This window comes from Juglans microcarpa x Juglans regia, chromosome 1S (assembly GCF_004785595.1).
Source record: "Juglans microcarpa x Juglans regia isolate MS1-56 chromosome 1S, Jm3101_v1.0, whole genome shotgun sequence".
Taxonomy (NCBI): Eukaryota; Viridiplantae; Streptophyta; class Magnoliopsida; order Fagales; family Juglandaceae; genus Juglans; species Juglans microcarpa x Juglans regia.
The window spans coordinates 11,331,737-11,403,825 of NC_054595.1; the positions used below are offsets into that span (position 1 = coordinate 11,331,737).

At 36.2% G+C, this 72,089-nt stretch overlaps 3 protein-coding genes, 1 long non-coding RNA gene and 1 pseudogene across 10 annotated transcripts; 4 read left to right on the plus strand and 1 right to left on the minus strand.

Annotated features, from left to right (window-relative positions):
• The first annotated feature begins 13,622 nt into the window (after window positions 1–13,622).
• On the plus strand, window positions 13,623–20,645 carry LOC121247550 (mitochondrial import inner membrane translocase subunit PAM16 like 2-like). The gene is made up of 4 exons (XM_041145909.1): window positions 13,623–13,833; window positions 16,073–16,160; window positions 20,050–20,183; window positions 20,262–20,645. Exons 1-4 carry the CDS (start codon window positions 13,831–13,833, stop codon window positions 20,382–20,384), a joined length of 348 nt encoding a protein of 115 aa, XP_041001843.1. The 5' UTR covers window positions 13,623–13,830; the 3' UTR covers window positions 20,385–20,645.
• A 3,378-nt stretch (window positions 20,646–24,023) lies between these two features.
• LOC121245596 lies at window positions 24,024–25,125 on the minus strand. Its single transcript, XR_005936872.1, has 2 exons — window positions 24,461–25,125; window positions 24,024–24,150 (listed from the first exon to the last, which is right to left on the minus strand). It is a non-coding gene; the product is annotated as an uncharacterized LOC121245596 (long non-coding RNA).
• A 10,298-nt stretch (window positions 25,126–35,423) lies between these two features.
• Window positions 35,424–48,718, plus strand: LOC121245798 (clathrin interactor EPSIN 2-like). 5 transcript variants are annotated; one of them, XM_041143665.1, is made up of 14 exons: window positions 35,425–35,625; window positions 36,874–37,055; window positions 37,252–37,303; window positions 37,390–37,585; window positions 37,720–37,798; window positions 38,089–38,172; window positions 38,307–38,452; window positions 39,379–39,747; window positions 41,387–41,428; window positions 41,546–41,641; window positions 41,748–41,902; window positions 46,124–46,314; window positions 46,664–47,570; window positions 47,928–48,718. In XM_041143665.1, exons 5-14 carry the CDS (start codon window positions 37,733–37,735, stop codon window positions 48,356–48,358), a joined length of 2,487 nt encoding a protein of 828 aa, XP_040999599.1. In that variant the 5' UTR covers window positions 35,425–35,625; window positions 36,874–37,055; window positions 37,252–37,303; window positions 37,390–37,585; window positions 37,720–37,732; the 3' UTR covers window positions 48,359–48,718. The 5 variants fall into 5 exon arrangements, with proteins under 5 accessions (XP_040999598.1, XP_040999599.1, XP_040999596.1 ...); XM_041143662.1 differs by having other exon boundaries at window positions 37,506–37,585; XM_041143661.1 differs by having other exon boundaries at window positions 36,930–37,055; window positions 37,506–37,585.
• Window positions 48,719–68,101: 19,383 nt separating this feature from the next.
• LOC121245800 (probable receptor-like protein kinase At2g23200) lies at window positions 68,102–71,687 on the plus strand. Of its 3 annotated transcripts, XM_041143668.1 has the most exons (3): window positions 68,102–69,936; window positions 69,968–70,674; window positions 71,276–71,687. In XM_041143668.1, exons 1-3 carry the CDS (start codon window positions 68,193–68,195, stop codon window positions 71,285–71,287), a joined length of 2,463 nt encoding a protein of 820 aa, XP_040999602.1. In that variant the 5' UTR covers window positions 68,102–68,192; the 3' UTR covers window positions 71,288–71,687. The 3 variants fall into 3 exon arrangements, with proteins under 3 accessions (XP_040999602.1, XP_040999600.1, XP_040999601.1); XM_041143666.1 differs by lacking the exon at window positions 71,276–71,687 and having other exon boundaries at window positions 69,968–70,816; XM_041143667.1 differs by lacking the exon at window positions 71,276–71,687 and having other exon boundaries at window positions 68,102–69,915; window positions 69,947–70,816.
• LOC121247301 overlaps window positions 71,494–72,089 on the plus strand; it is a 6,069-nt pseudogene continuing 5,473 nt past the window's right edge.

The window sequence follows — 72,089 nt, forward strand, 5'->3', positions numbered from 1 at the left end:
AAGGCTAGCAGTTGTAATGGAACCTAGCAGTATTCGGTTATGACCTAATATGACTTATGAGGAATGGCCAGTACAGATTGTGGATAGGATAGGAAAGAGCAAGAACTGAGGAATCGGAAAATGTCCTTAGTTAAAGTGCTTTGGAACAATCCCAAATTTCAAGAAGCAACTTGGGAGCGAGAAGATGTCATGTGTCATACTAGGGAAGGCAAAACGACACGTTCTAGAAAACTTTTTTAGGAAGAAAAGGGCATGTGACCTACGGCTACAAGGGAGAGAGAGGCGAAACAAAAAGCAAAAAGCAAAAAACAAAAGTACCTAGGGAATGACACAAAGTCACCTCAAAGTGACATAGGGATTTCAGAAATCCAAGAGCGCACACACACTCATGCCACGTGTCAACCATGTACACTAGAAGAGTGCTTTGGAAGATTTAGGTTTTTAAGAAATTACCTTTTTACCTCTAGGTGCATTGAACTTGGACAAAGGTGGAAGGGCAAAATGGAGAATGAGGAAAGTGAAGGATTTCGGTTTGGGGAGAAAGGAGCCACACGACCAACACCTTTGGTCTTCCTATGCAAGTTCCATCTTGAGGGAAAAAGGGGGATGCCACTTGTCTTGCTTGCATTGGTTGGTAAAAACCTAGAGGGACACTATATAAGGGAGGAGCCGAAAATGGGGGAGACCTTTTTGCAAAAAATTTCTTGTTCCTCCTAGTGTATTTTGGCCATCATCTTTTCTCTCTCTAGTCTCCACTTTCCCACACTTTCTCTCTACCCAAACACCACCATTTTCATGAAGCACAAAGAAACCACTCACCATTTTTGAGCAAGAGCTCTACAAGTGGAGGTAAGAACCATTTCACTTCTCTTCTTGATGCACACACACAGCCAAGAGAGGATCTCATCTAGTATTTTCATATTTAGGATTTTTCTCACACAACCACTTATTCTCACTCTAGAAACTAGGATTTTTCTCTTCTTAGAAGATGGAACCCAAAATGTTCTTGGTGTTTTGAACACGTGATCTAGGGTTACACAAGTTCAATTTTTAACTCAAAAGAAAAACTAGGGTTTGTGATCTTCAATGGTTTTGGCCCTAGGGTTTTTAGCATGAGAAAAGGATTTTGAAAATGTCACTACACTCACATTCACTCTCAATTTTGGAACCTAGGATTTTTGTGAGATTGATGTCTAATACACTACACTATATTTTTAGATTTTGCTAAGTATTATCGTTGGACTTTTATAAGTAAACTTCCAACCTATCTTTGATATTATTTGTATATACATGTGAACTTTTGTTTGATTATTTGCTTGAACTTTTGTATGATTAATTGTTTGACTATGGCTATTATTTCGCTTATGAATCGGCTTATATGATGCTATGAATATTTGTATGAAACTGTGATTGGGAGCTTGATATTTCATGTGAACTATTCTACCTTATGATTAGTGTATGAAGTTGTTGCTTAAATCTAGTATTTCTATGATGTAAGTTTTGGTTATGGCATGAAAATGAAGAGATGCAATGTTTTGTGAAGTATGATTGAACTAGGCTTTCTAATATAATGCATGTAGTTTCAGTTTTGCCACGTTTATTGATTTACATGTTTGTTCGGACGTAAAGATTAAATGGAGACATGATGTTATGAGCTGGAATGAATAAAACACATGTTTTGGAGGGCCTAGATGAATCGGCCGAGACCATATTTTGGGTAATAATTTTTTTTATTTTTTATGTTTTGATGTAAGAATCAAATATGTTTGAATGAAATGATCTTTGTTTATATGTTCTAATGTTTTCAAGCTATGACGTGACATGCATGCTATGGAATTGAGCTATGTTATTCGGCTTTACATGTTGCATGAATAAGAGTTCTGTTTTGTCATGAGTCTGAGTTACATGTCTCATGCATTTGGGTCCATGTTTTTAAAAGAAAGAATCAAAGATGTTTTATAACGACCATAAATGCTAGGATAAGGAAATGCCCTAGTGGAACTCTCTGTCCACTCTGAAGGGTCTAAAGTCGATTGTACTCATGCTTCGACAAAGTACAGTCGACGGACCTCGAATGATTCCTATGGAAGGATACCGGAGTGGGGTTGCACCTAAAGCTAGTGAATGCATATTATGGTGAATGCGAAATATGCGAACTGTCGTAAAGAATATATTTATGTTTATGACGTAGTCACCTTGATCAAGTTGATCGTTGATTGATGCGGTAACTAGTGAGGAACACACAATGCTTAGGGGAGCCGTGAGGTATCCACATATGTGAATGATATGATATGAACAATGCATTTGAGTTATATGATATGATACGACATGATATGATATAAAATGACATAATATGTTATGCCATGATATGCTATGATATGAATGAAAGGATAAGAAATGATGAGACTTGTTCTCAATATGATATGTTATGACATGATATGAATTGGCATGAACAAGAACATGAGCTCAAATGATATGAACACCTGATAATAGCTTAAAAGATGAAAAAGGTTATTTTTATGAGAAAAGTCCATGATGCACAAGTCAAAGTTTTATGTCATGTATACATGTCCATGCATTTGTTTGTGTTTACTTTTATATACTTATGATATTTGTGGTATGTTGTTTGTTTATTTGCTGAGATTTCTTGAAATCTCACTATGGTAGTTTCCACTACCATTCACCACCCAGAATGGTAAAAGTTGTAACAAGTTCAGAAAACCCCTATGGTGAAGCGCAGAGACCGTCTCCCAAGACAGTCAAGGAGGCCGCCCCAGAGCACCCTAAAGGTCCCTCGGAGCCATCCACTCTAGAAGGCTAGAGGCAGTTGAGTAGTTTCTAGCCGAGATCATGAAGCTATTTGAGGAGTTGAGGAGGATTTTGAGTCAAGGAAGGGCCAAGTAGGACCGGCCCTATGGGACCTTAAGTTCTTTCCATCAGAAGGAAATGATTATCTTTTATGGGCAAGATTTATTTTGGATATGGTCCCATGTTTTTGGGAGAGTTTGATACTTAACTCTTATTTTGAAGTGCTTATGCTATATGAAAGCTTTGTGATATTTGTACTTATTGGTGCCATGTGTCTTTTATTTTGCCATCGTGCATAAATTAGATAGAAAAAGAATTTTTCCACTATGATTTTTATTGCATACTGCTAGATGTTAGTGTATTGCATCTTAACTATCATGTACGAGGAGTATGTAGTCATGTGTTACATGTCCCACAGCATTCAGTCATTGTCAAATCCGAAGCGGGGGTTGGGGCGTCACACCATCTTAACTCATCTTATCTCATTTCACTATCCAAATGGGCCCGAAGTCAGTAGTGAAATTTCTATTTTTTTTTTTTTTTTTTTGAGAAGTTGGTACTTCATTATATTAAACAGTATTATGGCCTTCAGCCATTACATGAGTCCCTATACTAGATCTATTACATTCAGCCATAACCTGAGGCTCAATACATGGGTTGATGTTATCAATGTTTATCATTTCAGTACTCAAAATAACAGCCTGTTATGCCAATCGATGTGCCATTCTATTTGCATCCCTCTTAACATGTTTAATAACCCAGTTTGTACCAGCCAAGATGATCTTGACATCTTGCACTAGGCAGCTCAGCAACCCATGGTTCTTTGTGTTTTGTCTCATTGCCTTCACAACCTGCATTGAGTCACCTTCAAACATAACATTCTGCATACCTAGCTTTGTACACAAAATTGCATCAAATATTAATCCTCTTGCTTCTGCTGTAGTAGGTTGTGAACAAAAACACAGTGGCTGCATCAAAGTAGCCAATATTTCACCTTCATTGTCTCGAAAAGCCACTCCCACACCAATTTTGTTACCTGCTTCTCCAACTGCTATGTCCCAGTTAATTTTGATCCCATTTGCAGGTGGAGCTTCCCATATTGTGCTGACCTGTTTGTTAGAAGTTGGTCTCGAGCTGGCCTGCCTTCTTTGAATTTGTTGATACTCTTCATGTGCCTCTATAGCTCGATTGAACAATATTGATGGAGGTAGAAAGTTGTCCTAAAATGACATTTTATTTCTTCTAGTCCATAGTGATCTTGCAATCTCTGCAAATAGACTAATATCTGACTTGCCAATTCTTTGAAGCGCCTGCATGAAAATGAAGCCAAAGTCTTCCTCAGTAACTAAAGCTTTTTTAAGCTACCTACTGCCTGACATAAAGGGTCTGTGAGAATTTTCCTTTCGTATAAATTCATCTGAGTAGGTAGAGCATCATTGTATTCGCGCCACATGAAAACTTTCACTGGATTTGTAGTCTGCATTTGCCATATTTGTTTTCACAACTCACAATGCTCTCCCTTTGATGAGGATTCCCCTTTATTGTGATCATGCATCTGTTTAGAAAGATGATAGGAACTTTTAACCGAAAAACTACCATTTACAGTATGTTTCCAGACCAACTTATCCTCTACATTACTTTGTGTAATAGGTAGTTTCATAATTTCTTTCACCTCATCTTCCTAAAAAATATCTTTAAGTAGCTGTAAATTCCACCACTCAGATTGATGATCAATCAAGTTAGCTACCTTAGCATTTGCTGGCAATATCTTCACAAAAGTCTGAATAAAGCCTAATCCCTTAGTTGGCATTCACTTGTCTTTCCAAACCATTAGATTTTCCCCATTGCCCACTCTCCAAATCATACCTTCCTTAACTATATTGATGGTTGAGCAGATACTTCTCCACGTGAAGAAAGGCCTTGATCCAATTCTAGCTTGTAGAATAGAAGTATTAGGAAAGTAAATGGCCTTGAGAATTCTTGCTGCAAGAGTGGTAGGATTAGTAAGCATCCTCCAAACTTGTTTTTCCAAGAGAGCAGAATTGAAATTGAGTAAATCTCTAAATCCAAGTCCACCATTTGATTTACTATTGCTCAAGTTGTCTCAACCTTTCCAATGAAGTTTAGCTGATTTATCTTGGAAACCCCACTAGAAATTAGCCACCATTGAGTTAAGCTTGTTGTATAGGAGCTTTGGTATTGGAACACACTCATACTATATGTTGGGATGGCCTGAATAACTGTTTTAATCAAAATGTCATTGCCAGCCTGTGATAGAAACTTAATTTTCTAATTCTTAATATTTTTGCTCACCTTTTTGACAATGTCTTGAAAAGCTCTGATTTTTTACCTTCCTACAATAGATGGTAGCCCCAAATACTTTTTCATATTGGATAATGCTCTCAGTCCAGCTACCTGCATGATGTAGTCCCTTGTAACTTGCTTAGTATTGTGGCTGAAAAACAAAGAAGTCTTCTCCCTATTAAGTCTTTGCCCTGAAGCCTGCTCATAACAGTTGAGGATTTGATTTAAGGACACCCACTCATTCAAATTTGCTCTACAAAATAATAGGCTATCATCAGCAAACAACAAATGACTGATTCTAATTTGTCCCCTTACTAATGGAACCCCTGAAATTAAACCTCTTTGTTCTGCCATCTGAAGGTTTGCTGTTAACACCTCAGAACAAATAATGAATAAAAAGGGTGATAATGGGCAGCCTTGTCTAAGTCCCCTTGTAGGCTTGAAAACTTCTTGAGGAACCCCATTGAGTAGAACAGAAAAGGAGGATGTTATGCATCTCAGAATTAGATCAGTCCATTTTGCATCAAACCCCATTTTTAGCATGGCTTCTTTGAGAAAATTCCATTTTATTCGATCATAAGTCTTGCTCATATCTAATTTCAATGCCATATAACCCTTTTTTCCATGTATCTTAGCTCTCATTGTATGAAGAGTTTCATAGGCAGCCAATATGTTATCAGATATAAGCCTTCATGTAACAAAGCCACACTAAATTTAGGAAATAACAGAGGGAAGAATCTATTTTAGTCGATTGGCCAACAATTTAGTGATAATCTTGTATAGAGCATTACATAGACTTATGGGTCTATATTCAGTAATGTTCACTGGAATATTGCATTTTGGAATCATCACTAGATATGTAAAGTTGATAGCTTCCCTGTACTGGTCAGAATTTGAAAAAGACAAAATTGCATCAGTTACCTCATCTCCCACCATAGTCCAATATTTTTTATAGAAACAGGCCCCATACCCATCTGGACCAAGTGCTTTGTGTGGGCCCATTTGGAAGACAACCTCCTTAATCGCTTCTCTTGTGAAAGGTGATACAAGAACCTCATTCATCTGCTGAGTAACCTTTTTAGCAATTGCATTGAGAGAAACTTCCATATTACAAGGTTCTGTGGTTGCAAATAACCTTCTATAGTATTTTGTAAAAGCTTCCCCAATCTGTCTGGGCTCTGAAAAGGTCTTCTCACTGTCATCAGTTACCTTAAAGATAGTATTCCTCTTCCTTTTTTGACTTGCACATAAATGGTAGTATTTTGTGTTTCTGTCACCTTGTTTAGCCATGTTACTTTAGCCCTTTGTTTCCACTTCATATGATCCCTTTCAAGTAGGTCATCAATTTCCATTTTTAGACCTTTGAGTTGTTGCATTGAATCTGCTGTAGCAGACTGTTGCAAATCTTGCAATCTACTTGTTTTTTGCACTAAACTGGCTCTAAACTGAAATTCTTTTCTGTAACTCCACTGTTTTAAAGTCTTCAAGCAAATCTCGAGTTTCCTCTTGACATTTGTTAATCCTGCATCATTGATCCCAGGCTGACGCCAATCCTTGCCAATAACTCCCTCACAATCTGTAAAAAGTGACCACCTGTCTTCATATCTGCACACAGAATATGTTCTTCCTAACCACTCATTCTTTTGACCTACTAACAATAAGATAGGGCAGTGATCTGATGTAGAGGAAGCCAGTACTTGGACCTCTCCCCACCAAATTCTTCACACCACTTAGAAGTGGTTGTGTCTTTATCTAGCTTTTCTTTATTTAAAGGATGATCATTTCTGAGATTAGATCACGTGTACTTGCCTATGATGAACCCCAGATCCTTCAGCTTGCAAAATTGTAACACATTTATGAAATTTTTCATTTGTTTTTCATCCCTTCTAGCCCTTCCATACTTCTCACTATAATGTAATATCTCATTAAAATCCCCTATGCAAAGCCATCTTTTTGAATTAAGAAGTTTAAGATGTCTCAATATACTCCAACCTTCCTACCTTTTTTTTTGTTTTAGAATTTCCATAAAAGCAAGTTAGCATCCATGATGACTCTTTCTGATCCACCCATGAATTTATATGCGTATGTGAGTAAGTATTAATTCTGAGCTTGACTTCCTCTTCCCAAAACAAAGCCAGTCCTCCACCTTTACCAACTCCTTCAACTAAAATCATACAATTAAAACCCAACCTTTGTTTTATAGCATCTAATTGTTTTTTATGCATTTTTCTTTCCATAAGAAACAAAATGCTAGGCTTGTGAACCATAACCAAATGGCTAAAGTCTCTAACTGTCTAAGGGTTGCAAATTCCTCAGCAGTTCTAACTTAAGAGCCTCATTTCTTCCGAGGGGGCTGGTTAACAGCCTCCGCCAATATATCCAAATTAGATGCCACTGCTTATTTTTCCCCTAGCCTCTTGATTATTTTCCATAGCAAACAAAACATTATCTTCTTCATTCTTCCTTTTCCTTAGAGCATAATGAGAAGAAGGTATGAATTTAGCATTGTTTTGTCCCATTGCCCTCCTCTTCCATTTATTGATACTGGACACAGGAGCAATCTGTGGTATGCTAGCAATATATAATCCTGCAATAACACAGGCCTTTCATCCTGAGAAGTGCTTTCCATGACAGTTGTTGTTTTCAGCTCTGATTGGTCCAGTGAATCATTTGGTTTGTGCCTTGATAATTCTTTTGGTTCTACTTCCAAAGTTAACAAAGGTAAAGCACTTATTTCTTGATTTCTCACCTTGCTTTCTTTTGTGTCTTCTTTTGTTATATTCTGCAACATCAACTTTCCTCCTTCTACCATAAGACTTTCGATAGATTGATTAAGGGTCCTATTACTATTAACTTTCCCTTCAGACCTCCCATACTTATTAATACTTGCCTTTAGATGCCCTGAAGTACTACCATAACTGGAACTTGTTGCTGTGCTAAGAGCCCTTAACCATGATCCATACAGTTGAGTACTAGTCTCTTTAGTCAATTCCAGTTGATTGTTCTGACCGCACATCCAGATAGATCGTGCTTAATAACCCCACAGTTAAACCAAAATCTAGGGAGCCTTTCATATTTAAATTGTACAAATCCTCTATGGCCTAACAGAACCACAACCTTTCCTCTTGCCAAAGGTTTCATCTAGTCTACTTCTATGAGAGCTCTAACCCATTCCCCAACAGTTTTCAGTATAACATGCTTCAACCTCTAAAACTGCACCAATAAAGGATCCAATCATTGTTCCAACTTCCTTATTCATGCATCCCAAAGGTAAGTTGTGAATTTGAACCCACAAAGTGGTATGAGTAAAGCTCAATTATGTTGGAGGAGTGTAACACCCCCTTACCGTAGATTAGGAGTGTCACTTGTTTTTCATAAAATAAATTCGGTAAGAAATTTCATATTTAATAAATAAAATTAGGATTTATTTTGTAGAAAAAAAAATTTCTAATAAAATATCTTCCAAAAATATTAAATGAATAAACTGAATAAAATTTATGTCATAAAAGAAATTTTATTCTAGAAGGTATGAAACTAAATTAACTGCTCTTTATAATCCTGGTCTGCCTGCTCATGTTCATCATCCTCACCTGGGTGGTTAAAAACATGAAAACAAACTAAAATGAGTCGAAGACTCAGCAAGAAATCTATCACAACGTAAAGATACTAAATATAGGGTTTTCATAAAAGTTTTCATGTTGAAAGTTTAAAATCATGACTATTCATACTAATGCTTATGCTATGCATAACTAATTAACTGACTGATCTGACTGGCCAACACACTTAACACTATATGCGAGTTTGTGCACCGGCCCCACGTCTCGCGGCCGCGAAGGGAGCTGCTGATAGTATTCAGGCATACTATGATGGACCACGCTTGAGTCTGTGGCTTGCACATCCACCCTAATCTGAACTGCATTAGTACTATCTATCTGAATGGTCATTTGATTAACTGATCTGATCTTATCTTGCACTTGAACTTAAGATAGCTTATGTGTCTTATGCACATAAGATGCATGACATAATACATACATAATTATAATTTCTAAATTTGAATATGATGCGGAATGAAATGATCGTATGCTATGATGGATGACATGTTTGCATATGACATGAGTGGTGTATAAATAATGGCTGTCAATGAACTGGCTTGAATAATACTTATATATAAGCTGAACTGTGATGATCCTAATTTGTGATCAAATTACTTAACTCGTTGTGATTCTTCTTGAATCTCACTACGTAGGTCGTCACCTATACGGAGTATTAACTATCACTAAATCTGTCTAGAAACAACATGTATTAATATCCTACTTAATTAAATTCATAATAAAGATAGTCAAATAAATCTTTTGTTTAACACCATAACCAATAAATCCTAATATTTTAAATTACTTAAATACTAATAACATATTATAATTTAGTAGAATATTTGGGCTATTTTAAATAAGTCATAAAACTCTAATTCTTAAAATAGGTTTCATTTCTTATAATTAACGTAATTAAACAGGAAATCAAATAAATAATAATATCATTTAAATATTCTTAACATTTTTCTTTTTTAAGGTATAATATAATAATTTTATTAAAAATCATATTAAATAGACAGAGGAAATATTAACTAAAATATTGGGCTCAATAGTATACTTTAAAATATATTTCAAATCTTTAAATACTTCTTTATAAAATGAGCCTTTGACTAATATATTTATTTAAGTAAAAACTCACTTTTAAAATATTAAGCCCAATAAAATTACTAAAATAGTTGTTGAAATAATATAAGATCAGGCCAATTTTAAAATACAAATCCATTTAAAGATCACTAGAATCTGTAAAAGTTGCAACCTGGCACATAATAATACTAAAAACACAAGTCCACTTGAAATGAGCCCAACATACTTAGGGCCCATTGTGAATAAAAGGTTCTTGGAGGTTTAAGGCACATGGACAGAACCAGAAGGAGAAGCCGTGGAGAGAAAACAGAGGGCTCACCGAGGGCAACGGCACGGTTCGGCGATTTTGGGCGGTCGAAAGTAGTCGACAACGCGACTAGGTCTTCTAGGCAGGGTGGTGCGACGTCGAGAGAAGGAGAGAGAAGGGTTAGATTGAGAACTGAAATTTACGGGGAGAGAGAGAAAGGTGGCGATGGAGAAAAACTTACCAAGAGAGAGGAGAGATGCGTGACGGCTCTAGGTAGCTGGAGGTGGTTGGCGAGGCAGCTGGTTTCTCTAAGCAGGGTAGTGCGATTCGAAGGGAGGATGCGGTGCTTACCGAGAGGTGTAAAAGGAGGTGAGGGTGGCAGACAGCAGTGGCTTACCGGAAGGAGTGAGCTCGATGGGGCTAAGCTGGCAGGCGATTTCTATGGCCGAGGGAAGGGTGGTCTGTTGCGGTGGCTGCTGGTTGCTGGGAGAGCAAGGCGCAAGGTTGGCAGCTTGTAGGGGATTCATTACGAGGCTTAAAAGGTTCTGTGTTTATTTCAGAGGCTCTATGAGTTTATATAAAGGGAAAATGAACGTTTGCTGATAGGATTTTAGAGTTGGTTTTCCATTAGAATGATCAACTTGGACATAAGAACGAAGATGAGATTAGGATTATCCAATCAAGAAATAAGGATGAGGCTTATGGGTGGAGATAGGAAGAAATAAGGTTTAAATTCAAGCAAAACTCTAGTGGATATTGCAAAAATCGGGTCATAATAAAATATCAAAAATAAAATGATAATAATCTTATTAAAATGAACAATGTAAAATCTAATAATAATAATAATAATAATAATAATAATAATAATAATAGAAAATTTATAGTTATATGAAAAATACATAAAGCTTATCTTATGGCCTAATCTTAGGATCGGGTTGTTACAAGGAGTGAAGCCATCAAAAGTTTTCAAGCACACTAGATTCATGTCAAACAACCAAGGTTGTCCCTCCCATATTCTATTTAAATCAACCACAGATTGAAATTCAAAGACATAAAGGTTCTCTCCCATTTCAATTATTTTGATACCAACACAGAATTTCCACACCTTAAGCATCATGTTTTTAAAAGCATCTTTGTTAATCCTCTTGTCAGCTATAACCTTCCCCACTAGACAGAGTTTCCCTCTTTCCATAGTTTCTTTTACTTCCTTACCCGTAATTACTACCTCATACCTTTCATCCTCAGTTAGAGAGAATTTGTTCCACAATTCTAATAGTTCTTCAGCCATGTAGTATCCAGAAGCACTCTCATCAAGCTAGTTTAATACTTAGTAACAAAACAGGAAATACTAGTTAACTAATTCTTGCCCTAGGCAAAGGCACCTTTCACCTTGCTAGAATTCTCTAGAGTTGAGAGAAAACCAGGGTGGGCAGTGGGGTCTCGCACACCCCTAGTTTTCTTATTAGAAAGATTTGAGTAAACTAAATATTTTGTTATATGTAGTTGTTATTCTTGATTTCCGTCTGAAAATTTCAGGCATGTTATATGGTTTGGGACATGCACACGATCAGGCATGGGTTGATCTTATTGGTGACATGGCCCGAAATACCTTGGCTAAATTATATGATAAGTTTAATGCAATTAAGGTGGTACTGCATCTACTACACCTACACTTACACCTACCTCAACACCTCCTCCAGACACCAGGCAACAAAGAAGCGTAGATTGGAGTGGACTAAAACCATCACACAGAATCCCCCACTAGTCCGTCAATCTATGGAGGTGGTTTCGAAGTTAGACAACTATTTGTCAGGGAATCTTATTCAAGATGACGATGGTTTTGACATATTAGGATGGTGAAAGGCAACAACAAAAAAATATCTCATCTTTTCTGAGATGGCACGCTGTATTTTGGTCATCCCTATTAATATCGTTGCCTTGGAGTCAGCCTTTAGTACCGAAGGGAACATATTGGATCAATTCTGTAGTTCATTGTCTCCTACAACTGTGGAGACATTGATATGCACACGAAGTTGGACGATGGGAAATGATATTTATGTTCTGGATGTTTTAGATTTTAAGGAGACCAACTAAGAGAGTGGTGATCAGTCTGGATCTGGACCATCTGGTAATTGTTGTTTTTATTTTATTATTTTGATTTATTTATATTCATTTCGATTTCATCGATATTAATTTTAGTATTCATTGTTGTAGCAACACATGAGACGATTCAGATGACATCTACCTCCACTACAATATAAATATGTGCTCAAGCCTCAAAAGACTACCTGTCGGGCTGTCCCAAATGTCACAGTTAAAGACTCAAACAGCTCTATGCCTTTATCTTTAGATTCTTAATTTCTTAGAATATTGAAATTTGAATCATTTGTACATATTATGTATTTGAATTGTAATGTTGATGCAATGTTCCTTGGACACTTTTATGTTTGTAATTTTGTAATTGTTTAGCCTTTCAATTTTATTTTTGTAATAACTTAGTTATTATTATTAGTTTATTAGGTAGTAGACTTGTAGTCTGTAGTAGTACTTCATTAGAGTCTAAATTAGTAAATTTGTATTATATATATTATTTTTATTCATGTAACTTTTTTTTTAATCTGATTTTTAATTTCTGTTTTTTTTATTATTTATTTTTTACTTTTAATTTTATGGGCCTAAAAGCTGGTTTTTAAGCCATTTTAACCCAATTTCAAAGATTTCTGGGCTAAAGGTCCAGTAGGGGGCGGGAGGGCGGATGGATTGACTCCCCACCCGCACACCGTTATCCAAGATAGGGTATCCAATCCAGTGTTTTAAATTTTGTACCGTACCGGCCGGTACGGTCGAAATTTTTCGTTTCGGCTGTCCGGCCGGTACAGGTACTATATCTGTTCCGTACCGGCCAAAATACCGGCCAAAATACCGGCCGGTACCGGTCGTACCGGCTTGAATTTCAGCCTGTACCGGCCTATATTTCGGCCGGTACCGGCCGATATTTCGGCATGTGTTTTTTTTTTTTTCGTTTTTTCAAACTACAAACTTATTTTTTAACCCCCAATTCATATTAGACTATTTATAATTTATATATATATATATATTTATATATAATTTATTTATATATCGACTATCCCGAAACGTTATCCCGAAACGCTATTTCGAAACGGTATCGGTATCGAAATATTTCGTTTCAATACCTTGACCGGTACGACGTCCGATACGATATTTAAAATATTGATCCCGTCCCTGCACGCCAAGGGTATAGGACGAGGAGAAAAACGTTGACTCGCACATGCACGGGCAGGAGAAGGGATGGGGCTAGGGGGCAGGCAGCACCCGTAGAGGAAACTAGATCCAAAGCACTATGGCCCTATTATTGTAGCGAAATTTCTGTTATAAAAAAATCACGTTAAAATTTTGTAATTTATATTTTTGTAAAAGTTTGTTTTAAGGCGGTGACTTTAGAACACGTGTCAATCAGGTAAAGCACGTTAAAAGTTGAATTCTCGTAGTACCAGCGCCAACCTGTGAGTCTAGCGTCCCCTAAATTTTATTCTTCCCAATTTATTTTTGTATAGATATTTTATTTTCTTCTTCGGAAGGCATAGCTCTCTCTGGGGTCCGTCCTTTCGTTTCCTTCCAGTCGCAAAGCCCTACCTGAAACTCCCGTTTGAAGACCTCCTTCATTCTTTCCACCTTAATCTGGTCACGAAGACGCTTCTTAAATTCGAATCCAAGAACGAAACCCTAATATCTTCAGGCAAGGTCGTAAGAGACACAGAGATTCTATAATTTTCGGTCATGGTATGTTCATTTCTTCTCCTATCCTCTCCTCTTTTATTTAATATTCAAATGATTTTACCATTTTTCTCTGTTTGGTTTCTGAAAAGAATCGTGGAACAGAAATTGAACGAGAAGAAGGCTTTAGTTTTTGTGTATTTTCTTTACCGTTTTGTCAAGCTAAGTTGGGGACTTATGGTTTACTTATGTTCTTAATTTACGGGATCTTTATGTTTTGGAGTTTTGACTCCTATTTTATCTTAGGACATATGTATGTTATTATCGAATATTTCTAGTTCGCTATTGGGTCTCGTTGTGTTCCAGGCTTTCGATGTCTGCAAATTTACGATGTTAATAATATCGAAGTTTGATTAATTCGCATATTCAAACCTACCCAAAATTTTAGAAAAGCATGCAACAAAGATAACGAAAGAGTAGGTTTCCAAAAAATCAATTTTGATTTTATTTTAGGCGAGTCAATATTAAGATTTGAACCAAAGAACTGATAAACGAATACATTTATGTCTTTGAGCATAAATATATTTTTGTATGCCTTAAGAGAATCATTTGCCCACCTGTTAGGCTGTTATAAACAAATAATTTTAGAATTGACTCACCCTCTTCAATACACTGTTTATTTGGGCAGCCGCTATAGATTGTGATGAGCTGAGTTTTAATGAATTCCTTTTATCCTTTTCTTTTTTCACTTAGGTATTTCTCTGGTGTACGCCATGTGGACTTGAGCTATGCCTTTTGTGTTCTTCAATAAACCTTTAATTACATGACTACAAAAAATAAAAATTAAAAAAAAAATAAAAAGTTGACTTGCAATGATATTTTGTAAAAGAAATAGAGAAATTTCAACGTACACCTGGTGTAACATCACATAATTACTATTAGATTTTGTCAAGTTTATGGTTGGATTTCAAGTCCTCCATATGCTTACTATGCACCATTTGCTATTCTATTTTAAACTCATTTTTTGTCATAATTTCAAAATATTGAAGAAATGGTCATAATTTTAATAGGTTTTTTAGATCGGATTGCTTTTAGTCTTCAGTCATCTTGATATTTTTTAAGCATGATAGGCACCAGGAGGTCACGTAATTTTTTTTTTTTTTTTTTTGATCGGTAAACAAATTTTCATTGATCAAAAGAGTAGTCATAAGCCCAAGTATACCAGGAGGTCACATAATTAAACATTATTGACAAAATATTGATCTTATAAGAAGTTATTTAGGAACGTCACATTGTAAAAGAGTCACATCAAATGTCACTTGAATTGAACCCTACATAGACACACTCACACAATATCTATATATATATAGAATGAAAAGAAACCATAATCTTTTTCTTATAAAAACAATAGGTTCTTTCTTATTTTTTATCGATGAATTGTCAGTTTTGGACGGGATAATTGATGCGAAATTCGACCTATGTGGTAGACAGAGGATATAGAAAAAGATTGACCTACATCAGTGTACTTGGTTATTCCTTTTGATATATATATATATAATAGTTTTACTTATCAAAAAAAAAAGATTGACCTTGCAAAATATTGATGTAGAAAACATAGTAGAAGTAAAGATTTCCTATGTTTGTGTCTGGGAAAATATAGATACCACGAAAGTTAGATGGCATAATATTAAAAAGCATCACACTAGGTAAACTTGAAAAGTTATACGTATTTATGTGTGAAAATATATATACAAGGAAAAGTTGTTTAGTGGGTTTAATATTTTTTTTTTTTTTATGATAGGGGAACCACCCCATGGCAGAGCCTTTAAAACTCATCCATGGAACCTAAACCCCTGGGGAGATTAGCACAACAACCAACTGCCATGGCCTCCCACTTAATTTGTAGTTTGATCCCAGGGGGAATCAAACCTGTGACATGGGGCTCATGCACACAAGTTCGCCCTTACCATTTGGGCTACCCATGGGTAGGTAGTGGGTTTAATATTGATAAGAGTGTACCAAGTATATCTTGATCATGCCTTATATGGGCTTTGTGAGTGCGTGTGTGCCCATGAAAGTTTGCATGCACAAAACAGTGATAAAGTCCAGTCCCATTGCAATTTATTTCCACTTGAAAACTTCTGGTTCTTTAACTCATTATGCATGTGTGTGCGCACGTGTGAGAGAGAGAAAGAGAGTATTTTTAAATACCATAATTTTCTTGTTTTTTCATTACATTGACTTGTTAGATTCTTACCTATAAAAAATGACTTGTTGATTTATCCATCTCTCTCCCTCTTCACAGGCTGCGAAGATTCTTGCTAACTTACTCGTGATGGGCTCTGGTATATTAGCAAGGGCTGTTGTCCAGGCATATCGTCAAGCGCTTACAAGTAAGTTTTCGGATGTACCAACTTAATCCTGCCAAGATTCATTCTTGCTTAATCCTGTTTTTTTAAATGTTGTTATTGTGTTATTTGTGATTGTCTCTAGATTTGTTTGTATGCTTGGGGTTTGTTGGTCTTGAGATAGATTCCTTCTTGATTAGGGGTTGTAAAGATCTAATGATAATACCCTCTGGCAATAGAAACAGCAAAATGTTGTAAAATCGTCTGTTTTGATATTGAGACCCCTTGAAGTGGGATACGTTCTTTGTTTTTTCCTCTCCTTTCCATACTCTAGAATACAGTTTGTCAATTTTGTTTAGTGGGGGCCTTATATCTATCTGCTCATCCCATGAATGAGCAATTGGATTGTATGCCATATATGAATAGATTATAGTTTTGACGGTTATCCATTATGAAAGGACCTTCCTCTTAGTAGATATGCGGAAGTGCACCATGATGATCCAGAAAAAGTTGTGGTTTTGAACCCCTTGAGATTACCCAAGAATTTCACCATTTTGATTTTGCTTGACCTTTGGAATAGCGTAGTGGCATGTGGTTAAGGACCAGAATAGGTCAAGGGAGAATGCTGCTTTAAAATGAATTTAATCAAAATAAAACTAATTCCCTGAATTAAGACACCTAATCCCCAATCCCATCTTTCATTAGCAAAAGTTACCTACATCTTTTTGCTGAAGCTCTACTACTGCAGCACCATGTTGTGCTCTTCTATAGTGTCTTCATCTATATTTTTCGGTATCAAAAATATTTTCTATAAGTTTGAAATGGTGAATTTGCCTGCTATTGGAAGTTAAAGCTTGCATCTACTCACCGTACTATATAAGCAGGCCCATTTTTTTCCAAACCTAACGTGGTTGAGCAGAGCTAACTCTTTCAGAACTTGGTTCCATTTATTTATAGATAGGGTGGAGCGTCATCGAGTCAATAGCAAAATCGCTTTTCTTTAACCCTTACATAGAAAGACAAGAAAGATTTTTGGTTTTATTGCTCTCACTTCCTCACATTTGCGCTTGTGAAGCTATTGAATTTCCCATTATCAAATAAAAATCTGTACTTCATAACAACAAAATTTAACATTTAAATATGATTTATGCTGGTGGTGATAACCTCGAGGGATTGGCTCAAGGTTCTGGTAAGAACCTTGGTCTTGATGGTATGTCCCTTTAGGTCTAACGTTAGAACCCTCGGGTGCAAAAAACTGCTAGGGGTCATTGGACTTGGGAAATTTTTCCTTGAATTACCCACGGTGCACTTGGGGGAAACTCCTTGATGAGCACCTGTGTGACCCCGGATTGGTTGGGACTTTGTTCCTGGACACTTGGACTGCTGGGGGTTATATGAGCTTTGTTCACAAGTCTAAATGGAAGAGGATGTATCTGTCCTAAGGTGGTAGGATTACTTACTACTCTTTCTAATGAGTATTAATAGTATTTTTTGGACTCCCACCTATTTTTTGTCTTTGTTCTCGCTTCCCATAAAGGTGGCTAATCGCATTGAGAAGATACAAAGAGATTTCTTATGGTATGGATTGGGGATAGAGTTCAAATTCCACCTAGTTAATTGGTCAACAATTTGTACCCCAATTTCGGGGGAGGGTTGGGGATTCACCACTTGATGAAATTCAATCAAGCTCTCTTGGGTAAGTGGTTGTGGAGGTACCAAAATGAAAGGAAGGCACCATGGAAGTCTGTTATAGATTCTCAATTTGGGGAAGCTTGGGGAGGATGGTACTCGAATGAGGTACGAGGTACTCATAGAGTGGGCTTGTGGAAAAACATTAGAAGCCTTTGGGGGGACCTTCCGAGGTCATGAACATTTTGTTGTAGGCGATGGTTTGCATGTCCCTTTTTGGCTTGATATATGTTGTGGCAACCACTGTCTACGAGATACCTTCCCTGCCATCTTTGCGCTTGCTAGATTAAAGGAGGCATCGATTGCCGACCTTTTGGTCTTTTCAAATGACAACTCTTAATGGAATGTTGATTTCATTAGGGCAGCTCATGATTGGGAGTTGGAGTCTTTTACAGAGTTCTTTGCGGCATTATATTCCGCAAGTATTTCAAGGGGTTCCGGAGACAAGATGCTTTGTAATCATTCTAAGAAAGGTATTTTCTCTATCAGTTCTTTTTAGCAAAAGCTCACGAACTCTGATATGTCTATGTTCTCGTGGAAGAGTATATGGAAGATGAAAGCTCCTTCAAAAGCAACTTTCTTTGTCTGGACAGCTTCTTTGGACAAGATTCTCATTACAGATAATTTGAGGAAACGTCGGATTATTGTCCTAGATTGGTGTTGTATGTGTAAAAAGCATTGGGAGTCAGTTGATCATCTACTTCTACACTGTGAGATGACCAAGGCTATATGGGATGATTTCTTCTTAAGAGTCGGATTGTCTTGGGTTATGCCTTGTAGATTGGTGAACTTTCTCGCAAGTTGGAGAGGACTTCATGGAGATTCTCAAGTAGCGGCAATTTGGAGATTGGTACCAATATGCATGTGTTGGTGTATTTGGAGTGAGAGAAATGCATGTTTTGATGATCAAGAGAGAACTTTGGTCAAGCTTAAAGCTTTCTTTTTTAAGTCATTGTTCCTTTGGGCGGGGGCTATAGTCTGTACCGGACTTAGTGTCCGTGATCTTCTTCTTTCTATTATAACCTCTAGTTAGGCGTTTTTCATGTATACTTCTTGTGTACAGGCCTTGCCTATTTCTATGAATACAATATCTTTGATTACCTATTAAAAAAAAGTATTTTTTGGACTAGTTGTCGACATATTTCCTGTCCTTAGAGGGACTTCCTTGGGGGTGCATTAATATAACCTTGTAAGCTGGACTTGATTTTCATTAATCATATATTTACCATCTAGAAGACTAGAAGTAGCTTTGGTGCTATTAGAATGAGAGAGAGGTCTTGTGGAGAATAAGGAGTGTGAATGTTCGTAGGGTGGAAGGTGTTCTAATGACGTCCAAGGACCTTATGGTGTTGGATCATGAAAGAACATAAGGGTAGGGTCAGGGAAGTTTTCCAAACATATTATATTTGAAGTGGGAAATGGTACTAGGATCAACTTTTGGAATGATTTTGATTTATTGACAGAGCTCTCAGAGAAGCTTGCCTGGAAGTGTACATCGTGACAGACTTTTAGCGGCGGACTTTCTAGGGATACCTAGTGAATTCCCTTAGTATAATGTTAGCTTTTCCAGAGGGGCTTATAACTAGGAGTTTCAGGCCTTTACTGCATATTTTAAATCTGTTATACTCCACTGGATTGAGAAGAGGAGGTGAAGACAAGCTGCTTTTTAGTCCCTGTTCAATGTAGGTGGTTGCGGAATGACAAAAACAATTAAAGTTGAAATCATAGAGAGCAACAAGTTCAAAATTAGAGCATAAAGACCGGTCTATCCAAAAAGCAAACCGCATTGACTATTTTAGTATTTAACCTTCAAAAGCTGGTGATGAAAGAGTGCGTATCAAAATACATGATCGTTCTGCTGGAGAAGAATTTGAGCATGCTCTCTATAGAACTAGTTGCTCATATCACTCTTAGAATGTATTTAGGTATTTTTCTGTATACTTTCTGTGTACACAATGCCTACTTCATTCGTATCAATAATATTTATCTCTCATAAAAAAAAAAAAAAAAAAAGAAAAAAAAAAGAACTAGTTGCTCAGGAATCATATGTCCTTAAGGTTGCTTTCACCCATAACAACCCCATAACATTAACTTCAATTCTAGGATGTGATCATAGAGAGCAGAACTTCTGTTAAATCCATCTGATCTGGCCATCCACCAGAAACTGGCTAGATCGTGCCCTGAATTGTTATGGTTGTAAGACGTCTATTCATGCCCTGAATGCATTTTGTGTGGTAATTTGCAGATGCCTCAAAATCTGGTGTTGCCCAAGAAACATTACAAAACAGTGTCCGTAGAGCAAGCAAAGCAATGACAGAGCAAGAAGCTAGGCAGATTCTTGGTATCTCTGAGCAAACTGCTTGGGATGAGATTTTAAAGGTCAGTATCGCTTGTGTAATTATCTTTTTTTATTACTATTATTGTGTAGGTTCTAAAATATCCTTTTATCTGCTGCAGAAATACGATGCATTGTTTGAGAGGAATGCCAAGAATGGGAGCTTTTACCTTCAGTCGAAGGTTCACAGAGCCAAGGAATGTTTAGAGCCTGTCTATCGAGACAAAGGTCCGGATACCCCCTAGTTGAAATCTCTAGCAGAGGTCTCAATAATAGCTTAATACCATCTTGAATTGGAGCTTGGTTTGTGACATGAATCTCAAGAGTTTTTCACGAGGCTGCTCTTGTGCCGCCACCCAAGTAATTTAATTCTCAGTTTCCAAATGAGGGTATCATGAATTATATAATATATCTTTCATGTATTTGTTTTGCAACTCATTCTTTCTTCATTTTAGGACTTCAACAGATACAAGGTGACTAAATTCTATGATATCTGCACTTTTTTATATCCGGAATTTCTTTAATTTTTTATATCATGCGCTTTGGCATCGACCAAGTGTTAAAACTTTGAATAACGCTACTATGTCACCTCATTTAGACGCAAGTTGAGTGACTAATCTAGTTGCCCACTAATTACCTTGCCTTCGTGACTATTTGACAATCAGCTTTGCTACAGGCAACCGGGGGTGGAAAAACCTGGGGAATCGGCTGATGTGGCATTATGCCACGTCAGCCAAAATTAAAAAAAAAAAAAAAAAAAACCGACTGAAACAACATAAGTGGAGGGAAATTTGTGGTCCTCGTCGTGGGTAAGACCCTGGGCAGCACTCAAGGTTACTGCCTTGATTCTTTACGCAGCAACGTCTGGGCTTTCTCTTCCTTTTTACTAGACATGTTCCAAATCCCATTCTAACAAATAAATAAAATAACCTGAAGCTCTAATTCAATATCAGTGATTCAGTACCATCCAAATACTCCTACAACATGCATTTGAAACTCACATTAGTAATTTCCCCCTTTCAACTAAGGAAAAATCTAATTGTAAGTAATTATGCACAATAATACGCGCATTCATTCAATATGATTGGTTAGAAAGTAAATTTTTTTGAAAACAGTGCTAATTTGAATTTAAAATATGAAAGCAATAATATTAGTACGCAAATTGGTACGTAAACTTGTTTGTACATAGCAAAATTCTGCTAGGTACAAGCAATCTTGTGTACCGATTGCAGACGTGGCTTATTATATTTAAAAAAAAAACACAACACAAAAAGGAGAAGAAGACATACACTCGGAAGCTTTAGGCCAGACCAGAGATGCTCGCAGAAGAAATCCAAGGCCACGCTCAAGTCTTTTGAACCCGAAGACATACACAGAAGGCCAGACCATATTGGACCAGCTTGCAGGAGAAAATAGGATACGCCCAACTCCTCCATTTCACCATCAGATCCCTTTCATCAGGTAAAAGCAATCTCCCCCTTCGCAGAAATATTTTCTGTTGAAATTGGTTGTGTTGAATGCTGAAATGGAACCTGTATGTTTACTATGAACCAGAAGGAATCACTGAACTCAAACTCTTCTCCCACATTTACTGCATTTTCTGTTAAAATATGATGGTAAGCTAAATGTGGGTTCCTTTCGTTCGTTTTATTTTTTGTTTAGGAAAGATCTTTCAGGTGTTGAAAAGGGCAAATGTAGTGATAGAGAAAGGGAAAATCAAAGAGAAAATTCCGAGTAGCTCTTGTGAAAAAAAAAATCACCCTGACTTTGTGTTAGAGGAAAAGCGCGGTTTAGTGATGGCAGCCTGGCCTCATTCAGTGAGATATATGTGCTATCAGCTTTGCGTAGTCACTACTTAGCATTCATTGTTTAATTTCAATTTCCAAAGTGGTATCTGTCATGGGTATTTTTGAGCTCGTGATTTTAGATCTAGTGTGACAATATTTACGAAGTTTATGTCATGTGAAGCTTTTTTGTTAAGGATGCGTTCTAAATATATGATAGATAGTCATGTTGTTCTAGTGGCTCAAATATGATAAACAATGCTTCTTCTTCATCATCTGCAAAATAAACATCACATTCTCTCACTGGAATGATAAACAATGATAAACATCACGTTTCACTTTTCTGGTTTAGTTAAAGCCACTAACCAAGCCTTCCTGTTTATCTTCATGTCGTGAATGGTACGGAACAGAGGACACTCAATGTGACCACCTTACCATGAGTTGGGGTATACATGCAAAGGCTTATTATATAGTATATAGCATAACTTTATATATTATGAGAAACTGAAATTTGTGAATAAATGATGAATATATATATATATATGTGTGTGTGTGTGTGTGTGTGTGTGTATATACCATTAATCACCTATAAAAAAAATGTATATACCATTAATCTGTTTTCAAGTTCTTTACTTGAAATATGTATATACCATTAATCTATTTTCAGATCTTGTTAATATGCATGTACATAATATCTATGTTTATATGCATATGCTCCAAATTTTTGAAATTACAATAAACTGTAAGATCTGTAAATTGCAGGCATAGACCTATGTATTCTTCCTCAAACAGTATACTTTGCGTCCATCTAGAAATTATCAAGAAGGTAGAACCAGAATTTATCAAGAAGGCAGAGCAATTATAGTGCCCCACTGCATGCAGTTATTGGTATGGCTGGCTTTTCCTCAGACAAGTTCCCAAATGATGAAAGTTGAGGACAGATTTCGCATCATTAAAGCATAAGATTCTCGTGAAAGATTTGGGATCACAAAGACAAATGAATTACTGCCTCACCGAATGATCTCTGGAGCATCTCTTTTGTACATTTACTTCTATAATAAATCCTAGTCTTATGAGCAAATATAATGTTTCTTTTTCTCTATAACGCCTTTTTGTAATTAGGCATAGCAAGCCATACATGCACCATTTGGCTTGTTCTTTATAAACTGAGTATTTCTCAAATGTTTAACGTCGATGTCTTAAACTTTTTGACATTTTTTATTTACCTCAACTTTATCTAGAGACAAATATGCAAGCCTCATTGGTTTAGAATCTTGCCCTTCATCCTGATGGCTAGAGGTTCCTAATTTTTTTTCAAATGATGGTTAAAGATAAATTATGCCATCAAGCTGTAATAAGAATGATATTAATTATAACAACAAACTTGGAGAATAAGACTGATTGGCATATCTTTTCTGAATATTTCAATAGAGAATGTGAAATAACGTCCAAGTCCTAATAATTAAACAGAACACTGCTCAACATAAGAAAGCTCTTCAACAAATCCTCCACACTCTCATCTCTTATTTACAGTGCTCAATTGTGAAATCTCCTTGAAGTTTAAAGCAGATTGCTTTTTCTTCATGAAATACAAGCTTCAGGGCCCATGAAGCATTGTTAGTTCAAGGGGATTAAAACACTCATTTGCCCCAGACTAAGTTGAATATATTCTTACTAGCAACTAAATTGATCACATCTTTACTCTGCCTGCTAAGCATCTCCTCTTGTGCACTTGGTCGCCCTCCTAGTCAAAACAGAGTGTTGAAGCCAGAATGAGTAGAATAAAATAAAATAAAAAGGCACCCATTCAAGTTCTATATTAGGATATGTGCTTAGGGACTTGTAGATGAACAAACCTGGGATGCAACAGGCATGAATCAAATTTATCATTTCTCCATGGTTCTTGTATTACTATTTATTTCAAAACAAATTTTGGTTCCAATATATTAAGGACAAGAACTCCAGAAACAGAAAGACTAAAATCTATGGACAATTTCACACCTCTAAGCACAAGTCCACATTTTATTATATATAGCTATTTATTTGTTGCAGCTGTTTAATAGGCTAACCATGGATTCACAAACACGCATGCATGTTCTGGTTTAAAAAAATCTGGATCTTATAAATACTTTCAAAAAATCACTTGCGTTGTTTTGATGCTTTCGGCAACTTCGAAAGAATTTGGGTCACCCTCCACAAGATATATCAGCCTCTTAAGTCCATACCTCTTACAAAAAGCAACTTAACACCCAAAAAAGTCAGGATGATATAAATTAAAGATAAACATAAGCAGAAGATGAGACAGAGTAGCAAATTCTTGCACAGGCAAACTGAAATCCTAATACTAAAATTACTAGGAAAGAACTTCAAATGCTCTATCCTTAAGCATGCTCAACAGACCACAAGAGCAAGAGTTTTTTTACTCTTAAAGCAACCATCCATTCATGTATGTGTGTGTAGCAAATTTTAACACCAGAAATAACAGCTGCAGGGAAACTTCAAGAAAGAAATATAAGGCATTGAGTTATTTGAAATACCAAAAGCCTCAGTTTTTGGTCCCAATATCGATTATCCCTGTTGGAACAGCGTAAATCATCAACATTCTTCCTTTCAACAATATAATCAAGTACATATTCACTGTCAACATATTTATGGCGAGCTATCCAGATTCCATCTCCAACTAGTAACTATCTAACCCGCAGAAGAGTCAACATTTATGACAAAATTTCAAAGAAGCATTATGAACTAATAGGTAAGAGGATTCAAGAGAACTCATCTCGATTTTCATTTTGAATTGAGTAAATATATTCTCGATAATGTTGAATTGACCACACGCCTCTGCATGTCCATTTCAAGCACTAATTAAAAGGGTTTCTAGTGAAGGTTTTAGGGCGTGTTCAAAGATTAAAGAAGTAGAACAAGAAGAAGAACAAAATGGCACTCAGGTGTTGTGACTTGTGGGGTCCGGAATGCGACGGGGAATATCAAGGCAGATCCTGGAACGAGGGAAAGCTACGGGTAAATGGAAAAGGAACGTTAGGGTTAGGCATCATTTCAGATGGGGGAGGGATTGCAACGGGTTAGGGAGGGTTTAGGGTTAGGGATGGTTTCAGTCTTCAGATGGGGGAGGACTTGGAAAACACGAGGAGGAGATACATACAAAAACGAAACGCACCGTATGGTTGATTCGAAAATTTCTTCCCTCTCCAGATGCACCAAATTCAAAAGTCTCTCTTCAATGAAACACTATTTCATTTTCCACGTAATCGTTCGGTGCGCAATCGGTCTGCAAATTTGCCTGACTGAAGAGTTTTCCTTTTTTACAATATATCCCTTAGAGAAATGCGAAGATTTTGCAACGTTGCGTTGTTCAATGTGGCAGAAGATCTTTTTCAACTGAAACAACTCTTTCAAATTTGGTTTAATCTTATCTATGATAACATTTCACGACTTTAGTAAATATCTCAATTAGATTCTCAATTAAATGGAAGGGATATTTACATCCCTCCCAGGCCGGGCCAAGCATATCTTGGAGGCCCAGTTATCAACAATACTGTTGGCCCATGAGTTGCGTGAGGAAGAAGAAGGCCTAGGGCCTATGCAGGAAATTGGTCGATGTGGAAAGATAGGACCCCTCCTACACTGACACCTATAGATGACACTACCTTGCAAACGCACGTCGCGGTAGGGCCACACTACATTTAAGGATTGGATATTGTGACGCCTCCAACCTCCGCTTGGAATGGAACAAAGACTAAGAGTGTCGAAACATATAAAACAAGGTTGCATACCCTCGTTCATAACAGTTAATACGTAATGCATCCTATAAATGCATCCAGCAGTATGCAATAACCGCTACGAAAATAGGGTGACTTATAAAAATTTATGTCAGAATGAACTAAACATCCCAATAATATTAATAACCATAAGTTCAAACTTAAAGATAGCATTTCCTTAATACAAAATACATAATCCAAGTTATATGGCTAGATCAACTATTTCATACGCTCTAAAGTATGAAGAGTCAATGCATATGAGTATCAAAATTATATCTAGTCTTAGCTTAAGGTATGGCTCCTCTTTAACCATTTGTATATAGCGGTCCATCATCTTCATCTTTTACCGGTCCTGACACAACTTCTATCATTTCGGGAGAATGATAGTGGGTCCACAATGGTGATATTTACTTGAAATCTCAGCAAGTTAAACAACTAACTTGCACAGAAATAAGATATGTCCAATGAATGATAAACAAGAGATGCATGGAATGATATGCAGAAAAAATCCGTATTTGTCTCTTATCCAAATTCCTCAATATTTCTCAGAAAAACTTTAATGCACATTTCTTTCAGAGAACATGTTTCACTTTCTCGTTTCAAAAACATGATATTTCAAAAGAGAATATTTCATATCTCATTGCTTTCAAAAACATAACATTTCATCATTATTAAAGTCATCATTAACATATATATGGTAGCAACACGGTTCCTCATATGCACCGTGAGCACCTATCAATAATTGTAGCACAACTCATGTTGACACTACATCTTTGTCTACAAACATCGTTCTCAATGCATTAGTATCATAATATTTCATCATAACATATCATCATCATAACATTTCATCATAACGTATGCACGCACCAACATTAGGTGTCATATACGACTTCTCTCCGACATTCTTTAAAAATAATCCATTCAAAGCCCATTGATAGTTATTTGTCAATCTAGAAGTTATCACTCCATTTTTACTCACTCCACAGTGGACAGAAGAGTTTCACTAAGATAATTTCTCATCCTAACCTAGGGCTGTACAGAAAATTGTAAAACCGACCGAGACCGACTCAGACCGACCGTCGGAGCTCGGAACCGGCCGAAACCGGTAGGGAACCGGTCGGCCGTCGGTGATAAATCATCAAAACCGGCGTCAGCCGGTTCGGTTGCAGTTTGAACCAACCAAAAACCGAAAAACCAGCCGACGCCGTATATATATATATTTTTAAATATATTAATTTATTAAACGACGCCGTTTTACTTAAATAAGTGAAACGACGTCGTTTAATTCTTAAAGTTAGAAAAGAAAAATTAAACGGAACGGCGCCGTTCAGCCCTAGGGCATATTTTGTCCCCGTCGCCCCCAACCCCCAGACTCTCACAGACTCACTCTCACTCTCTTTCCGCCTCCCTCTCTCTCTCTCTCTCTCTCTCTCTCTCTCAGCTAACGATTTCGCGGCTTCGCCGTTTCGGACCTTCGGTTTCAACGACTTCAACGACTTCGAGCCGTGACGCCGCATCGCCACGACGCCATCCACGACTCCAGCCACTCACGGCTCACCGACGCCCAGCAGTCCACCGTCCAGCAGCGGCGAGACTTCCTCCGGCAAACCATAGGGAACCCGAGACCGACTCTCCATTGTTGTTTTTAGGTATGATTTTCAGATTTATTTATTTATAAGTATTTTTTATTTTTTTATTTAGAATCCGAGGATCAATTTTTGGATTAGGGTTTTTGTTTTCTGATTTGGTATTTCAATCTAGGGTTAGGGATTGTGTTTGCTTTGTTTGAGATGATTGAAATAGTGAATATCATTTTGATGAAGAATTTTGATTGATTTTCGCAGTGTGCATTGCCATTCACGGATTGGAATTTGGATGTAATTTTGTTGAAAAAAAATAATTTGTGATGTTTATTGAAAGTAAAATTTATTAATGTTTATGTTATAAATAATTTGTGATGTTTATTGAAAGTAAAATTTATGAATTTTATGTTATAAATAATTTGTGATGTTTATTGAAAGTAAAATAATTTGTGAGATTTATGAGCGATCTAAAATGTAGATTAGAATCTTAGATTTGTGATGTTTGCCACGTCGCAAACTAGCTGCTGTGTAATTAACAATTGGGGTGATTTTTTGTTCTTTCTTGTTTTTACATGTTAGATGGATTCTTCGTCAAGTCCAATTGATCTTGATTCGAACTCCCAAATACCAAAACTCTCGACTTCAAGTGCCCCTAATAGTAGTAATTGTCCACTTCCTAAGAAACGGAAGGGGAAGGATCCGTCAATTGTTTGAGATCATTTTACAAAAGTTGAGGGTTGTTCCGTAGATGATCCTAAGGCCAAGTGCAATTATTGTGGCAAGATATACGCTTGCCACTCGAAGAGGAACGGAACTTCAACTATGCAAAACCATCTACCTTCATGTCTCAAAAATCCTCATAAGCGTGGGCCTTTAGATAAATACTAAACAACATTGGCAGGTGAGGTATCCTCGGAGGGGTTTGGAGAGAGTGATAATTCTTTAAGAAATCTTGTAACTCATAAATATAGTGAGGAGGCTGTGAGGATGGCGCTTGCGGAGATGGTAATTCTCGATGAATTACCATTTAGAATTGTTGAAGGGCAAGGATTTAAGAAGATGGTTTGGTTGCTTGAACCTAGATTTAAAGTGCCATGTCGAGTGACGGTTGCAAGAGATTGTATGAAACTATTTGCATCTGAAAAAGCCAAACTTAAAAAGTTATTCAAAGATGGGGGAATGAGGATTTCATTAACTACCGATACGTGGACATCGGTACAAAATCTTAATTATATGTGTTTAACTGCCCATTTCATTGATAGTGATTGGAAATTACAGAAGAAAATTATAAATTTTTGTTTAATCCCTAATCATCGAGGGGATACCATTGGAAAATATGTTGAATCGTGCCTCCTTCATTGGGGCATTGATAAGATATTTACTGTTACTGTTGATAATGCTAGCTCAAATGATACTGCAATTGCATATTTGAGACATTTTTTTACGGAGAATATGTTGGAAGGGAAGTATATGCACATGAGATGTTGTGCTCATATTCTAAATCTTGTCGTGAATGAGGGTCTTAAGGAGTGTGATGATGCCATTACAATGGTTAGAAATGCTGTTAGATATGTGCGCTCCTCCCCTGCAAGATTAGACAAGTTTAAGAGATGTGCAAAAAAGGAAAAAATTGATTGTAAAAAAATGTTGTGCCTTGATGTACAAACCCGATGGAATTCAACTTACATGATGTTGGAGGCTGCTGAGAAATTTGAAAAGGCTTTTAGACGAATGGAGAGTGAGGACTACAATTTTCTTTCTTACTTTAAGGATGGAAACATTGGGCCCCCTAGAGCTGACGAGTGGGAGACAGTGCGGGTTTTTGTAAAATTTTTGAAAATGTTTTATGATGCCACTTCTCGATTTTCTGGTTCTTTACATGTCACGGCAAACACAAGTTTTTTGAAGATTTGTAGGCTCCAAAAAAAGTTGGTTAGACTGTGTGAGAGTCAGAACACTTGTTTGATGAGCATGGTCATAAGCATGAGAATGAAATTTGATAAGTATTGGGGTTCATTGGATAGACTGAATTTGTTGTTGTTGATTGCAGTTCTCCTTGATCCACGTAGTAAGTTGGGGCTTCTTACTTTTCACTTGAAAAAAATTTATGATCATAATTGGGCTGAAGATTTATTGTCGAGGGTGAGACAATTATTATCAGACATGTATGAGGAGTATAATGCTACGTTCGGTTCTTCCTCGAGTAGCAGAGAACATGTTTCCCCTCCGTTATCTGCACCTCCAGATGATGTTGAAGACAATCTTGAGTCACAACTTTTTTATGAGTGGTTGCAAGCATCGATTGCCTCTGGATCTACATCTACCAAAACAGAGATTGATCGGTATTTATCAAATGGTTGTGAGGCATTCAGTCAATCTTTTGATTTGTTGAATTGGTGGAAAGTGAATGAGCCTAACTATCCTATACTTGCGAGAATTGCACGAGACGTGTTAGCCATGCCTGTTTCCACGGTTGCATCAGAATCCGCATTTAGTACGGGAGGTCGGGTACTTGATCCTTTTCGGAGTTCCTTAGCTCCAAGAACTGTTGAGGCACTTATTTGTACTCAGAATTGGTTGCGACATCCGTCAACGCCAATTGATATTCGAGACTCCATGGATAATGTTGAGAGCTTTGTAGTAGAATCTGGTAATGTGTTTTTAACTTTTTCTCATTCAATTCCATATTCATTTATTTTTATTATTTAATTTAATTTGTTTTCATTATCCTAATTTATTAATATTGATAATTTGATTATTTGGTGTTTTCTTATAGAGTTAGGAGCATCATACATCACAACTATTGATGATTGAAGAGTCGAAGACTGCAGACTGAAGAATGAAGATTTTTTGAGTTTTATTCAAAAACAATTGTTATTTGTTGCTTAAGACAATTTAATTTTGTTTGTAATGTGTATTAAACATCTAGTGGAGTTTTTTTTATTTATCTAGTAATTAATAATTTAGTATATAAGATAATAAGACTATAAAATATAAGTAGTATATATGTAGTAGTTACTAGTTAATAGTTATTAGTTACTAATAATATATGCATGGCATGATTAAAATTAAAAAGAAATTGATTTAATTAATTAATTTTAAAAATTCTGGGAAAAAAAAAGTCTTGGTAGTAGATGATTTTGAATAACAAAATGAGCTGAAAAAGAGGTTGAATTGGGTCTTAAAATGGCCCAAACAATGCCAAAACCGGCCCAAACACAGTGGCCCAAACCGGCCCAAACCCGACAAACCGACCGTGAACCGGCCGGTAACCGAACCGGTCGGTTTTCATACCCTCATTCGGTCGGTTTCGGCCGGTTTTGAGACTCTAACAAACCGACCTGTCGGTCTCGGTTTGGGCCCAAAATCGAACCGACCGGTCGGTTTTTCAGCCCTATCCTAACCTTTGGGGTCATGACAAAATTTATTTTGAAGTTATGCGTGAAAAATATATTTCATGACATGTGCATATGTAGCAAACTTTCATGTAAAAATAACATTTATAGATGCAATATATTAAAATGGTGAGAATTTCACATGTCATGTAAACAAATAATCAAATGCTCAATGATGTATCATACGATGTTTCATGCTCAAAATGATATTTATAATATGAATGTGATGTTTATACAAAAATAATAAATAAATTATATAAGAATAAGTTAGAAGCTAACTTACAAACTGTTCGAAGTTAGAGAGTCGAAGCGGCTGAAATCAAAGTTATGCTAAGTTAGGATTTGAACCTCTAAGGAAGATGTTCATAATCAAAAGGGTTCAAGAGCTGGTATTTACAAAAATATTCCTAAACTTTCAAAAATTATCACTAAGGTCCTAATTTTTCATTATTTGCAAATAAGTCCTAAATTTATCCAAACTTCATACATCTCATATTTTTCATATTACAAATAGTAAAAATTTAGGACCTTAGTAGAAATTTTGAAAACTTCATAATATGAATGTAATGTGTTTTCGAACAACTGTTTTTCTGAAAATGAAAATCTTTTTGTTGCGCCATAAAATTATATATACTCTTTTGAGACTAATAACGCAAACCGTTTTTTATTCTCATACTTCTAAATATTTCAAATAAATAAAATTGAGTTTTTGGCATCATATTAAGTAATAAAACTGACTATGTTGAAAGACTAAAACCTACGCGATTGCTCAATTCGTGAAACATTTCTTCAAGTTTTTCACGAGGTTCTTAAAATCTAAAAAAATTCATTTACTAAATTTCTAGCGTGCTGTTACAATTGCCGAGTGAGTGAGGTTGATGTGTGGCTTGTTTGACTTGCCATCAGGGCACTATTTGAAGTTGGTCATGAGGTGGCACGACACCCATGGTATGGCCTTGTAAGTTGGTGGAAGGTTGATGAAAACCTTAGGGGTAATTGGCGGTTTTCGGTGCATGCCTTGTTTGAAAAACCATCTTAACTCCTCTCATCTCATCACATCTAATCATTACAACTTTACCAAACTTTCAAACAAAATATAATAAACAATTCAACCTTTTCAAATCCCAAAACAAAATTAATATTAAAATATTATATTTTAATAATATTTTATTCAACTTTCATCTCATTTCATATCAATTAGGAGTGGTACCCGCACCATATGATGCGGGGTAGCCCCCTCCCCAACCCCCGCCCTGCATGGGCTGAGAGTAGGATTTTCACCCCCGCCCCCCGCCCACTTCAATAATGGACTACAGTCTGCTAGACTCAAAAATTATTTCTGGGTCCAAAAACACATTTTTAGACCCAAATTGTAAATTTAAATTTGTAAATATGACTATAATTTAAAAATTATGTAATTTTTAAATTTGTTAGTGTATATTTTGTATAAGTTGTAATGTAGTAATGTGACTTTTTTATAGATTGCCTTCACAATACAAGTCTCACACTTAAGCAATGCGAGACTCTTGTATTGCCTTATAAATCTATAAAAGAGTCACCCTACTACACTACAACTTACACAAAATATTAAGTAAATGTTCTACTTAATACATATTACTATATTTATATATAGAACAAATAATAAATATTTATAAATATGTATAGTATAAATATATATATTTATATAATAAAATATATAATTGTGATGGAGGGTTTAACCAAGTAAGAGAGTGGATGAGGGTGTAAGAGTGTGTATTTGAGTAGTTGGATACTTGTGGAAGTGAGTTAACAAAGTAAGAAAACACTTATCAACCAGCCATGTTTAGGGTTTGAAAACTATTTAGGGTTTCGGCTTCCTCAAAGGGTTTAGGGTTTCGGTTTACTTTCACTAGTTGAAACCCTCTTTTGGTTGACCAAATATGGTTTGATTGGATGAAATAATGATTGGTATAAGAGAGCATGATAACAAGCTTGTTTCACACTCTATCTCTTACACACTCTGTCCTTCTTTTGACAAATGTCCTAGGATTTTTAATTGGATACCTAGGATTGTGACATGTGTCTAACTAAAAAGTTTTCTAGTGATCCTAAGTGTATTTAGACATCTTACATGGCGATATGACAGATGTTTGAACTAGTTTCTACGTGGCGTTCTCCTGAATGATTACTATTCACCTAAAAATTTTGAAACTTTTAATTACACCATAAAATCCTATATATTCATACAAGTCTAATGGTGCTATTCATTTTATAAAATTCTATTCCTAAGTGTCTTAATTAAAAGAAAATGCAATTTCGTCATTATAGTGGATTGAGATTCGACTACACTAATGGGATAAAACCTAATCGATCGCTCGATTGGTGAAATCTTGAAATTTTATGATGTTTCTAAGGTCTAAAGAATGAATTTCGAATCGTTACAATATATTTTTTTAATATTATTTTTATTTTGAGATTTGAAAAAAAATAAATTGTTTATTTTATTTTGTTTAGAAATTTAAAAAATTATAATAATTAAATGAGATTAGATGAGATGAGATGAGATGAGATGAAATGAGAATAATTATGAAATTAAACGAGGTCGTGGCATGGGGAGAGAGAAAAAGGGGCCGGAAGTGTGCTAAAGGAGGAGAAGAAAGAGAAATTGTTTGGTACATTTGGATGATAAACTCATATCAATTCATCATTATAATTTTTTTAAATTTTAACATAAAATATAATAAATAATTTAATTTTTTTAAATTTCAAAATAATAATAATATTCTAATAATATTTTATCATCTCAAGTCAACTCAGTTCAATATTCAAACATAGCCTGATGAATTTGATAACTAAACATACCCTAAGTCTTCCTACTTTCCAAGTGTCAAAGTCTGGTGAGATCTTTGAACCACGTGTCCGAATCTAAGGGATGAGATCAATGTAATGCCATCCAGATGTATCCATTTGCTGTATGAAAAGCCAACTCATGAGCTGCCACATGGCATATCCAAAGCCTGCCACGTGGTGCATTTTTTTTTAAATTTTAATTGTTAATAAATTCTAAATATTCTAATTAAGCCTAATCCACTTTTATTTTTATCTAATTTTTCTTACGCGAGTTTTCTTACGGTTTGAAATCGGTTTACCCATTTTCCTTTTTTTTTTCCCCTCTTTTCTTCTATTTACTTTTATTATTACTTATTTTATTTTGTCCTTATATTTCTTTAATATTATGATTTTATTATAATACAATTTTTAAAATAAGTTAGACTATATAGAATTATTACTAGAGCCCTCAAATAGAAAGTCTCGATCCCAAAAACTACTAACACCAATTCATCCGTCCGCCTCTTGGGATAGGGGTTAGTGAGAGGCGGCCATAGTAATCGCAATTACCAAAAATATATTAAACCGTGTCGGAATCTGATGAATTTCAAATCTCATTTAAATAAACATTCTTAACTCATCTCATTTAATTTAATTTTAATAATAATATTAAAAATAATATTTTATTCATTTCATCTAAAATCATTTCATCTCATCTTACTATCTAAACCAGACCTCAGGATCCGATCATCACTCTACAACCAACCTCAATTTTCTTTTTTGAAAAAATAAAATTTATAAACTTAGATTGTATGTGAATGTTAGGATGAAAAAGTTAGATGCTGTAACTTCTGGTTGGAGGATATAAAAACTCCATTTAAATCACATCTTGATTTAAGATAAATTCTTCTTTTATTACTCACGAAATTAAAATAAGGACAGAGTTTTCTCTTTTGGAGGAAATAAGATAAGTGTCTATTAAATATGTGAGAAAACACATTATTTTAAAAATCTAACTTAAAAAATTAATAATCTTCTTTCATTAAAAAAAAAATGTGTTTGTTACATGCTCAAGACTCATGTCAATTTTTTAAATGGGTTGAAAAATTTTCATCCAACCCATTTATAAATATGATAAGAGTTAATTATGCATATATTTTTTTTAAAAGTCTAACTTAAAGTTAACATGTGTCCATTTAATAAAAAAAAAAAAAAAAAAAAAGGAAAGAACTTGACAGGTACTTAAAGGACACCTGTCAATTTTTTAAATGAAACTTCCGCTGATCGAGTGTAGGAAAATTCTGCCTTTAGAACAATTGTGATATAGAGGGTTTTGCTAATTTCATTCCATACTTAAATTACAATTTTTATTTATGGTTAATGCGGTAGGCTATTCTGGATGTATAATGTAATTTCGATAGTCATTTTTCATTTCGATTGAAAAATACAATCAAATATTTAGAATAGTATAAGTGATTAAGGGGTAGTAACGTATATCACGGAAGAAAATTTTATTAATGGGTGGCTCTGCGATTTCTTATGGACACATGCATCTTAAGTAATTCAGTCTTATGGTTTGTTACAGAATAAAAAAAAAAAAAGAAAAAAAGATAGTGTTATTATGCCACTCAAGTTTCATATTTGGTTATTTTAAAAAAAAAAAATTTACCTATTTGTCATTGTCATTTGGTGTACCTCTAGTGTAAATTATATATATATATTTTTACTTTTTCTTTTAAATATTTCTAAACATTTTTAACTATTTAAAAATAATATCGATTTCTTTAATCATTAAATAAAAATAAAAGAAAATATATTATCATTTTTCACGGTATCATTTAAAAAAAAAAAAAATTTCCAATAAGTACAAATAAACAGTATTGCACAATATATAATTTCATAGAAATAAATGAAAAAGAAATAATAGAGAAAGCCACCCAAAAATCCCTGCGTGTAATTTGCGCTGTCTGTCTCGTCATCTTTCTTTCTTCTCCATCTCTCACCGTCTTATTATTTCAACGGACACCAACATACAATTCTCAAAGGATTCCAGAAGACCTCTTCCCATTTTCCGCTCTCCTCTTCCTTTCCTCTTGAAATCGATTTCTTTTCACGCTTCAAATTGTTTCTGTCGGATCAGGTTCGTTCGATCTCCTTCCCCATTCTGATCTGGGTTCCTTCCGGTTCTTTATATTTTCTGCGCTTCAGATCTATTTCTCCCTCTTTTCTTCTATATTTCTTCAATGTAGATTCAGCTCCACTTGACCTGCCTTGCCTCCTTAATTTGATGGCCTCTCTCCTCTCTGTCTTTCTATTGTTTGTCTTCTTTGCTAGATGCCGGTCTTTCTATTCAACCGTATAGTAATAGGATTGATCTCCATTTACTTTTTTTTATATATACATAATTTTGTTTAATTGTTGTGGAATTCGTTATAGATTTTGTTTGTAATTTGGATCAGCTACTTGGTAAAGAAGTTTCATATCTTATGTTTAATTGTAAATGGCTTATTTACAAATTCTGTTTCATTTGCATTTATTGGTTTGAATTGGATTCTTGAAAGTTTCATTGAAGGTTCAATAATCATTCGCTTATTCTGTATTGATTTCCTGCGTACTGGAGTTTTAATTCCATTGTTGAACACAAAAACACGGTTTTGTGAATTTTGGGAACAGAATATTATTGGTATCACCGATTTTCTCTTCTCATTCTGCGATATTACTCGTGTGTTTATATAACTTCTTAATACCATGATGTTTTTCGGTTTGCAGTCTAGTGGTTAGAGGGTGGGTTTGGGATGAGTTACCGACTCAGAGGTTTGATTTTGCACTAGGACTTCCCCTTGTTAGCTGATACACAGTTGTGGCAGGTGGGAGATCCAAAGGGCATGCCTTGGTGAGGTTTTCAGTGTTATCAAAAAATGATGTTTGCCAGTTTTTTGGGTTTCTTTGTTGATTTCCTTTTTTGTCTTTCTGGTTCGAGGGTCAATGATCGTGGCTTAATCTGAAGGAGATGGATAGGTTATTGTATTGATTTCATTTTTAGTTGAATTACTGATGCTCGATTGGAACTCAATTTCGTCCATTATAGCTCTGAGTTTCATACTTTGTGCTTTTCTTTCCTTTGTTGGACGTCAATTTGATGTGGTGGGCCTTATATAGATCTCTATTTATGGTATTAATAAGTTTATCTATCATTTTCTTTAAAGATCTTGGATATTTGTGTTCATTTTCGTTTAGTCAGTGATTATGATTTCTCTGTGCTATGTCAATGTTTTTTGAAGAGTCAAGCATAATTCAAAAATGCGAAAGTATTGTAATTAGTCCAAAGCAGTGGGATGAAAGATATGATTCTCGACATCATGTGGGTGTGTGTGTTTGTGTTTACAAGTGTTGAGCTGCATAAGAGCTGTGGAAATCTAATCCCTTAACCTTCACTTGGAGCAGTGCATGAAGAATATTTGAAGAGGGATTCCTTTGAAGTGGGCTGCACAACTCTGCCATTGTAGAGCATTTTTTTTTTTTAACATCGGCTACGATGAAGAAAGTATTTGGTCAAACTGTTAGGGATATGTAAGTCTTGGCTGTGATTCTCATTATGTAGTGCTTATCATGGTAGCCAATCATTTGAGTATTTTTTTTCTTGATTCATTATTGGAAACATAAAGATTGTTCTTTGGGTAAAATGCAGAATCAGTTTTGTCATGTTTCTTTATTATTATGTGGCACATTTTCCTAAAATGCTCTATTCTATACCCTTTTATTACAGCAAGAGAGAGGTGAACAAAAAAGTGCTTAAAGTTCCTGGAATAGAACAGAAGGTATAGATTTACTTCTTTTTATATATATATATTTTTTTGCTCGTCTGGGTGATGAAATGACTGATTCATCCATCCTCTATGTCTAGGGTCAATGGAACCAGAACTGCCTATTAACTATCCTTTTCACATTGCCTTCCGGATGATGTATATATGATCTCGAAATGAAGTACAATGTGACTTAATCTATTCTTCTGCCTTTTAGGTTCTTGATGCTACAAGCAATGAGCCCTGGGGTCCTCATGGATCGCTTCTTGCAGATATTGCACAGGCAACCAGAAACTAGTAAGCTTGAATTGTTCTCTTATACAGGTTTTTTGCATTGCTTATTTATGCCAAGTAGCTCTCTCTCTCTCTCTCTCTCTCTCTCTTTCTAGCTTCTTTTTTAAAGGAAAGAGTTTGCTTTAATATTCATGCAGTCATGAATGCCAAATGATCATGGCAGTAATCTGGAAGCGGATTAATGATACTGGCAAGAACTGGCGGCATGTCTATAAGGTTTTTTTTTTTTTGGGATTTAATTTAGTAACTTTCAGATGCTAAATATTTAGTTTTATCTCCAACTTATATGCTATTGTTACCTGTCTCTGTTCTCTTTCTTTCCATATGTTAATGATTGCCAAGAAACTTACTTCTGTGAATCTCTCCTTGATATCCACTCTTCAATTTCATGATGGCCCTTGGATTTTTGATAAATATTGTATAGTGTATGTTTAGTATCTACTGCTTTTAATTCTCTCATTATGTTTCTGATGGTATAAGTAAAAAAGTTATTGTTTGAGCTTCAGGCTTTGACTGTTCTGGATTACCTCGTGGCCCATGGGTCAGAGCGCGTCATAGATGAGACCAGGGAACATGCTTATCAACTACAAGTAACTTCTGGTTCCTGGGTGCTATTTGACTGAGTTAGAGTATTGGTTTTTTGTTATAAAAATTTGCAGTCACCTGGAAATGATTAGCACTGTATCATTGAGTTAATGATGAGTTGATTTTTCCCACTTGGCAGACATTGGCTGATTTTCAATATATTGATTCCAGTGGAAGGGACCAGGGAAGCAATGTCAGGAAGAAATCTCAGAGTCTTGTGGTTCTAGTGAATGATAAAGAAAAAATAATTGAAGTTAGACAGAAGGCTGCTTCTAACAGGGACAAGTAAGCCTGTTCTCAGAATTGAAATTACTTTCATTCTTATATTGGCTCTATGCTATTTACATTGTCAATTTAGCCCATTTCTCCGTCTTTGACCTTTCATTCCTCAGCCCACTCTTTGTTCCTTTATATACCTCCCCACCAATAGATAGAAGTAAATGGGAATAACCAACCTACGAATTGCCATTACCATGCTGCTTTAAAGCCAACACGATGTTTAGTCATTTGGTATGAAGATGTGATGAGCAAAAGTTATATGCATTTCTGATTAATCATCTTGCCATTGTTGTTTTATTGTTCAAATTTTTGCCATTTAGGGTTTTGCATGTCTTTAGATTCCATTTTCTTGTTGAAATAATCCCATTCCAACTTTTTTTTATAATTATCAGACAAGTGAATTTCTAAAATGTCTTCACATTAAGTGCCTTTGTTAGATTTTCTTTCATTTATCAGCTCTACAAATTTTTATGAGTTATTTTTCTAAGTTTTAGTTCCTTTGGAAGGGTTGCTTGCTTATGTGTCTTCTTACAAAGAGTTCATATTCTGTGATATTTTTCTGTTGTATAACAAATCAGAAGATCCATCTTCTTTTCCTTATTCATTCGGTGGATTTTTATTTTGCTCTCTAACACATAATTGAGCTAAGATTGTCATTATTGCTAGTCTATTTGGATGAGGTGGTGCAATTTTTCCTTTTAAGACTTCCCCAATCGCCACAGTGAATAATGTAGTAACTTTTGTGGAATTTCTTGTATACTTGTCCTATGAATGAACATAAGCCCCCTTCCCATATTCTACAATAGAAATACTTTCTAGCTTTAAGAACGTGTGGAAGAGCATATGATCCACTCTGGTGGAGAACACTCTATTTTTCTTTGTAAGAAATTATCAGCAATGTGGTACTTAGCTGTTAACTTATGGCTTAATAGGTTCCATAGCACCTCATCAACTGGTGGAATGTATAGGCCCAGTTCATATTCTGGTATTGGCGGATATGGTGACAGATTTGATGATGATCGTTATGAAGGCCGCTACGGAAGCAGGGATGAAGGCTTTGGGAGAGAGAGAGAAACTGGTTATAGGGATGACGAGCCCCATGGTAGATACGGGGACTCACGTAGTCGTGATGGAGATCGTTATAGCAGAGATTACGAGGAACGCTATAGTAGAGATGGTTATAGGGATGACGATTATAGAGGAAGAAGTCAGAGTGTCGATTACCAGTATGGCTCTAGAAGTAGGAGCTCCGACAGAGACAGAGACCATGCTTTTGATGATGATGGTCAATATTCATCTCGGTATGTGTTTATATTCACTGATGTTATAGAGTAACATATTCATTCTTTCCCTTCTCTTAACTCCTTTTCAAATTGTTGTTTTTATCTTGCATCTTTAGTTGGTCAAGTTTTTTGTTTTTTTGAGGATTGAGGATGCAATTTTTTTTTTTTGATAATTAATAAGAGTTTTATTACCATAAATAGGCATAGCCCCAGTACACAGGAAGTATACAAGAGGAAATACCTACATACAATGGCTAAAAAGACAGAAAAAACTAGAAAAACTCCAACACATCATCACCATTCATTAAATTAGCCTTAGCCCATAGACACAGTTTTAAACAAAAATTCCCTAATTTCATCCATCAATTGTTCTTTGTCTTCAAAACATCTCCCATTCCTTTCTAGCCATAGACACCACATCAAGCACGAAGGAATCATTTTCCAAATGGCTGCAAAAGGTAGACTCCACCCAGCATACCTCCAACAAGCTAGTAAATTCACCACATGCTTTGGCATCACCCAAGAAATACCCATCCTTCCAAAAATGGCATTCCACAAACTTTTAGCCACCTCACAATGGAGAAACAAGTGATTAACTGATTTGCCATCTTTCTTGCACATAGAACACCAATCAACAATACGAAGGCCATGCTTTCTTAGATTTTCAGTGGTCAGAATTTTATCATGACACACCAGCCAACAGAAGAAAGCTACCTTATTCGGCACTTTAACTTTCCAAATACTTTTCCAGGGGTAATCACATACACCTTGGCAGGTTAAAGCATTATAAAAGGAGTGCACTGAGAAGCTGAAATTTCTTTCATGAATCCACAACAATCTGTCTACACTTCCTTGGACAATTTTCAACTCATATAATCTGCTGAAAAATCTGAAATTACATTAACTTCCACATTTCTCATGGAGTCAACAGTCCATTGAATGCTATTATTCAAAAAAGGGAATGAATCAGCCACAGTTGCATCTTGCTGCCTTGCAAACTGAAAAAGTGAAGGAAATTCATCCTTGAGAGTTAACTCTCCACACCAATTATCATGCCAAAAGTGAATTCTTGATCCATCCCCCACCTTAAATTTGACATGTTTAACAAACTCCCCCAACCCATTCGAATTGACTTCCATAATCCCGTCCCATAGGCTCCTTTTACTTCATTTGAACACCAACTAACATACCCCCATATTTAACATCTATCACATTTTTCCATAATGCATCTCTTTCTAAATGATATCTCCATAACCATTTCTCACAAAGAGCTTTATTAAAAAGCCTCAAGTTATGCACACCCAAACCACCATTTGAAATCGGTTGACATACCTTATCCCAACTCATTAAATGAAATTTCTTTTCCTCCCCTTTACCTCCCCACGAGAAATTCCTATAGATCTTTTCAATTTTCATAGAAAACCCAACCGGTAGAGGAAAGAGAGAAAGGAAATATGTTGTAAAGCAATTTTTTCATTTTATGTCGAGGTCTTTCTCTTCAATAAACAGTAACAAAAAGTGTAATCTGATAGAACCTGCTTGGAATAAAAGGATTATCCTGTTTGCAAAGTTCTATGTTCCTTTTACAATGTAAGTATGCAGATGATGGCTTCCTGAGCTTGAAAGTTTACATAGCTTTTATTTTCTTACCCTACAGAGGCAGTGGTGGCAGAGCTGACAATCAATCTCTAGATGGAAGGTATATTCTTTGTAGATGCATGGTCAAATGCTGGCGCTATTGGGTTTTAAGATCCACCTTGTCAAGAATTCGATCTAGCACAATCTATTGAATGACAAATGTATACCCTTATGGCAGGCGGCTTGAACGGAAATTTTCTGAACAGAATATTGGTGCTCCTCCAAGTTATGAAGAAGCTGTAAGTGAGTCCCGAAGCCCTGTTCACAGTCAAAGGTATAAATAGTGCATTGTTATTTTTCTTGACTATTACTTACCAGTTGAGATGTAACTTATCAAAAAACTTACTAGTTGAGTGTATTCTAACATTTTTTTATGACAGGAATGAAGAAGCTTCAGCAGCATCTGCTCCCAAAGATTTGCCACCTGTTGACAATATTCCAAGTCCAGCAACCACTTCTCATGGTGCTTTGGCATCTCCCGAGAACCAGGAAGTTGGGGCTTCTGATGAATTTGATCCCCGTGGTCCAGTTTCAGGTAATGAAAACCATATAAAAATGTTTATTTAGGTTCCAGACAGAGCTGCCCATTTACTCTTCCACCGATATCTTAATGAATTCTTCACATTACCTGTCCTTATGAAGATTTTATCTATTGTGGGATGGGTTGAAGAAACGTTAATATATTTTGCACTTTTCTAAATTATGGTTCAAATGGGAGCAATTTATATTATTTGATTGTCGGGATCAACATTTAGATTATTAAATTTGTCTTTTGTTTATCTACGCATTTTCATTTATCCCTCAAACTATCAATTTTGGCAACACTTTCTCAAACTACCAAACAATTGTAATCTATTCAATCCATCCAAGATTTGACCTAATACCCTTGATAAAAATTTAAAACTTCCAAAAAATTGAAGAAAGTGCAAAAAGTTAAACAACATGACAAAAGATAAACATATAAGAAACAATAAATATTGGGAACTAATTTTTTTGAAAAACACAAAAATAAATAAATTTATTATTTCTTTAAAACAAACAAAAAAATAATAAAAATGAAAATAATTAATTTTTAACTTTGAAAATTAAGATTTATATATATTTTTAAATATTTTATAATTTTATTATTTATAAATATTTATAGTTTTTAAAAATAATTGCTTTGAATTTAGTAGAGTATTTTTTCTTTTCTGAGACTTCTTAGGTGTAATTATCTTTTTAAAAGGAAATTGGGGTAGATTCAATTTCTTACTACTTTTGGTGCTGATTGCCCAAATTATGGTTCGAGGGGTGATTGTTATTTGGGTCATAGTTTTAGGGGGGGTGTGTATTTTCCCCTAAGAATTAAGTTAAAATTAGGAAATTTTGACATGGGGCATTTAGGCTTAGGACCGCATACAACTTTTTAGAATTAACCCCTAGAAGTATCGGTTTAATTTTTATGTCAGTTAACATAGCAGAAAACATTTGGCTGAATCACAAATTGCTGTGTATTATACTGATTTTATTTTTTTAAAAAACTGAAAATGAGAAAAAACCGTTGAGCTACCCACATGGTGGCCGGGATCTAGCCACCATGTAGTGACCAGGTTTGGTGACTTGTTACCATGGTCGGAATTTGGCAACCAGGGGGATGGCCTGATCTTGGGCACCCATGTGGTGGCTGATTTCTGTCCACCATCGAGGGGCCAGAACCTAGCCACTGTTGTGGCTTTCAAAGTTTGTTTTTTCAATATATATAATCGATTGTATCACAAAAAGTTTAATTTCATTATTTAAACAATGAAAAATTACACGTGGCAGTCTATGAATAATCGGCTACATGTTTTCTGTTAACATTGGTGGACCAAAACGGTCCAAAACATTAATGTTAGTCGTCCTAATATGCTCATTCCTCGGGGTTGTTTTGAAGAAAATAAAAATTACACAAGGTTCAAAGGGCTTGTTTGGGTAATGAGGTATTCTCAGATATTCTCAAAACTTCTTATAATTTTCTTCCCAAACATCTCTCAAACACAAAATTCTTTTCAATTTCAAATTTTCAAATTTTTCATTTAATCATTACCTAATCATTATCCAAACATAAAACCCAATACAAATTTCCCCAAATTCCAAACAAAACACAGAAAACAATACAACTTTTTCAAATTTTAAAACAAAAATTATAGTAAAAAATTATATTCAAACAATGTTTCAACTTTATAATATTTTTATTCAATGTTCTCTCTCTCATTTCCCAAAACCCAATAAAACATTTTAATTGAAACCATTTCACTACTATTTATAAACCATTTCACTATTATTCACAAAATTCTATGATATTTTTAAGTCCCCAAACCAGCCCTAAATCTAAGTACCTCATAGCACACTGGATCTTTGACCTAAATTTTCTTAAGGGTTAATTTCAAAATTAATACTTGGGTTTTCATTGTTTGCAAATAACTACATTAGTTTTCAACATATGCATAATTAATACCAAGTTTTAAAAAACTTTTTTTTTATAAGTAAATAAAGGAGAAAGGATAGAACCAAGGTTTAAAAAACTTGTAATTAGATATCTCTGTCCAATACTCTAGTTTTTTAGCGGCACAGTAGGCTATGTGGCAAACAGAACGTGTTAGTCGATAAAAAAACTGACACATACCATCTTACTTACAAATCAGAAAATTTATTAAAAAATTATAATAAAAGTATAAATGTAAAGATCTCGAAGTTATTAAAAATCCTAATAACATTTGTTAAAACTAAAAGAAAAATTCTTGGGGGGGGGGGGGGGGAGAGGAAAGAGAGTCCCCCCCGTGGGTCACTGCCACTGGACAGAGGAGCGGTACTCTTCCCCCGCCCCTCATGGGATGGTCGCAAGCCACTCATGTGGTACAAATCTGTTCGCTCGATGACTGAGAGTTTAGGGGGTAGTAGCAAGCCACCCCATGAGTAGATTTGGTTTAATGGGATCACAGGGTGATTGCAAGCCACAGATTCGCTTGCAGCGAGGGTATCAAATGCCTTGCACCTTTGGGGCAGGGCACGCGCCCCCCCGCGGGGGCGGGGGGGGGGGGGGGGGGGGGTGGAGTTCTCCTTTATTAATCTTTTTTTCTTTTTTGACAAATTTTATATTTTAAAATATGTTTTTATTTTTATTATAATTTTTTAATAAATTTGTATGATTGTGAGATGCCAATTGTCAGTTAAGTTTGTATTATTTGTAAGTGAGATGCCAACTGTCAGTTAAATTCATATGATTTGTAAGTGAGATGCCAACTGTCAGTTTTTTATTGGCTAACACGTGGCCTATCATGCCTTTAAAAAATTAATGTGTGTAGTTGTAAAGGCCTTGGGTTTGGGGGTATGCTCCCCCTAGGTCTAATGTTCAAATCCCATTGGGTGCAACAATCTCTAGGGGCCATCGGACTCTTGAATTACCCGAGGTGCACTTGCGGGAAACTCCTTGCCGAGGGTCTGTGCAGTCTCGGAATTAGTCGGGATGCTGTTCCGGACACCTTGTGCCAATAAAAAAAAAAACTAACGGGTGTTGGGCAGAGTTTCCTAATTGCAAAGTTCTTAAAAGACTGATGTAGCTATTGCAAAATTGAATTTGTTATTAACCCTTTTCTTAAAATTAATTGTTCCTACTTTATAGCATATTGAAATGCCTTTGGCTTTGAATGCAGTGGTGGTTCATAGAGCATAGGGAAGTTTACTTGCAAATTCAATTAGTTGCTGCAACCTCAATGTTCAATGGTCTCCAATGGACCAAAAAATTTAAAATACAAAAGAACGGAAAGGAAAAAGAAGAAAACAGAATTGCTGTATCTATAATAGGATTTTTTTTTTATAAGAGATTTTATTAGAAATGAATGTATAGGCGAAGCCCATGTACACAAGAAGAATACAAAAGAAAACACCAAAATACATTCTAGGAAACGCAAAGCAACATCAGAAAATCATGAATGGAACAGCAAAGAGTGCATAAATCTACAATGGAATTGAGTGTCTCAATTAGCTAACCGACTGGTTTTTGGCAGTTCATGCATCAAGGATACTGAATTGGGTGTTGGTTTTAATGAGGACTGAATGTGGTTGATATGATAACAAGGTTTATTAAGAAATTGAACAGTGGCATGCACATGGTGTGATTTGTTTACCGGTGTCAGAATTCTACTAGTATCATGGCAAACAAAAGAAAGAGAATGGTATCCATGGACTGCATGTGGTGGTGGGATTTTGGAAAATTCCGAAGAGGATGGGAGTATTTCTAGACACACTAGGTTTGAGGTAGGTGATGGTGCAACAGACTAAGTCTCCATGAATTACTTTATTGCTTCTATTTCCTAATTAGGTATTTTATCTTGTATACATCCTGCATACTTGGTCTATGCCTATTGTTTTTATAAAAAAAATTTTGGGCTTACCTATAAAAAAACAAGATTTACTCGCACGCACACATACACATCCTGTTAGTCTTAAGTTGAAATACTGCACTTGTGATCAATGGGAGCCGGCTTAACATTTTTGACCGGTTAATTTTTCATTTGAAAGTTCCTTGTCTTTTGATTCTGTTTTCTAGATTTTGTTAGATGTTTTTTTATCCAAAAAAAAAGCAATCTAACAAAATCTAACAAGATAGTTAGATGTTATAACTATCATCTTACTTATACATCTATATGTATTTTCTAAAGTTATATTTACTTTGCTGGCTTTGCTGATCAGCATTGTTGTTGGATACTCATGTATTATGTTTTGCCATTTTTTTCAGCTGCTCCAGCTACCTCAAACAATGCTGAGATGGACTTATTTGGCTCACTGTCAGATTCATTTCCCTCAAACTCATTAGCCATTGTGCCAACTACATCTGCAACCACAACCTCTGAGGCTGATGCCTACTCACACGCTGCTCCAGCGACCACTTTTGTGGCTGCAGCTTCAGCAGCTGATGTTGTGAATCAGGTAGGCATCTTATGCTATAATTATATGGTACGAATTTTTGGTACCATGCTAACTGAAGTTTAAAGTGGTTTAATAGTGTTTCATCTTTTCCCGTAGATGTGTTTAAAAGGCCCATTTTTTATACTATAGCAATACGATGTGATGATGGTCTAGTCCATTCAATAGCAGATGAAGAGTCCCTGTTTGCTGTGCTAGATTTTCAGAGTCATCTTGAAATAGGCCTACCGTGTATAATTTATATAAGTAAACAACCATATCTTGAAGTAGTCCCAGTTTGGAATTTCAATAATATCCTAATGTGACACAGAATTTGAATTGATAGTGTCTATCCTGAGTATCCTCGATGTAGGCTTTTGAAGATCCATTTGGTGATTCTCCTTTCAAAGCTCTTCCTTCCACCGACGGTTTCCCAACTCAACATCAGACTTCTGCTCCCACAACTTCCCTCCAGCTTGAACCACCCCAGCAAGCCGCTCCAAAGGCCGATGCAGTCTCAAACTTTGACTTTGAGGACACATTTTCTGGCCTTACTTTCTCCGAACATATTGTTTACAATAATCAACCTCCAACAAACTCACAGTATTTACCTCAAGAGCTGTCTAGTCCACAGCATAACACTGATATTCTGGCGGACATCCTCCCTCCTGGACCTTCATCCACTTTTACTTCACAGCAAGCTTTTCCAGGTCCAACTGGCCATCCTTTACAGCCAACTGCTAATATGTACAGCACTTTCCACACACAGGCAGGACCTGTAGCTCCTCAGATTCAAGCTGGACCTCCAGCACAGCTTAGCAGTGGAAGCTTCCTTCCCCATGGAGGATCCACATCTCTTCCCACTTCACTCATGGTTCCACAAACTCCAGCTGGACCAACTGCACAGCTTAATGGTGGAAACTTTTTTCCACAACAGGGAGCACCTCCCATCACTTCGCATATGCCTCAAGCATTAACTGGGCCAACTTCACAGTTTGACGGTATGACCTACCTTCCACTACAGGGTCCTGCAACTCCTGTAGATGCACATATTGCTCAAACTTCCACTGGACCAGCTGTTCAACCTAACAGTGATGTTCTTGGTAATTTACTCCCTCAAGCTGGACCAAATGCCCCTACAATTCCACAACAAATTCTTCCGTCTTCATCTGGATCACTTTCAACATTTCCTCAACCAGCAAAGGACAAGTTTGAGACCAAGTCAACTGTTTGGGCCGATACACTAAGCAGAGGGCTTGTCAATTTAAATATATCTGGACGTGAGTGTTTAATGCTTGTATAATTGTTGTTTTCATTATTTTTATCATCGTCATCATCATTTGTGTAAATTACATTTTGCACTTCCAAACTACAATAATTGTTACTTTACCCCTCAGATTACCACTACTCTTCATCGATCTTAACAGTCAGATATTAACGATCAAGTAAATTATAACTTATGTTTTATGTGGGGGATCAAAGGACAATTTTGATAGTTTGGTGGTCATATTGCAAATAGAGTGGTAGTTTGAGGAGGTGAAATGTGATTACCACTACTACCATTCTTATTACCATTATTATTCTTGTTTTTTTATTAATATTACAAGAAGTTTGACATGATTTGTTTTCGTATACAGCTAAAATAAATCCTATGGCGGATATTGGAATTGATTTTGATGCACTTAATCGGAAGGAGAAGAGGATGGAAAAACCTGCCACAACTCCTGTTATGTCTACTGTCAACATGGGGAAAGCTATGGGATCTGGTTCTGGGATGGGCCGTGCTGGTGCCACTGCCCTCAGACCTACATCAAATCCTATGATGGGTTCTGGTATGGGCATGGTTAGTAGGCCCGGTGGTGGCATGGATATGGGGGTATATGGAGGCATGAATCAACCCATGGGAATGGGAATGCAGATGGGGATGAACATGGGGATGGGGCAAGGGGTCCAGATGCAACCACCAACTGGATTACCTCCAGGCTCAAACATATCTGGTGGTTATAACCCCATGATGGGCACGGGTGGTTATGTTCCTCAGCAGCCTTATGGTGGCAGCTATCGATGAGATTGAGCCAAGTACTTGTGTTGTTGGAAAAGTAATTAATACCTAATAGGGTGAAAAAGGATTTTGACATTAGCAAGTCCATAGTTGGAATCCGTCTACTACAATGCAATCTGGTCTGATATTTGCTATAGAGTTGTGTGTTTTTGTTCGAAAAGGTTAATCTTCTGGAAAATGGCGGATGCATGTATGCTTATTCATTTTGTCTCTTTCTAATCCTTCTTGGGCCAAGGAGAGGTGTAGGAACGCTGGTTTTTGGTTGTGATATTGTTGATCACTAAGGATGACCTCTTGAGTCTTTCACTTATATATGATTTTTTTGTTACTGTACAATAAATATGATGATTCATTCACTATTCTACATATTTAATTCTGATTTCTCCTGCCCCTTTATGGAATTACTTTATTTTTCATCTGTGAATAAAGCCTCTCATGAAGTATGTATGACCCATCAAATTAACGTTTGAACTTTTGAACTCTTGCATTATTCGTTTGATATGATCCTGATTGGCCTCACCCAAATAGCCCTGCGTATCTGATATTTGAAGCCCTACATTTCTCTTCTTTGTTTTTAGGCTGTGCTTTTTGCAAAGTTTTAAAAACCAAACCGTTCAGGCCGGAATGGCCGGAATTTTTTGTGCCGGAATAATAACCGGCACATGGTAAGTACCCATTCCGCTTCGGGTCAAATTCCGGCCATTTTGGTCAATTTCGGTCAGATTCTAATACTCCGGCCAGAATGGTAATTCCGGTTTGAAATTAAGTTTAATGTTTGAATAAAGTTAAAGCAATGATCTTTTTGTAAAACAATGAAGAATAAAATTGCATTTTTAAGGCCCATCAACTACCCCATCTTCTTATGTGCCGTCACGTGCGAGACTCCATCCAGAAATCCCAAAACACTTTTAACATTTGACTTGTCATCATGTCTGCCACTTGATTGGACCAAGACTTATGTCTGGAAGTCTAATAAAAGTTTTTATGTGTGTTTTGAAAATTCTGACACAGCCTCATGCAAGTAAGTCCGTGTATTTACTATAGTTTTAAAAATAAAATAAATATACTAATAAATATGTGTTTTACATATATGTGTATTTTTAAGATTTATATTAAAAGGTATTATTAAATTTCTCAATTATGTATATTTTTAAAATTGATGTTATTTTAGAATATAATTTATATACATATATATAATTTATCGATTCAATGTCTATCTTAAAATTGCATACGAAAACATATCGATATCAAAATATTCTATTCCAATACTTCAATTGGAATGCTCACAAGATCAGATTTTAAAACTTTGGCTTTTGGGCGATATGCAAGGGCTTGGACTCTTAAGAGTAGGCAAATTTCCTTGAAAAGAACAGTACAAGAAAGAAAGATGAGGGAAGTTTCAAAAGGCTCAATTAAAGAACACAGAAAAGAAAAATTTTATACACCATATTATCATTCTACTTTTATTTCACTAAATATGATGTGACATATTTATCATTATTAAATAATTATTTATTACATCTTTTTTTATTATTTAATGATAATGAATGTATCATATATTACTTAGTATAATTAAAATAAGATAAAAATATAATATATAGTATTACTTCACTAAAAATCACCATACGTTATAACTTGATGGTTGGTCAATGGTTTACCATTGGTAAACCATCAAGTTTTGTGAGAAATACCGTTGTGCTTTTCCTTTTCAGTGGCAAACCACTGTCTGCACGCTTAAAGATATTTTCCTTGCATTTCTGTTGAAGTATTCACAAGTTCCTACCTTTTCCTTTCTCTTGCTTGATGCAAAAGCTGAAAAAAAAGCCAGGAAGACTTTTCTTACGTTCAAAACTTGAAGAGTCTCCGACCCAAATCCCACGAAAGGTTGATGCACATTGAGATGAATCATGAAATGGCCAACCCTTTATTATATTTTCTTTTTTTCTGAATCCTACCGAAGATTTGTCCGAATTGGTGTTCTGAAATCTACATTTCATTTTTTTATTTTTCTTTTATTTTTTCTCATGTATTTTTTTAATCATCATAAATATTTATAAAAAATTAAAAAATTCACAACATCATTAAAAAAATATTTTTTTAATTACTAAATAAAAAAAAGAATTTCGAGACATTTTGAGACCTTTAGCATTTCTGTTTGGTGTTATATGCTAGACATGACCTAGCTGAACGAAACATATACCCTGCAGACGTCAAAGTCAACAAGAACCTTTCGTTATGGTCACTTAATTCAGATAAGATAAAATGAGATAAAATATTTTAAATAATGATAAAATTTTTAACTTAAAATGATATGAAATAATTTGAAAAAAAATATATGTATTTAGATAGTGAGATGAGCTGATATAATTTTTATATTTTAGAATTTAATAAAGGGATGGGTCCCACCAATGATTGAAAATCATTTAATAATTATTGGGTAATAGCTATGAATATATTAATAAAAAATAATATTTATTATTAATTAAAAAATCTATAAAGAAATTTATATCCGTTTTTTTTTTTTGTTGGCCAAAATTACTATATATTCCCAAAAATTAAAATTTCTTTGTTAAAAGATATTATTCTAATTATGACCTATTTATTTTTCACCCGTTACTAGTGAAATTGTGAGTTTCGATAGAGGGGAATGGGCGTTAACAAAGAGGAAGACAATTCGAAATGGGATGGGAAAAAAAAAGAGGACTGCACAAAGCATTGAAGAAGACAGTGCTTTTTACTGTTGAATGTCTTTTTACTGTTTTATGTTACATAGTAATAGCAGTGGTTGAAAAATTAGAGATGAGATAAAACTTTATATTCTGCCGTTTGGATAGGTAGATGAAACACGCCATGCAGCTCAGATGAGATAGTTTGTCAACCATTGTTTCTTCCTTCTTACATGCAGCCAAGGTTCACTTTCGTCTCCCACTGAAAAGAGGATCAAAAGAAAAGGGTAGCAATTTCTACCCCTATTCCATGGAAAACCTTCATTTTCTCATGGTTCTCTTCCCACTCAATCTCCAATTTCCTTCTCTTCTACTTTTCTTATCAGCTTCTGCTTTTCCTACCAAGTTGTAACGCCTCGAACCCTGAGTGTCAGGGAGTTACTTCCTATCATTTAAAATCACCTTCCATAATACATGTATAAACTCCAAAATCTCAATAACACATAACTCATTGATTCAATCCAACATATACAATCTTCTACAAGAACATTAATGAACTACTCCAACATAATTAACTAAGAACACCACAAAGTCTCGATAACATTAACAATATCTTGAAATAACACTTAAACGAACATGACTAGTTTCTTGAATAAAATCCCATTATAGACTCTTGTAACCTTTGACACTTATTCCACTACGCTTAACTAATCTTGCTCCTGCTTTCATTCTTGATCCTCAGCTGAAATATCCAAGTCATCTGAAAAATAATGGATATAATTGGGTGAGTTGTCAACAACTCAATAAGCCACGAGTCTATACTAGTATGTAAACAAGAGACAGTTACAAAATGTAGAAACAAATGGTTCTAAAAAATATAACAGTGAAATTTTCAGAAACATTTCATATATACAAAAGACCATAGGTATAAGCATATCTGAAAGAACTAAAACAGAAACAAAGGCTATGTTTACCCCCATGGTAGGGTTGTGCATGTCTGTGGTTAGTCAAATGGAACATATCGCTGTTTTGCCACCAAGGTGATGCACTCAAAATAGAGACCTCTATTGTATCCCGTGGCGAGTCTAGATGCCACTATTGTATCTCGTGGCAGGGTCAGAGGCCACTATTGTACCCCATGGCAGAGTTGTAGGCCTCTGTTAAGTCTGTGCTGGGGCCAGAGGCCACTGTTATGTCTCGTGGTGAGGCGAGAGACCACTATTATATCTTGTGGTAGGGCCATAAATCAGAGCAGAACAAAATCTTATGCCTCAAGATTTTCATTTGCAATATCATATCATAACAGAATACATAGTAGATAAATATCACACAATCAAATAAACATTTCAGACTTCATATTTACATTTTATGTATTAGAGAGATACAATGCCAAAAATGCTCATGTCTATACCAATCATGATAGAAAAATTTTTTCTTTTCTTTTTCGGATACAATGAGTAATGCAGAAAAATATTGATAACGTATTAGTAACTCAAACTAGTACAAAGCCAACCTAACTAACAATATTCTATAATGCAAACTATGCTCAAAACGAGCTAAATAAACAACCCATAAACAAAATAGTCTATCATGGTGCCTTTGGTTTATAATGGCCCAAGTACACGTCCAACACACTATTCCACCAACAATTAGCCCAACTTCCTTGATTTCGCTTATATTTAAGGATGTAAAAAAAATCGAAAAACTAGTTAAATCGGATCGGACCGATATTTCACCTCAATGCATATCACGATTTACAACCATACTCTCGACACATTAGAACAACAACTCACATTTTTATATTCATTCACTCCTCAAACTACCACAATCATAAACAAGGGAACCTCCAAACGCCAACAAATCATGAAATAATTCAACTACAAATCCTAACATGCAACATCCAAAACAAGGACAATCCAACTTCCAATAGGAACAATTAGAAGAGCCATGAATATTAAGCTATGACTACAAGGTTAAAGCTCGAGAGTACCTTACCCAATTTCAGAGCGGTAGTCAATTGAAAGCAAGACAACACCACCTAGATATGGTTCGTGATGGCCTGAGGCACTTGACTAGATGATGCAGAGTGACTAGCTCCAGTGGCCTCCATTGGTCAAACGAGTTCTCCTACAATAGAAAAAGAGCAAAATAAGAGAGAGAAGAGAGAAACCAAGATGGGATTTTATGGGGTAAGGGAGAGCAAACAAAGGAGGAGAGGGAGTGGGACAGAGTGAGATAAAGAAAGAGACATACGAAGGGAGTGAGACCAAAACCTAACTAGCGAAGAGCAACAACAATGTGGGGAGGGTGGACATAGTAAGAACAGAAGGCAGCTAGAGACTGAAATTGAAAGAGGGAGACGCGGGAGTGGTGCTCAATGCAGGGGGCTCGGTACGACAGGCCATGGTGTCGTAAAGGTCAGGCAAAGGTGACTACTTTGATGTGACTGTGTACAGAATGAGAATGAGGGCACGAGAGAGAGATTAACAGAAAAAGATAATGTGAGGGAAATGGACGGAAGGCTTACTGGCATCAAAGAACCGAAAGAGGGAGGCAGTGCACAAAGTTTGGTGGCAGATCATGGTGAATAGATGGAAATGGGTGGAGAGAGAGAGAGGGAGGCGTGGGTGGTTGGCTCAGAGTTGTTGCTGTGAGAAATAGGGGGAAGGTGGGGTATCGAGGGCTGGGGGAAGGAAAAAAAAGGAAAAAACTGAGATGAAACAGTGCGTTTGCACCTTTTTTTTTTTAATTTTTATTTTCTCTTGGGCTGGGTTTTTGGTTTGGAACTTGGGCTTGGTTCAAAATGTGGGCTAGGTCATTACACAAGTATTATCAATTGTGAATCAGTATCCAACAATTATTGGACCAAGTTGTTGTTGTGGAAAAGCACCAGAGCAACCACACCCACAATATTGTAGAAATACAGGAATTAAGCGCACACACACAACATATGTAATTTAACGTGGTTTGACAACGTACCTATGTCCACAGAGCTGTAGGGGGATTTTATTCCAAAAGAGATTACAAAGACACAGTGAATTACAAGAGCACCACTTTACTTACTAAATCTCAACTTCACTCTCTAGGGCTTTTCTCTTTTTCAAAAACTATAACATATATATAGTGTGCAGAATCAAAAACCCTAAGGCGGCAAAAACTGGGTTCTTTACTAGAGTGGGTGTTGAACACCTTGAGCGAACAATCAATTGAACATTGGCTCAAGCGGTCTATCGAGCGCTATTAAAGTGAACACTAAGGTTAGTACTTCGCTTGAGTCCAAAATCACGCTCACATTGAGCAAACAATCAGTCTGATGTTCACTAAAGCCCATTATCGAGAGAACTTACGGGTGGAACTTCGCTTGAGCCCCAAGTTGAGCGATAGTGTAGCAAACTTTCTATCTGTGCCTTTTCTACACACAAACCAGGATCTGCATATACCCCAACAATTTTGCTATCAATACTGCCATCAACAACTCATCAATAGATACGTCTCTTTATCAAAATGCTAGAATTTCTAAAAACCAATCTTCATTTGATTTTGATATCACTGATTTTGGCATTTATTATGTTCGTGTCCATTTCTTTTTGTTTTCCTCTAGGGAGGACTCATTTGGCCGATGCCTACTTTGATGTTTCAGCCTTTAATTTCTCATTGTTGTCAAACTTTTGCATTAAAGACGATATTAATTCACTTTTGATTAAAGAATAATTACTCACTATCAATGCAATCTAATTCAACATCCACTTTACTCCTCGTAGAAAATCTTTTACTTTCGTAAGTGCCATTGAAGTCTTTATTGTCCCAAATCAAGAATTCGAAATGGATAACTTAGATCTGATTACTCCCGAATTTCCAAGAATTCGAAAGTGCCGAAGCGAAAGTTTCGCTCGACGGCTTGACAGGTCACTCAAATGAACATCAAACAGAGAGTTTGCTCGAGGTTTGCTCAACTCCTCGCTTGAGCAAATAATCCAAAATGCATGAAATTAGGGTTTCCACCGTACAACCCTATAAAATATGTATTTAATGAACAGTACTATGGTTGGTTTGGAAAAGTGTATTTCAACTCAAAGTGTATTTTGTCATTCCTCAAGATAATAAAATCCTTTACAGTTCTATAGATGTAGACACTTTACTGAATGTGACATCTCAAATTTTCGTAAGGAATTGTGTTTACATTTTGTATGGATGATGATGATGTGTCTTTGGATTTTTGGTTAAGTGTGGAAGAGCCCCTTAGGCTATTTTTTTTTTTTTTAATGGGATATGGATCTCTTAGATTAAGGCTTGTTAGCTTTCAAAAGTAAGTAGAGAGACTTGGCCCAAGTTAATAGGCCCATGAGTGTTTTCTTTGGAGAGACCTAAGTTTGGCCATGGAACAAGGGGAGGACGCCACTTGGCAATTGAAGGAGTTTTTGGTCTTTTGGAAAAAGGCTAAATCGGCACTTGTCAATCATGCATTGGATCTTTAGGTGAAAAGTAGAAGAAGCAAGAAAGAGAAACTAGGGTTTTGGTTTTGAAGGTGTAGGCACTACTTTTGCAAGCACAAGACCTCATGGATACATGTCAAGCTAAGACAAAAAGTTGTTTTGTGAGTTCCAAGAATGTGTTATACTAGAGAAGGCAAAAAGGCATGTTCTAGAAGACTTTTTGAGGAAGAAAGAGACATGTGACCGACGGCTACAAGGGGAAGAGAAGTAAAAAGCAAAAGTACTTAGGGAATGACACAAAGTCACCTCAAGTGACATAGGAATTTCGGCCATCCAAGAGCGCACACACACGCCATGTGTCAGCCATGCACACTGGAAGAGTGATTTGAAAGATTAGGGTTTTGAGGAAATTACCTTTTAACCTCTTGGTGCATTGAACTTAGGCATAGGTGGAACGGCAAAAGGAAGAATGGAAGCAAGTAGGGTTTCAGTTTAGGGAGAAAGAGCCACACCACAATACCTTTGATCTTCCCCATGCAAGTCTCATCTTGAGGGAAAAAGGAGGATGCAACTTGTCTTGCATGCATTGGTTGGTGAAAAACCGAGAGGGACACTACTTAAGGAAGGAGTCGAAAATGGGAGAGCCCTTTCTGCAAAAAGTTTCTTGTTTCTCCTAATGTATTTCGGCCACCACCTTTTCTCTCTCTAGTCTCCACTTTTCCACACTTTCTCTCTAGCCAAACACCATCATTTTCATGTATCACCAATAAACCACTCACCATTTTTCGAGTAGGAGCTCTACACTTAGGAGGTAAGAACCATTTCACTTCTTTTCTTAATGCACACACACGACCAAGGGAAGAACTCATCTAGTATTTTCGTATTTAGGATTTTTCTCACACAACCATCTATTTTCATTCTAAAAACTAGGATTTTCTCTTCATGAAAGATAGAACCCGAAACGTTCTTGGTGTTTTGAACACATGAACACGTGATCTGAGGTAACACAAGTTCGTTTTTTAACTCAAAGGAAAAACTATGGTTTGTGATCTTCAATGGTTTCGGCCCTAGGGTTTTTAACATGAGAAAAGGATTTTGAAAATGTCACTATACTCACATTCACTCACATTTTCGGAATATAGGATTTTTGTGAGATTGATTTCTAATATACTACACTATATTTTCAGATTTTGCTAGTATTATCATTGGACTTTTGTAAGTAAACTTCCAACCTATCTTTGATATTATTCATATATATATATGTGAACTCTTGTTTGATTATTTGCTTGAAACTTTTGTGTGATTAATTGTTTGACTATGGCTATTATTCCATGCTTATCAATTGGCTTATGTGATGTTATGTATACTTATATGAAATTATGATTTAAGCATGATAGTTCATGATGAATTATTCGGCCCTTATGTATTAGTGTATGAAGTTGTTACTTAAATCTAGTATTTCTATTATACAAGTTTTGGCTATGTCTAAAAAAAAATGAAGAGATGCAATGTCTTGTAAAGTATGATTAAGCTAAGTCTCAAATATAATACATGTTAGTTTAAGTTTTGCCATGTTTATTGGTTTGCATGTTTGTTTGGATATAAGATTAAATGGAGGCATGCTATTATGAGTTGGAATTATGAAAATACATAATTTGGAAGGCCTAGATGAATTGGCCAAGACCATATTTCAGGTGAGAAAAATTATGTTTTGTTGTTTTGATGAAAGAATAAAATGTTTGCATGAAATGATCTTTGTTTACATGTTCTAATGTTTTCAAGCTATGACATGAGATGCATGCTATGGGATGAACTATGTTTTTTGGTTTTACATGTTGCATGAATAAGAGTTATGTTTTGTCATGAGTCCACATTACATGTCTCAGGCATTTGGATCCATGTTATTAAAAGAAAAAGTCAAAGATGTTTATAACAACCTAAAATGCTAGGACGAGAAAATGTCTTAGTGGAACTCTCTGTCCACTCTAGAGTGTCTAAAGTTAAGTAGAAACTCCTGGGTTGACGAAGTACAATTGACAGACCTCGAATGGATCCTATGGAAGAATATCGGAGTGGGGTTGCACCTAAAGTTAGTGGGTGCATAATACGGTGAAGGCGAAATATGCGAACTGCCGTAAAGAATATGTTTTTGTTTATGACATAGTCATTTCGATCAAGTGGATTGTTGGTTGATTTGGTAACTAGCGGGGAACACATGATGCTTAGGGGAGTCGTGAGGTATCCACATATGTGAATGATATGGTATGAACAAGACATTTGAGTTCTATGATATGAAATGACATGATATGTTATGCCATGATATGCTATGATATAATGGAAGGATAAGGAATGATGAGACTTGTTCTCAATATGATATGTTATGACAAGATATGGATTGACATGATATGTTATGATATTAACAAGAACCCGAGCTCAAATGATATGAACATGTGATAAGAGTTTAAAAGATGAAAATGTTATTTTCATGAGAAAAGTCCATGATGCACAAGTCCAAGTTTTATGTCATACGTACATGTCCATGCATTTGTTTTTGTTTACTTTTATATGCTTATGATATTTGTGGTATGTTGTGTGTTTACTTGCTAAGATTTTTTGAAATCTCACTGTGATAGTTTCTACTACCATTTTCCATTCGGAATGGTAGAAGCTGTAACATGTTTAGAAAAGCCCGATGGGGAAGTGCAAGATGACAGCGCCTCCTCCGGAGAGGATCGTGCTTAAGATAGTTAGAAGCTCGCTTGAGCCCTTGATCTTGGAGCACCTTGAGACAATCGACCAAGTAATCATGGAGATACACCACGACATAGAGGATTTCAAATGATGAAACAACCAGGATAAGGACCGGAACTTAGAGAAAAGAGTGAAGCTCAAAATCTAAGATATTTTGTGGTGGTTACTTTTTGAGAAACAATGTTTTGATGGATCCCGTATTTTGGTAATGACTAAAATATTCTATATTATTTTGGGAGTTCTTTTGGAAAATATGACTCTTATTTTGAAGTGCTTATGCTATATGAAAACTTTTGGATATTTGCACTTATTGGTACTATGTGTCTTTTATTTTGTCACCGTGCATTAGTTAGATAGAAAAAGAACTTTTCTATTGCGATTTTTATTACATACTGCTAGATGTTAGGTGCACTGCATCTTAACTGTCATGAACAAGGGGTATGTAGCTTTATGTTACATGTCCCAACATATTCAGTCACCATCAAATTCCAAGCAGAGGCTAGGGGCGTCACACTGAACCACGTTAATCTTATGTCTTATGATTGATTTTCTTGGTTGCCTTTACTTTTCTTGCATCTTTTTTACAAGAACACGAATATCGCTTTTAACCCTTTCATTACTCCTATATGGGCTTTGTTTCCCACCTCTCTCTTTTCTTCTTTTATTGTGGACTCTGTCTTTCTACTAACGCTACCTTTCTTTATGAAATAGGTAGAGTATATGATTACAATAGAGTTATTCTAGGGAGTAGCCACTGTAGCGGTGCACACATTGTACACCTTACGTGGCTGCTGAACCAAAACGTGAGTTTTGATTCAAAACAAAAGGTCGGTTTCAAATTTTCATCTCCATTCGAATTTGTCCCGCAAAATCGTCGTCCCTTGACAGCAACCCGTTTCAGCTTCCTCTGCCCAGCACCTCTTGGCAACGCCGTGTCTCTCTTCAGCACCACTGAGCAACACTCCTCCGTCTGCCTAGCGCCGCCACTCCTCAAGCTCATTGAACGGAGCAAACCATATTTAAATCTTGCAAAACCCACCCTCCTCCCTCGCCACGAACCCGCTTTGCCTGCCTCTTCCCAGCACCACCTCGCGACTGCGTCTCTCTATTCAGCACCACCTTGTGACGCTCCTCCGTTTGCCCAGCGCCGCCACTCCCCACGAGCTAATTGAACAGATCTACCCAGCGACAAGTTCCGAACAACTCTGTTTTGCCACCGCCCCTGCTCAGCTTCGTAGGTAAATGTTGCACCATTTTTCCTTTCATATGATTATGTTCTTCTTGTTTGCTGAGAGGTGAATTTTGGGTTTTGTGAGATGGGTTTCGAGAGACTTAGGGCATGGAGAAAAAACCTTGTTTTCTACTTTTGAAGACCTCTGATTTCATAAAGTTTTTTACCTCATCTTTTTTCTTCTACTGGAGAGAAACTTTAGTATGCAATACTCTTTATGGCATTACTAAATACGTAGAAGTTAACTCATTGCTTGTTGCCTTCCTTTGTGTGCATTGGAAAAGTACTAATTACCTTGATTTGTTTGGCTTGGAACATCCAAGTCCCAAAGAATGCACTGATGTTACTGTTTTAAAAACTAGAAAATTTAGAAATGACAAACAATGCACTGATGTTATTGTTTCATCTTGCTTAGTTGGGAATTAGTTGAAATCAGGAAATAACAGGTATTAAATTAAGAGCCACAAATAGAAACTGAACAATATTAGGAAAGTTTGAGAACATTATGATGACAGTGATGCTTAAGAAATAAGCAGTGTACGATTATTTGTAATTTTTAAAGAAATAACTATAATTTTTTGCATCAATTGAGGTCTTTCCTGACTAATTTGGGGATATTAAAACTCAAAAGGTTGCATTAATGTTGTGGGAGGTTTTGGGTGGGAGAAAATTGCCTTATCTTGTAGCATTCTTGTCGCATACCAATCAAAGAATGCTCACTGAATCTTTAGTAGTATGTATGGTTTTGGGTTCAGAATTTTATCAGAAGTAATTGCCTTAATTATATATAGGATTTTAAGTTGGGCAAGAATATGCTACATCTAGGGCCTAGTTGGAGACATGTCTCTTTAACAATATAACAACTTTAGGACAAAAAGTGAGCTGCTGGTTCTCCAATTTTATTACCTCCCAAGTGCAAGAGATGTTGTGTTGATGTGTAGTGAAGGTCCCAAGGTCGATTTCATAGGGATTAAGACAACTTATGCTTCAAGACTGAAAAGAAAAGAATTGGAAAATGTATCTATCAAATAATGCCCTCTTAGACACTGTGTTTGACCAAGGGGCAGTTCTTTAATAGAGTTGTTATCTTCCCAGTAGCCCAATGATTTAATAGGAGTGAAGTAGGATTGGCCTACTCTTCTATCAAATCCAATAACTAAAGTAACTAAAATAAAACTGGTATCAACAGACTCAAGCAGATTAATGTGGATGAGAAAAGAACTTTGATTATCTAAAGAAAATAAACCTAAGTCTTGGGGAACCCTCTCACAGTGAATAATCTGAAGAATTTCACAATCCCATTACCTTCTACAAATGTTAATCCAATCTAGGGTAAACATTTGGATAATGGATAAAAATGTACGCACAACAAGAGAAATAATAAGGATATTCTCAATAAATTTCTATCATTCCAGTTTCGGTTAACACATGCAGAGAAATGGAGTTTTCACTTTTTAAGTATCCAACGTGCTTTCAATCAACGAAAGATAAAAAAAAAAAAATATGAAAAGAACTCCAATCCTGGACTTGATTTGGAAATGATAACAACTTAATGAAAGGAAACAAATCGCCACAATCTGGGAACAGGAATCCTTAAAAATAAACACTGCTCGACGGTTTCCCTTGACTTAGGGTTCATAGATTACTCCCCCTTCATCTCAGGATTCCCAAGTTCAACCAAAACAAAAATGAAAAACATCCCTAAAAAAAAAAACTCAAGAACGAAATAAACCCTAAGCCCCTTTTTCTCTTTTTTTCTTTCGTACCCAAAAACCACGACCCTTCTAACTCCCTTTTCTTTGCCTTTTATTCTCATCCCTTTCATCCTTTGCCGCGCCCTCAACTGAATCCTCTCCAATTCCATCTGGTTCCTAGAGTGTAGAATCTGCAAGCACAATACAGAGAGAGAGAGTGTTAGGTTTCGAGCAATAAAAAATCTGAGAATATCCTAAGTGTAGCGCGAAGGTGTAGTGGGAATCCTGAATGCGAAATGACCATATTACCCCATTTCTTTGCCTTTTGACTTCGGATTGTCCCTTTAAGTAAAAATTGATGTGTAAGTGAGCATTTGTAGTGATTTGCAGGTCAAAAGTCTTAACTTAAATACTTACTACAATTATTTCACTTAATCAGCTGCCCTAGGGATCTACCTGGCATTCATGAAATTATAAAGATGATCATGCATGAAGCTAGCAACTTGCTTTCAAAGCACCGTTCTCTGCCATGTACAAAAAGATGAATGATCTCATGGATCATGACTCAGAAGATTGTCAAAAGAATGATGCCCCTTTGATATCCATTTTTTGCACGTGTCCATTATAAAACTTAAAGAGAGAGACACAAAGACATAGAGGGAGAGAGAGAGAGTGTGTGTGTTTGATGGAGCACTAGATCTGATGGATTTGAATTACTAAGAACAGATTCATAAAGAGTGGTTGACATGTAAGAATGGATTGCAATCGGACTCTCATAGTGGTCACTAGTGCATGCAACATTCTAGATTAGGATATAGCACTTCAAAATTTATATTGGCTGGCTCGCTTTTCACTTTTTAATGCTGCCATGGCCTACTACTAACTGATCTTAGAAAACGTTTCAAGTATATACATATATATATGTATGTATATATATATATATATATATATATATGAATGCATTTGTTAGGTGTGAGTTTCTGATTTATCACTTTTTCCAAAGTGATTGTATCGCATTTCCGCATTCATGACTGTAACTATCATTTCTCTTTTTGAGCTACTAGGCATGCATGCAAGTTGTTCTACTAAAATTTAGGGGTTAACTCAGATCATTAATGTACCATTTGAATATTCTGATTTATGCTCTCACGATATATATATATATATATATTCTAATCTCCACACGTGTTTTAGAAGAATAAAAGAAGAGAGAAATGTACGCTAAATCATGTCCATTCGTAAATCATATATACACAATATAGAGAGGCACATTTGCTTATATTACATTTGATTTTGTCACTCATGTCTCTCGGATGCCCCTGTATTCAAAAACAGCTTAGGGAGCATGATTATATTATAGGTCCCATCTATGATTTACTTATATCATTAGTTTTGTTAGACTAGTTTAGGGGCATCATGTATCTATTGTAGAAACACATTGGTCATTATCACAAAGAGCAAAAAAAGTTTAATTTATTAAATGATTTCTTTAATAATTAAAAAAAAAAACTAGATGAACAGGCATTGGCCTATTGTGCCAGTTTGAGTCCAATACGACAACTAACTTGGGGGAGGTTGGAAGACCACCATGTGAGAGTGCAGGAATTTTCAAATTTTCAGCCTTGCCATTAGTGTTACGTATTAGTGTTAACATGGTTTTTTTTCCTTTGTTGCTACAGGTACATACAATGAAGGTTCAACATGTAAAGGATACTAAAATTTAAAAGGAGAAGTTGAAGTTGGGAAATCTGACAAATTTGTATTTCCAGTTGAGAAATTTGTATTTGAAGTTGAGAATATGTAGTACTGATAATGCATATTTGGTATTGACAACTGTAATCTTTTATTGTAATTTGTATCTTAAGTTTGTATTTTGATGTTTGTATTGCAAACATGGGTAGTAGCTTTTGTGAATGTACAAACATTCTCCTTCAAGTAAAATGTTGTCATTGTTTTGTGAGGAATTTTTTTTTTTTCAAAAAATGTTGTTCCAAGCTCAGAAATTTGATATGCATAGAGAAAAGGTTGCATTTTCCTGAGGACAGGCTCTTGTTACTTCAAAAATGGGGTCGACATAGATGTGCTTCTTTCGACACTGTGACTGCAAAAATCATGCCAACTCAAAACCTCTAGATCAGCATACAAGAATTGCCAAGTCATTTCCTTGCCACAATTCAACTCCAAAAATCATGTCAACTCCAAAAATCTTGCCCACTCCAAATCCTCAATAAGCATTTCCCTGCCACGTTTCATCCTGCAAACAATGTTGTGGTGGAAAAAAAAAAAAAAACCAAGTGATAGAGTTTTATAACCTTGTCGAGGGACTTCAAATAAGCTACGAATTACTAACATAGAAAAATAAATGCAACATAATTGAATAAACAATAGAAAAGTCAACTTAATATCCATAATAAGCTGTCATAATTATATTCATAGAGGATATACCATACATGTTAGGATCCGATCAATTTATTTACATTTAAAACTAACCTGATACATCTATAGCCCGAACCAACCGAAAACTATTACAAGGGATACGATCCAGTATCGACACAACAATATACGTACACCACTATTCTCTACAATCATTATTCGAAGTTCGTCCTCTTGCTTGTGAAGCTCATTCTCTCTCTATTAGTTTGTCCTTTTGTTTTGGAGTTTCATACTCACGTAGCAATAAAACATCCCCTCTCTTCCTAAGTTTATTCTCTCTTGTCAAGATTTTCTCAAGTAGTACCAATTGAAGTATATGTGCCTAATGAAGAATTGACATCTTGCTTCTCACTACGAACCATTCAAGAAGAAATGAAAGCTGTCTCATATATCTAACATCAATATGATTATGATTCTTAGCATTGGTGCTTATAAAATAGGAAACACTTAGATTAGCATGCTTACATGAATGATTAGAATAGGACAGTTGACTAGTGGGATTTTGTCAATATTTTGCACTCAAACAGCAAAAAACAATACCATATAGTGATGATGATTTGTCTACTCCAAGTATGTAATATTCACTTTGAAGCACAAGAGATGTACAATATTGGATTTGTACTATTTAAGTTGCTAGCCAGAACAACCAAACCTAAAATTCCATCTCAAAGAAAAAAGAAGAAAATGCAGTATTGAATTTGTTAAATGGAATGGTAGAATGGGTATTAATTTAAACACTGTAAAAACACTATAGCTTTGCTAGGGACAACCGTGATATGCGAACATGGGGTAACCGGTTGAACGTAAAAACTTACGTGTAATAAAAAAAAAACAAAAAACAAAAGGCAAAAAGGTAAAACAAAGAAAGAAAAAGACCTCTCTCTCTCTCTCTTTCTCTTTCTTCTTCCGAGTCTACCATCTTGGGTTTGGTTTACTTTCCTGGTTTTTTTTTAATTTCTACCTTCCGATGAATGTGTAATCCTTCCCTCTCCCTCTCACTCTCCATCTCCATCTCTTGCATATTTTTGTCTGGGCTAGTTTTTTTTTGAATAGATCCATCTGCTTGGTCACCTGAAGGAGATAAGTTTATTCCTAGATTTCCGTTAAGTCGTTGCAAAAAGGTATAGATCACTGTAAGCTCTTTTATTTCAGAATTCATCCTGCAACTTGTTTTTAACATTTTTCAAAAGAAAAGAAGAAGAAGAATAAGAAATAGCTTGTATGGTCCAGGTACATGATTACCACACAATACACAAAGTATTTTGTGGTCAGGTATTTGGTATCTCCTCTAATTGGAGAAATATTAAAAACTTGACCTTGACGGTGTATTTCATCAAGACGAACTCTCCTTCTTCCTGACCCGAGATCGAGCAGAGCTTTCTTCCCAGACTTGATCTCTAGCTTCTTTTCATTTGAGATTTTATGAAATTTCTCTCATTCGTTTTAGATCTTAACATTAATTACCAAAAAAAGGAAGCTTTCTCTGGTCAATATATTTGCTTCCCTTCTAAAACATTCTAACATCTCCCATAAAATTCTTGAGATCGTCATCCTTTTTCTTTTCTCTATTCAATTTTAGTTGAAGGAAAAGAAAACTTGAGGGGTTTTGAAATGAGCAGAGAAGTTATGGTGAAATACTTGGTACTGATTTCACCTTTCAAACACTTCCAGTTCAACCATTTTGGCACGTCTTCAAAGCGAAAATTTTCATCATCTGTGTCTTCCAGATCATTGTTGGGTCTCTCATCTCTCGTCTTCGTGATCTTCGGGAGCCTCAAATTTCAGCTTTGCACTAGACCCTCTAGCAGAAGTGGGAACAATTTGATAGAGAGAGAGAGAAGGAACGAAACGAAGAAGTGGGAGGGAGTAAGAAACGAAATGGAGAGAGGGAAAGGAGAAATAAATGAAAAATTTTATTAAATGGGGCGCCAGTTGCGTGCCGGTTGCACCAAGCGGTTGCAACAAGTATTTTTGAAAACACTATAATCTTGTTGTGGACTTCTTTTAGGGTATCACACCAAGAATCAATCAAAGCAAATAATAAGTCTTGAATAGCTTCTTTTTTCATTTGATTGAGGAAACATTGATATGGGACAAAATAAGTCTTGAATAGGAGTAAAAGTTGAAGGATTGCTCTATGTGAATCGACGAAACTTTTGCTATTATCCATGACTATGAGAATTTTTTTCTAAAAAAAAAAATTGAGGATTTGTCAATTTCACTATTGTCCAGGAAATCTTGACTAGCCTTTTGTCTTATGCTAACACTATTCACTAATCAATTGTTTTCATTCCCAAAAACACGTCGATTCCTACGCAATGCACACGTTCTTCGAAATTAATACAAGAAAAAAAATTTAAATTTGTTCTAATTTCGCTAAATTATGTCAAAAACATATCAAAACATGTACAAAAATCTTTGAAGAAGATTCTTACCATGTTGAGATTTAGATTTGGATGTAGGACGTGTTCCACCTTCCAATGTTTGTGTGTAACCCTAAAATCATAAAGAGAAAAAAAGAGATGAGACTTCGAAATGTATGCATAAATCCTAGAATCAAAAAGAAAAAAGAGATGGAGTAAACCCTAGAATTTAGTATTGATCTTCCGACCCGACCCGAACCAAAAACACCTCTTCCGAACCAACTCGATCTAGGAGACTTTCGTTCAGCCAATTACCCAATTAACCGATTACCCAAATCGGAAGACTTTTGGAAGAAACGGGTATTCCGACCGATTTTTTTTTTTAATGACATTTGCGATCGGTTTCGTTTGTCAAAATCTTCTTTGAGTCCTTTTAACTCCTTTCAAGTACAACATCATGGAAAAAGCATGAATAGTGATATAGACACAAGCCAAACATACTGCAGTAACTACACCTTTCTCACAGTGATACGAAAGTTGGAGGCCAACGTTTTCGGCAATCACCATGATCGACTTGTCAAGAGCTCTCTCCTTGCACTCCTTTTTTCTTTCCTCTGTTTTTTCTCCTTAATTTCTGTATTTTTGGTTTTGGAATCTCGATTTAGCTTTTTATTAAGAACCCAGTGTTGTTTTATTTGTTTATGCATGATTATCTGATCTTGCATGTTTTTCGTTTTTCCCATGTTTGATTGGCGTAAGCTTTTGAATTTTTCAATGATTATTCAGAACCTAGACGATCCTTCGCTCCCAAGCCTCCCTTCTTTGCAAGTTGCTCAACTCGATCCCTTCTTTGCAGCTTAAATGTATAGCCCTACTAGAATTTCATATAATTTGTCACAAACCTTAGAATTTCATATAATCCTTTTTGAAGAAGATTATTTAAACGGAAGATTATTTCTTACAAACCCTAGAAAAAGTCACAAACCGCATATCTCTTCCGCAGATCTTTGCTCCAGATCTCTATTGCACACCGTTGAGAGAAGATGTTACATTTTGGGGGAAATGTAATGGACTACTCGAAGAGGGGGAGATGAAACCCAGGGAATGGAGTGGGAGCTGTAGAGATTTGGAGCTGCAGAGATGAAACCCAACCCCCAACTCCCCGAAGCCCTTTGGGATTTTTGCGAATCATAAAGAGGAAGAAGAAGGTTCATGGTTTTGTGAGAAAAGTTGAGGGATTTACAGTGAAGAAGTTGGATTAGAGACGTGAGGGAATTGAGGGTTGAAACTCAGAACCAGTTTGGGGGTTTTTTCTCAAACTTTCTAATTTGAGACCGATTGAGGGCTTCGGGGAGTGGGGGCTGGGGCAAGGAACCGGTCCGTTGTTAGCGAGTCCGGTCTGGTCTGACACGTCAGGTGTGCAATAGCTGATGACAAAGAGGGGCTAATTTATAGATTTTTTCATAGAGCCGTGCTACGTACAGTCACTGTTGAGAGCTTGCGTGCGCACGACATGGATGTTTATGTCATTTTTCTAATAATTTTAGTCAAATGTCAAAAATACGCTCCACTTTATCTTTCTCCCTCAAGCAATACGTGCGACATAACTCCCTGCACTTTCATTCTTTTGGAGGACGGATCTAGCTACATACTAGAAAGATGTTAATCGCCGCATTGGAACTACCTACCATGAACGTTCTACCCCGAAATCCCATCGCTTAGAGTCCATAGGAGGTTGCGGGATGGGAACTATCGGGGCAACACCCTACCATTATACCAAGGGGAAGGGGAAATTACTGTAGGTTTCTATGGAACCCGATTCCTCTTGCTCTAAGTATATGGGACAATCTGCCCTCTGGTATCGGGCATCCGGAATCAGTCTCGTTAATTAGCAATTTCTCTCTTGCCATTAGCGTATCCCTTATTTCTTTCTGGTAAAAGGAATCTGTCCAACCTCTATCGGGCATCGGTCGTCCAGCAGTTTCAGTGCAAGGCAAACAAAGATGTTTCAGTGCGATTTGACTCGGGAGAAGGAACTTGAACAATTAAAACACTGGCCAAGTTAAACGGCGTTTTTTACTTCTATGCATTTTTTATTTCAATGAAACGAAGCGTTTCACTTCGTGCGCACGCAGGCCCCCATCTGGGACTGCGTCTAGAATTTTTCTTTTTTTTTTTCATAACTCTATGTCCAAGTCAGTCTTTCCTTCAGATTTCCACTGCGATACCCATAACCACTCAAAAAGCAGCAATCCTTACCAGAAAATCCATGGAAGTTCTTCCCTCCCATAAGCTTCTTTTCCGACGCTGTCTTCTCGTACCTCTCCAAATCACCTCCCTTCTGTTTCTCTCTTCAGCTTACTCTCCTCCTGATAATTTCTTCATCAACTGTGGAGCACACTCCAACACCAGCGTCGATACCCGAGTCTTCGTTGGCGACCGGGGTTTCATAGTCGGAAAGGGAGAAACTGTCAAAAACAGCAACTCATCAGCAAGCAGTTCACCTCTCTATCAAACGGCAAAAGTTTTCAAACACCCGTCTTTATATAGGTTTGACATCAACCAGGATGGCACATACATTGTACGCCTCCATTTCTTTGTTTTCTTGTCACATACTGATCTGTCTGTTGCTCGGTTCAATGTTTCTGTTTCTGGGCTTTCATTTTTGACGAACTATAGCTTCCGAAACGTTACTAGTTCTCCAAGGATTGAGGAATTCTTGCTCGCCATCCCAGAAGGTGAATTTAAAATCTACTTCATACCCTACGAGCCATCTTCGGCTTTTGTGAATGCCATAGAAGTCTTTCTTGGCCCCGAGAGCATCATCCCTGATAAGGCTCCTCACATTACTTCTCTAGGAGCTAAGAGTAACTACACTGGTTTGAGCTCTAAGGTTCTGCATAAAATCCATAGGATCGACGTTGGAGGTTCTACATCCAAGCTCGATGAATTATGGAGGAATTGGGATTCAGATGATAAATACTTATACCCAAAAGATGCCACGTATCAGTACAAAGGCGAAACGCCTAATAACCAGACCGAAAGGATCCCCAAGTATATTGCCCCAGCTTTTGTGTATCAGACGATCAGACGGTTGAATATAGATGGTAGCAGCAACTCCAGTTTACCAAAGGTAACTTGGAGTTTTCCTGTCAATAAGAATTCTAATAACTTTCTTCGGGTCCATTTCTCCGACATAATAAGTGTAACACCTAATGACTGGTGGTTCAATCTCTATATCAATAGAAATTTCAGTAAGGAGATGAGTCCTTATGGTATAACTGAGACGATCGGCATTGTTCCATTTTACATCGATTTTGTGGTTGATTCGGATGGTTTGGGATTTGTGAATGTTAGTATCGGCCCAGTGGAGGGCTCTCGGATATATAATGCCCTTTTGACTGGGTTGGAGATTATGGAGGTAGTGAAGGAGTCGGGTTTCATTCCTCCTAGGGAAATTGAAGTAGCGAAAAAGAAACTTTCCCCTGCTATTATAATTGGTCCTGCATGTTTTGGGGCGTTTTTCATTTTGGTATTATTGGTGGCGTTGGGTTTGAAATTCAGGAAACCAGGGCATGATCAGATTTTGGGAGTGCCTCTTTATGGAGGATTTAGTTCGAAAAGCAGGTTGACTCAAAGAGGTCCTAATGCTTCCCTTGCTGATCCTAGTCTAAACCTTAGTTTAAGGGTACCTTTTTCTGAAATACTGCGTGCAACGAATAACTTCAATGCCAAATTATTAATTGGTGAGGGTGGATTTGGGAAAGTCTACAAAGGAACTCTTAAAAATGGCACCAAAGTGGCTGTGAAACGAAGTGATCCACGACATGGGCAGGGTCGGGAGGAATTCCAAACGGAGATCACGGTGTTGTCTCAGATTCGTCATCGCCATCTTGTTTCTCTAATTGGATATTGTGATGAACGGCGTGAGATGATACTGGTTTATGAATTTATGGAAAATGGGACTCTCAGAGATCACCTCTATCATTCAAATAACAACTCTGAGAAATCAACTTCGTTCAAATAACAACTCTGAGAAATCAACTTCAAGGTCTGAATTTTCTTGGAAGCAAAGACTAGAAATATGCATTGGTGCGGCAAAGGGCCTGCACTATCTACACACTGGTGCGGCTGGAGGAATCATTCACCGTGACGTTAAGTCATCAAACATTCTTCTCGATGAACGTTATGTGGCTAAAGTTACCGACTTCGGCCTTTCAAAATCCGGCCTTGATTCGGAAAACTTCACCATGGGTGTAAAGGGTAGCTTTGGTTATCTTGATCCAAAATACCTTAGAACCCTGCAGTTGACAAAGAAATCTGATGTATACTCCTTTGGAGTTGTACTTCTTGAAGTTCTTTGTTCTAGACCGGCTATTATACAGTCATCTCAGTATGATGAGGTGAGCTTAGCAGACTGGGGGATGCTATGGCAAAGGAAAGGTCAACTCGAGAAGATTATCGATCCGGTGCTTGTTGGTAACATTAATCAAAATTCATTGAAAATATTTGGTGATACTGTAGAGAAGTGTTTGAAGGCATTTAGTACTGAGAGGCCGACTATGCAAGAAGTGTTATTTTACCTAAATTATGCACTACGGCTTCAAGAAACTGGGATGCCCAGAGAGTCATTCGAGGACAGCGCGACGATTACCACTTCATTAGAGTTGCAGTTTCCAGTTATTTTGAATTTTTCTGTTCATGAAGATGATGATGCACCCATTGGAGGGGATGATAGTTCTAATATGGAGGTTAGTGAAGTCTAGGGCTTGTTTGGGGAGTGAGATGAGATGAAAATGTTGTGAATACTAGTAAAATAGTTTGTGAATAGTAGTGAGATAGTTTGAGTTGAGTATTTTTTAGGTTTTGGAAAAGGAGAGAGAAAAAATTTGAATAAAAAATATTATAAAGTTAAAATATTGTAATAATATAGTTTTATAATATTATTTTTGTTTGGGGATTTGAAAAAGTTGGAAATGTTTTTTACTTTTTATTTGAAAGTTTAAAAAAGTTGTAATGATTAATTTGAAAAAGTTGTAATGATTAGTTTGAAAATTTTGTATTTGAATTATGTTTGAGAATAAGATGGGATGAGATTAGATGAGAATTTTGTGTCTCATCTAATACCCCAAACCTGCCTAGTACTGGTTTGGGTAAGTACTGTCAGGTTTGCATTAGCACCTAAATTCATAGAAATATTTAATAATCATTTGAGATTAATATTCAGGAATTTAATAAAAAAATATATTTTATTAATGGTTGTAACTTGTCAAATGCAGTGTTCCTTGCATGACCTGAATTCTTATCACCACGAAATTTGTAATACGTTTTAGTTTGCTGCTTTGTGATTAGATTCTGCATTGATGCCAGTATAGTTGGTTGTAACTTGTCATATTGTTTACAATAATCAACCTCCAACAAACTCACAGTATTCACCTCAAGAGCTGTCTAGTCCACAGCATAACACTGATATTCTGGCGGACATCCTCCCTCCTGAACCTTCATCCACTTTTACTTCACAGCAAGCTTTTCCAGGTCCAACTGGCCATCCTTTACAGCCAACTGCTATTATGTACAGCACTTTCCACACACAGGCAGGACCTGTAGCTCCTCAGATTCAAGCTGGACCTCCAGCACAGCTTAGCAGTGGAAGCTTCCTTCCCCATGGAGGATCCACATCTCTCCCCACTTCACTCATGGTTCCACAAACTCCAGCTGGACCAACTGCACAGCTTAATGGTGGAAACTTTTTTCCACAACAGGATCACTTTGCATATGCCTAAAGCATTAACTGGGCCAACTTCACAGTTTAACGGTATGAACTACCTTCCACTACAGGGTCCTGCAACTCCTGTAGATGCACATATTGCTCAAACTTCCACTGGACCAGCTGTTCAACCTAACAGTGATGTTCTTGGTAATTTACTCCCTCAAGCTGGGCCAAATGCCCCTACAATCCCACAACAAATTCTTCTGTCTTCATCTGGATCACTTTCAACATTTCCTCAACCAGCAAAGGACAAGTTTGAGACCAAGTCAACTGTTTGGGCCGATACACTAAGCAGAGGGCTTGTGAATTTAAATATATCTGGACGTGAGTGTTTAATGCTTGTATAATTGTTGTTTTCATTATTGTTACCATCATCATCATCTGTGTAAATTACAT

Coding starts and splice junctions, on each gene's coding strand:
- LOC121247550 (XM_041145909.1), top strand. Junction 16,161..20,049: donor ATATCGTCAAGCGCTTACAA/GTAAGTTTTCGG, acceptor GGTAATTTGCAG/ATGCCTCAAAATCTGGTGTT. Junction 20,184..20,261: donor CTTGGGATGAGATTTTAAAG/GTCAGTATCGCT, acceptor TATCTGCTGCAG/AAATACGATGCATTGTTTGA.
- LOC121245798 (XM_041143662.1), top strand. CDS start 37,021: ATGAAGAAAGTATTTGGTCAAACTGTTAGGGATAT. Junction 41,429..41,545: donor AATCAATCTCTAGATGGAAG/GTATATTCTTTG, acceptor CCCTTATGGCAG/GCGGCTTGAACGGAAATTTT. Junction 41,642..41,747: donor AGCCCTGTTCACAGTCAAAG/GTATAAATAGTG, acceptor TTTTTATGACAG/GAATGAAGAAGCTTCAGCAG.
- LOC121245800 (XM_041143666.1), top strand. CDS start 68,193: ATGGAAGTTCTTCCCTCCCATAAGCTTCTTTTCCGACGCTGTCTTCTC. Junction 69,937..69,967: donor TAACAACTCTGAGAAATCAA/CTTCGTTCAAAT, acceptor CTGAGAAATCAA/CTTCAAGGTCTGAATTTTCT.